This window comes from Rutidosis leptorrhynchoides, chromosome 5 (assembly GCF_046630445.1).
Source record: "Rutidosis leptorrhynchoides isolate AG116_Rl617_1_P2 chromosome 5, CSIRO_AGI_Rlap_v1, whole genome shotgun sequence".
Classification (NCBI taxonomy): Eukaryota; Viridiplantae; Streptophyta; class Magnoliopsida; order Asterales; family Asteraceae; genus Rutidosis; species Rutidosis leptorrhynchoides.
In genome coordinates, this window is record NC_092337.1 from 386,894,486 (window position 1) to 386,957,199 (window position 62,714).

The 62,714-nt window shown below is 34.3% G+C and overlaps 1 protein-coding gene, 1 non-coding gene and 1 pseudogene across 2 annotated transcripts; 2 read left to right on the forward strand and 1 right to left on the reverse strand.

Annotated features, from left to right (window-relative positions):
- Window positions 1-29,246: 29,246 nt before the first annotated feature.
- On the forward strand, window positions 29,247-29,353 carry LOC139851102 (small nucleolar RNA R71). Its single transcript, XR_011760463.1, has one exon. It is a non-coding gene; the product is annotated as a small nucleolar RNA R71 (small nucleolar RNA).
- Window positions 29,354-44,543: 15,190 nt separating this feature from the next.
- On the forward strand, window positions 44,544-44,855 carry LOC139849800 (uncharacterized mitochondrial protein AtMg00820-like). The gene has a single exon (XM_071839423.1). It carries the CDS (start codon window positions 44,544-44,546, stop codon window positions 44,853-44,855), a length of 312 nt encoding a protein of 103 aa, XP_071695524.1.
- A 2,997-nt stretch (window positions 44,856-47,852) lies between these two features.
- LOC139849801 (uncharacterized) lies at window positions 47,853-58,230 on the reverse strand (annotated as a pseudogene).
- Window positions 58,231-62,714: the final 4,484 nt, after the last annotated feature.

The window sequence follows — 62,714 nt, forward strand, 5'->3', positions numbered from 1 at the left end:
TTTTTAAAACGTATTTTTACAAAAGTAAATTATTTTTATTTTATTTTATATATATAGCGTTTTGCTCCCGGCATTTAAGCAGTCCCCGGCAGCGGTGCCAAAAATACTTGATGTGCGTAGAGGTGTATACGAAATAGTTATATTTTTATTACGAAATACTATTAAATACGATACAATTTTACACAAGTTATTTATTTATTTATAGAGTGGATATACATAAACCTTGCTACAACACTAATAGGCAGTGTACCTAATCGTACAGTAGTGTAGTTTTTAGTAAGTCCGGTTCGTTCCACAGGGATCTAGCCAAGTTTAACGCTATATTTTTTAAAACTATATTTGTATATATATATATATATATATATATATATATATATATATATATATATATATATATATATATATATATAAGTAGTATTATTATTATTATTATAAAAGGGGGTTTTACCGTTTAATGACCGGTTTGTCGATTTTAAAACTTTAGTCGCAGTTAAAACCTAATGTAAAATATTAAAAATAAATATAACTTAATTTAAAGTGTAAAGTAAATGACAATAATTAAAGTGCGATAATTAAAATGACAGTAAATAAAAGTGCGATAATTAAAAAGTACGATAATTAAAAGTGCAATTAAATAAAATGACAGTAAATAAAAGTGCGATAAAATATGAAATAAAGGAATTATGCTTATTTAAACTTTCCATAATCATGATGTTCGACGTATTGATTTCAGTTTATTACTATGGGTTAATTGTCCTTTGTCCTGAATTATTCGATTTGTCCATCTGGTTTTTGTCCATAACAGTCCATTAGTCATAAATATAAAGTACGAGTGTCCTCGTCAAATTATTCTTATATCCGAAGTCAAATATTCCAACTAATTGGGGACTTAAACTATAATTACACCAATTTTCCTTGTATGTAATTCACCCATGTTTTAATAAGTCCATTAACTATTAATCCATTCCCGTGTCCGGTTAAATGAACGATTATTAGTACTTATAAATATCCCGCCCATCGTGTCCGATCGAGTGTATATGGTTATTTATAGGTACGTCCAATTGTAAATTTTTATATTAAATTAACGAACTATCATTCAATTAAACAAATATAAATCCTATTAATAGCCCATAGTCTAATTTCCACAAGTGTTATTCTTTTGTCAAAACCCCAATTATGGTACAAAGCCCAATTACCCAATCTTAATATTTAGCCCAACATCATGATTATTTCGATTTAAATAAGCATAATAATAACTTAACTACGAAATATTAATTTAAAAAGGTTGAACATAACTTACAATGATTAATAATAGCGTAGCGTTACACGGACAGAATTTCGACTTACACACTTACAACATTCGCTAACATACCCTTATTATTATTAATCTTAAATTAAAATTAAAATTAAAATTATAATATATATATATATATTACGTGAGAGATAGAGAGTAGAGAAAGATATGTAAATTTCGGCCAAAACACGCGAACTTTATAGGACCTGCTGTTCACCATGCGATCGCATGACATTTGTGCCTTCTGGCCATGCGATTGCATGGCCTGGGAATCCAGCTCACATACTTTGTTTTCTTGTTTGCTGACGGTTTTATTAAATAATAATATATATATATATATATATATATATATATATATATATATATATATATATATATATATATATATATATATATATATATATATATAATTTTTAAGAATTAATTATATACTATATTATATTCATGTGCATAGTTGACTTGTAATTTTTAGTCCATTGCGTCGAGCGCTGAGAGTTGACTCTGGTCCCGGTTCCGGATTTTCGAACGTCCTTTTGTACTATTTAATATCATGTACTTTGCGTTTTGCGTCTTGCACTCTTGTAATTTTGAGACGTTTCTCATCAATAATTTGAACCACTTTGATTGTACTTTGTACTTTTTAGCTTTTTGGTCGTTTGCATCTTCAAATCGTCGAATCTGTCTTTTGTCTTCACCTTTTATTATTTAAACGAATATCACTTGTAAATAGAACAATTGCAACTAAAAGCTTTTCTTTCTTGAGGGATAATGCTATGAAATATATGTTCGTTTTTAGCATTATCAAATATTCCCACACTTGAGCGTTGCTTGTCCTCAAGCAATATAGTCATGAAATAAAAATACTAGAATTACTTCTTTATTCTTCACACTTTGAACATCAGTGATTTCTATACGGTGGTATGAACAATGATAGTAACGTTGTGGTTTACAGTCCCACATGACTATAAAAATTTAGATCCTTTAGGAAATTGGTTCTTTATGAAAATATTTGATCTTTTGAAAATTTAATCTAGCTTTTACCCTAGATAAGTTTTCTGGAATAACCCTTCACCGGTGTTTGCAAAATGTTTTTGTGGGTTTCAGATTTGAAAATTTTAGCTCAAAACTTATGGTTTTGTGTCACCCACTTGCTAACCTTGTATTGGAAAAGCAACATGTCCAGTTTACTTGCTCCGTATATTACCTTTCGGTAAACTACCGTCCGGTTGTAAAGGAAAGCGTTGAACAAGAAACTGTTAAGGCAATGTCCCGTGACATGCTTTTAATCATGGTCTATATCATGTTGGATGCAATTACTATCCTTTGTAGGAGCAATAGTAAAGATCACCCTATTATTTTTCGGTCTGGCACAAGATCTTGTCTTTGACCATGCTATGCAATCACCGTTCTTACAGTTGACACCTGATTTGGTTCAGGTGACCTAATGAATTCCAGGTGAATTCCTAGGATTTTACGTTCAATGGTAATGAACGCATTGAAAATGGGTTTTCAGAAAATAAATCGGTTTGTAATTTTGATTAAAATATTTTCTCGTTTAAGCTCGAGTTTAGATATCATCGAATTTCATGAGTTTGTAATTCTCAATCTTTAAAGTCAATCTCAAGGATTGAGTAATATCAGTCTTAAAAGCTGATTTTTGATCTTTAATGAGATTATCCTTTCTGGGGATCTGATTCATTAGTCTTATAAGCTAATTTGCACAGTGCCCCCCATTGTACGAGACAGATCCTCTTATGGTTAGGATAAGTCTGACCACTTGGCGACCCTGTTTGATGCTGAGGTCCGTGGATTTCCAGCTGATTTTCGAGAAAACTTTTCAAGGTTTTTCGTAGACTCTACAACTGGTCTGGACGACAACTTCCTGACCTAAATCAAGAAGCGCGTTTCTTTTTCTCTCGGAAGACTTTACTTCCTTTTATATTACAGTAAACTGGGTAAAACTGATAAATATTGTCCAAAACAAAAGTATTTTCAATTATTTGTACAAAAATATGTGACATATGTTCTAAATAACTTGGTAAATTTTTCCCACACTTGGCTTTTATTTTCCTTTCTTTGCCTTTTTATTGTCCTTGATAATGCTAAAAACGAACATATATTTCATAGCATTATTCCTCAAGAAAGACAAGCTTTTAGTTGCAATTGTTCTATTTACAAGTGATATTCGTTTAAATAATAAAAGGTGAAGACAAAAGACAGATTCGACGATTTGAAGACGCAAACGACCAAAAAGCTCAAAAGAACAAAAGACAATCAAAAAGGTTCCAATTATTGATAAGAAACGTCTCAAAATCACAAGAGTACAAGATTCAAAACGCAAAGTACAAGATATTAAATTGTACGCGAGGACGTTCGAAAATCCGGAACCGGGACCAGAGTCAATTCTTAACGCTCGACGCAACGGACTAAAAATTACAAGTTAACTATATATATAAATATAATATAATATATAATTAATTATATTAATTATATATATATTATATATATATATTTAAAACCGTCGGCAGCAGGAAACTCCAAGGGTGTAAACTGTAAATACCTCTCCGCGACTCGCGGAGTTTTAAGGGTATTTGGCCGCGAGTCGCGGAGCCCCAAATTTCACTTCTGGCTATAAAGCCAACCGAATTCTGATCGAATTTATCATCATTTTTTCTTCTCATTCATACGAAGTAATATATATTTATATTTATAATTTATATTTTAATTTTAATTATAATTCTAATAATAAGGGTATGTTAGCGAATGTTGTAAGGGTGTAAGTCGAAATTCTGTCCGTGTAACGCTACGCTATTTTTAATCATTGTAAGTTATGTTCAACCTTTTTATATTAATGTCTCGTAGCTAAGTTATTATTATGTTTATTTAAAACGAAGTAATCGTGATGTTGGGCTAATTACTAAAATTGGGTAATTGGGCTTTGTACCATAATTGGGGTTTGGACAAAAGAACGACACTTGTGGAAACTAGACTATGGGCTATTAATGGGCTTTATATTTGTTTAACTAAATGAAAGTTTGTTAATGTTAATATAAAGATTTACAATTGGGCGTCCCTATAAATTACCATATACACTCGATCGGACACGATGGGCGGGGTATTTATATGTACGAATAATCGTTCATTTAACCGGACACGGGAATGGATTAATAGCCACTAGAATAATTAAAACAGGGGTGAAATTACATTCAAGGGTAATTGGTGTAATTATTAACAAAGTAGTAAAACCTTGGTTTACACGCAGTCGATAACCTGGTGTATTCATTAAACAAAGTATTAAAACCTTGTTACAATTCGAATCCCCAATTAGTTGGAATATTTATCTTCGGGTATAATAATAATTTGACAAGGACACTTGCAATTTATATTTATGACTGATGGACTGTTATGGACAAAAACCAGACGGACATATTGAATAATCCAGGACAAAGGACAATTAACCCATGGGCATAAAACTAAAATCAACACGTCAAACATCATGATTACGGAAGTTTAAATAAGCATAATTCTTTTATTTCATATTTAATTTCCTTTATTTTATATTTAATTGCACTTCTAATTATCGCACTTTTATTTATTGTTATTTTATTTTATCGCACTTTTAATTATCGTACTTTTTAATTATCGCAATTTAATTTTATCGCATTTTTATTATTCGCAATTTCATTATCGTTATTTACTTTACGCTTTAATTTAAAGTCTTGTATTTATTTAATATTTTACATTAGGTTTTAACTGCGACTAAAGTTTTAAAATCGACAAACCGGTCATTAAACGGTAAAAACCCCCCTTTATAATAATAATATTACTTATATATATATTTGTATTTTTATAAAAGTAAACTAATATAGCGTTGAGCTTTGTTTAAAGATTTCCCTGTGGAACGAACCGGACTTACTAAAAATTACACTACTGTACGATTAGGTACACTGCCTATAAGTGTTGTAGCAAGGTTTAAGTATATCCATTCTATAAATAAATAAATATCTTGTGTAAAATTGTATCGTATTTAATAGTATTTCCTAGTAAAATATAAGCTATTTTATATACACCTCGTTCGACATCAAGTATTTTTGGCGCCGCTGCCGGGGATTAACTCTTAAAAGCCGGAAGCGCAACGCTAATATAAAAAAAAAAAAAGATTTTTAGTTACTTTTATTAAAAGTCATTTTTTTTTGTAAAATTACGTTTTAAAAATTCGAAAAATATAAAAAGAAAAACAAAAATATTAGTATTTTTAGGATTTTGTTAAATATTTAAGTTTTATAAGTTTCTTTATTTTTATTTTAGTTTATAAAAATATAAGTTTTAATTTTAATATCTTTTATTTAAAAAAAAAAACAGAAAACAAAATAAAAAGAAAAAAAAATAAAAAGAAAAACGTGTAAAAAGTGAAACCTGTCAGCTCAAATTCTGAACCCCGCGACTCGCGGGGTTTTCTTCTCTCTTTGCCGCGACTCGCGGAGGGTTTCTGACACACGGACAAAACCCTAATCAAGCATTGATTACGGGTTTTAATTATTATTATTATTATTTAACTTAATTATTATTATTATTATTATTAATTTTAGTTTTATTTTTACTTTTTACTTTATATTTATGTATTTAGTATTAATTAAGTTTTTATTAAATTGTAAAATTAATAGTTTAGTAAAATAAATAATATAAAATAATATTTTTATAAAAATTGTACTTTTTACAATTTTTTTTTATATTTTTATATTTTGTACCTTTTTAATCGTTGTAGCGTAATATTTGTATTTTTAGCTCATATTTAATTTTAAACTTAGTTTTAGCTATAGTTATTTTTACTCCTAGATTTTTAGGCTTTGCCGTAGAATTCCTTAAGTGCTTTTTCTTTAGACTAAGAATTAGGTGCTTTAGAATTTTGCGACGCCTTTTTAAGTTTTAGTTTCTTTTTAAGTTATTTCCATTTGGGACTTAGTTTTTCCTGTAAGCTTTAATATTTTTAGACCTTTTACTATGTATCAATTATCATTCCAATTAGTAATTTCAATTTGCGATTATAATTTTAAGTTAGTTGTAGTAATAAGGTTAAATTAGTTAAGTATTTTTAAGTTTTGATAAGTTTCTTTTATTTTTCCGTCACCTTTTTATTTTTTTACCATTTTTTCTTTTTCGACATTTTTCGACGCGCAATCTTTGTCTTTCTTATTTCTCGCTATTCTAGTTTTAGGACTTAGAATTTTTTTCTACTTCTTATCTAAATTTCTTAAAATTACGAAAATTTATTTTAAGTGGTTAAATTGATAGACATCAAAATTTTCTGGTTCGTAGTAATAGTTGGATTTGTACGTGGACCGGGTTATTGGAGCCAAACAGTCCTCAATTATATTGAAACCAAACGAATCCTGCCCCTCTGCTGCATCTTTTGGCTATTCGAAACGTGGGCAAAATCAGAAAAGTCTATTGATTGGATAACTTATTATAATTTTTCTTTCCTTTTTAAAACTAATAGGATATTCAGTGAATGCACCGAGCAAGACGTTCATCACCTTTTGTACGTTCACCACCTGTAACTCGATCAAGACATCGTTTAACAAATATAACCGCCGTTGATTTTTCTTTAGAATCGTCATCCAGTCGACCAAGTACTTCAGTTCAAAATACCGATAATCCATTTTTTAAAACAAACCTCACAATTGAGAATCCAGAAAATATTCAGGAACGGTTCAAAGATCCTGAACCATTAAACTTTCCTCCGGAACCACCAATCATTCAAACAGAGATTGTTGAGGAACGAACTATTAAATCAGAATCATCTAGTGATACCGATTCAACAAATTCAATTATGGAGAATCTGGAACCTTTAAGTATGGAAGACCGAATGAGAGCTAAACGCACTGGCCAAGGTCACGCAATTACTCATCCAGACATTAATGCGCCAGATTATGAAATCAAAGGACAAATTCTACACATGGTGACTAATCAATGCCAATTTAGTGGTGCGCCGAAGGAAGATCCAAATGAACATCTACGTACCTTTAATAGGATCTGCACACTATTTAAAATCCGAGAAGTGGAGGATGAACAGATATATCTCATGTTATTTCCCTGGACTTTAAAGGGAGAAGCCAAAGATTGGTTGGAATCGTTACCTGAAGGGGCGATCGATACATGGGACGTTTTAATTGATAAATTTCTTAAACAATTCTTTCCTGCATCTAAAGCCGTAAGACTTCAAGCAGAAATTGTTACGTTCACACAAAAGCCAAATGAAACTCTATATGAGGCGTGGACAAGATATGGGAAGTTATTAAGAGGATGTCCGCAACATGGTTTAGACACCTGTCAAATAGTACAAATATTCTACCAAGGATGCGACATCACTACAAGGAAAGATATAGATATAGCAGCTGGTGGTTCTATTATGAAGAAGACCGAAACTGATGCGTACAAAATTATTGATAACACTGCTTCCCACTCACATGAGTGGCACCAAGAAAAAGATATCATTAGATCATCTAAAGCAGCTAGAGCCGATTCTAGCCATGACTTAGATTCCATTTCGGCAAAGATAGATGCTTTCGAGAGACGAATGGAAAAGATGACTAAAGATATTCATGCTATACGAATTAGTTGTGAGCAGTGTGGAGGACCACATTTGACAAAAGATTGTCTCAGCATTGAATTAACAATGGAACAAAGAGAGAATATTTCATACATAAACCAAAGGCCTGGAAATAATTATCAGAATAATTATCAACCGCCAAGACCGATTTACAATCAAAACCAGAATTATAACCGAAATATTCCATACAACAACCAACAAGGTCCTAGCAATCAACAAGTATCCAACAATACTTACAATCAGCAAAGACCGAATTTTCAGAACAAACCACCACAACAAACCGATGATAAAAAGCCGAATTTAGAAGATATGATGACGAAGCTAGTTGAAACTCAAACGCAGTTTTTCACATCTCAAAAACAAACCAATGAACAAAATGCTCAAGCATTTAGAAATCAACAAGCTTCTATTCAAAATCTGGAACAAGAAGTAAGTAACCTAGCAAGGTTAATAGGTGAAAGAAAACCGGGAAGTTTACCTAGTGATACAAATGCTAACCCCCGGAATGAAACAGCTAAAGCTATTACCACAAGAAGTGGTACGACACTTAAATCACCTGAAATACCTGTAACTTCTGATGAAACTATTCCTACTCCACAAGAACCACAACCTGATCAAGATAAGGAAAAAGAACCGGTAGTTGAGAAGGTTAATGAAGATAACACAGTTAAGGATAAACCTTATGTTAAACCATACCAACCACCACTTCCTTACCCAAGTAAAATGAAGAAAGAAAAACTTGAAGCCGAGCAATCCAAATTCTTGGATATGTTTAAACAGATAAATGTAAATCTTCCTTTCATTGACGTAATTTCAGGAATGCCAAGGTATGCTAAATTCTTGAAAGATCTAATCACGAATAGAAAGAAAATGGAAGAACTCTCGGCTGTTACTATGAATGCTAATTGTTCAGCAGTGCTGTTGAATAAGATACCAGAAAAACTATCTGATCCAGGAAGTTTTACAATTCCATGTTTTCTGGGTAGTCTTAGTTCAATAGAAGCATTGGCAGACTTAGGTGCTAGTATAAATCTAATGCCGTATTCACTATACGCTAAACTAGACCTTGGAGAATTAAAACCAACAAGAATAAGCATACAACTAGCCGATAGATCAATAAAATATCCTAGAGGGATAATGGAGAACATGCTAGTTAAAGTTGGTACTTTAGTATTTCCAGTAGATTTTGTTGTTTTAGACATGGAAGAAGATTCTCAAGTTCCTCTCATATTAGGAAGACCATTCTTAAACACGGCTAAAGCAATGATAGACGTGTTCGGTAAGAAACTGACCCTAAGTATAGAGGATGAGAGTGTTACCTTTTCAGTTGATAGAGCAATGCAACAACCACAATCTGCAGATGATACATGTTATTATATTCAAACTATAGATGCACATGCAGAATTATTAGAAGAATTTCCAGAATTACAAGGAACAGGAGAATGTTCTTTAGGAGAAGGTAATGAACCAATTGATGAAGCTGAAATGTTAGCTACACTTATAGCTAATGGATATGAACCAACAACAGAAGAAATTCAAATGCTAAAAGAAGAAGACAGATATCGATATAAATCATCGATAGAAGAACCTCCGAAATTAGAGTTAAAGCCACTTCCAAACCATTTGGAATACGCTTATTTACATGGTGAATCTGAATTACCTGTAATAATATCGTCTTCTCTTACTGAAAATGAGAAATCACAGCTCATTTCTGTGTTGAAAGCTCATAAACCAGCCATTGCATGGAAGATTCATGATATTAAAGGAATAAGTCCTTCGTATTGCACACATAAAATCCTTATGGAAGAAGGTCATAAAACGTATGTGCAACGCCAACGAAGACTAAATCCTAATATGCAAGATGTAGTTAAGAAAGAGATTATTAAACTGCTAGATGCAGGTTTGATATATCCAATTTCTGATAGTCCATGGGTAAGCCCAGTTCAATGCGTACCTAAGAAGGGTGGCATGACTGTCATCACAAATGAGAAAAATGAGCTTATTCCTACTAGGACTGTAACAGGATGGCGTGTATGTATTGATTATAGAAAATTAAATGACGCCACCAGAAAAGATCACTTTCCCTTACCTTTCATAGATCAAATGTTGGAAAGATTAGCCGGAAATAGTTACTATTGTTTTCTAGATGGATTTTTCGGATATTTTCAAATTCCAATAGCACCCGAAGATCAAGAGAAAACCACATTCACGTGCCCTTATGGTACTTTTGCTTACAAACGCATGCCATTTGGACTTTGCAACGCCCCTGCAACCTTTCAAAGGTGTATGATGGCGATTTTTCATGACATGATAGAAGAATGCATGGAAGTATTCATGGATGACTTTTCAGTCTTCGGTGATACATTTAAATCATGTCTAGTTAATCTGGAACGAATGCTAATTAGATGCGAAAAATCAAATCTAGTACTTAATTGGGAGAAATGCCATTTCATGGTTAAAGAAGGCATCGTCCTTGGACATAAAATTTCAAAAGAAGGAATTGAAGTGGATAGAGCTAAAGTAGATGTAATTGCTAAACTTCCACATCCCACCAATGTTAGAGGAGTTAGGAGTTTTCTAGGGCATGCCGGTTTTTACCGACGTTTTATAAAAGATTTTTCTAAAATTGCCACTCCTATGAATAAACTCCTAGAAAAGGATGCGCCATTCATCTTTTCAGATGAATGTATCAAATCTTTTAATATTCTTAAAGAAAAACTCACTAATGCACCAATCATGATAACACCAAATTGGAATCTACCATTTGAACTAATGTGCGATGCAAGTGATTTTGCAATGGGAGCCGTTTTAGGACAAAGGATTGAAAAACGATTTCAACCTATATATTATGCTAGTAAGACATTACAAGGAGCACAAACGAACTATACAACTACTGAAAAAGAACTCCTTGCTATTGTCTTTGCTTTTGACAAATTTCGATCATATCTAGTTCTATCAAAAACGGTGGTCTATACCGACCATTCTGCTCTTAGATACCTATTTTCAAAACAAGATGCTAAACCAAGATTAATCCGTTGGATCTTACTCTTACAAGAGTTTGATATTGAAATCCGAGATAAAAGAGGAGCAGAAAATCTCGCCGCTGATCATCTTTCTCGTCTTGAAAATCCCGAATTAGAAGTTCTGAATGAATCGGCCATACAAGACAACTTTCCTGATGAATATCTATTGAAGATAGATTATAAAGAAATCCCATGGTTTGCAGACTATGCAAACTACTTAGTTTGTGGATTCCTTGAAAAAGGATTATCGTACCAAAGACGAAAGAAATTCTTCAGTGATATAAAACACTATTTCTGGGAAGATCCACATCTGTTTAAAAGTTGTCCCGATGGAATAATACGCCGATGTGTATTTGGAGATGAAGCTAGTAAAATTTTAAACCATTGTCACACAGGACCAACAGGAGGGCATTATGGGCCTCAACTAACAGCAAGAAAAGTTTATGAAGCTGGATTCTATTGGCCTACAATTTACAAAGACTCACACCTTCTTTGCAAATCCTGTGATGCATGTCAAAGGGCCGGAAAAATAAGTCAACGTGATGAAATGCCACAAAATGTCATCCAAGTATGTGAAGTATTTGACATTTGGGGTATTGACTTTATGGGTCCATTTCCAAAATCTCATAACAATCTATATATACTCGTAGCCATTGATTATGTATCTAAATGGGCGGAAGCACAAGCTCTCCCAACTAACGATGCACGAGTTGTAGTCAACTTTTTAAAACGTCTTTTTGCAAGGTTTGGAACACCGAAAGCTTTAATAAGTGATCGGGGTACTCATTTCTGTAATAATCAACTTGAGAAAGTTCTTAAAAGATATGGAGTAACTCATAAAATCTCCACCGCATATCATCCACAAACAAGTGGACAAGTTGAAAATACCAACCGAGCTTTAAAACGTATTCTAGAGAAAACCGTAGGATCAAATCCGAAGGAATGGTCCATTAAATTGGAGGATGCACTCTGGGCTTTTAGAACAGCCTACAAAACTCCAATTGGAACCACACCTTTTAGACTTGTTTATGGAAAAGCATGTCATCTTCCAGTAGAAATTGAACACAAAGCATTTTGGGCTTTGAAGACATGTAATCTTGATTTACATGAAGCCGGACGTCTACGATTAAGTCAACTAAACGAATTAGAAGAATTAAGACATGAAGCATACGATAATTCGTTAATCTATAAAGAAAGAACGAAGAAATGGCATGATAAAAGAATCAGAAATTCAAAAGAATTTAAAGAAGGAGACAGAGTTCTTCTTTTCAATTCACGATTCAAGCTATTTCCTGGAAAATTGAAATCAAGATGGTCTGGACCATTCATAGTCAAAAGAGTTTTCCCATACGGAACGATAGAATTAATAAATTCAAATGGGATTGAATTTAAAGTTAATGGTCACAGAGTTAAACATTACATACATGGTCCGATGGAAGTCGACAACGAAGTTAATCACAATTTCAATACCACAGCTAACTAAGTGTGGGGAGAATCAAGTCTGTAAAGGATAATATGTATTTCTGTTAGAGTTAGATTGTCTGTTTTCGTGTAGTTCTCGAAAATGGAACACGTATGGTCTTTCCCTAGCAGACCCTAAAGAACTAGTCTTCTCCCCCCATTCTGAATTTTTATTTTTTTAGGTTTTTACGTAATGAAGACTGCCTGTGAACTAAATCATGGTCTAATGCTACACGCTTTGATCACTAAAAGAAATAATGACATACTACCGAGTGAATTAGTATCAGTAATCAGAGAAAGAATGGACGGAGTTAGAAAAGGATCCAGATGCGAAGATAATAAGTTACAATTTGGTAAAGGAAAATCAAAATCCGCAGCGAAAAGAAGAGCACGACACCTAGAAAAATGTCACAAATGCGGAAAATGGTCACATGGAGGTAAATGTTCAAATAATCAAACCTATTCAAATACCGAATTTGTTACTTTATGCAGAGACGGACCGTTCATATGTTTAGAAGAAAAGACAATGAATGCTAGAGGTTACGCCTATGCAGCCATGGAAGACCAATTAAACCGACTATCTTATGAATATAATAGATCATATAACTAAGAAATCTATTTCACAGGTATGTCTGTACAGTTTTTATTTTTATTTTTATTTTTAACCTTTTGATAATAAACGCTAATTTGTTCGCTAAAAAGTATTAAATTGGTATTGAATAAAATTAGGTTTGGCGACCGAAATTATTGATATCATTCAAAAATTTATTACATCACTGCGAAATTTAACGTTTATTCTTAAGGTATAAATATCTTTAAACAATCAAACCAAAATATTTCAAAAATTCGTCATGAGTTAAATTAGGTCTTGGAACCGAAATTACTTTACCGAAAAGAGGGGCGCATATTTTTGATAATATTTGATTGATTAAAGTGGGATAAAAAGACAAAAAGATTTTCAATTTTATTTTTACCATGTTTTTAAAAAAAAATTAATATTTAAATCTTAAATTAATATTGTAAACTTTGTAAAAACAATATTTTTAAAATTGTAAATATTTGAAAAATTAATATAAGTTTGATGTGAATTTATAATATGAATTTTTAAATTAAGTTTGGTGTGAATTTTTAATTTTTAAAATATGAATTTTAATTTTATGCATTTTAAATTTTGAGTTTGGTGTGAATTTTTAATTTTAATTTTGAATTTTATATTTATGTTGTGTGAATTTAAAAACAAAAATTTACTTTATCTCATTAAGTTAAGAATATGATTTTTAAAATTCGTCGTAAGTTGAAGACTAGGTCTTTGAACCGAAATTGCTTTACCCGAGGGAGGGACGAGAACTTTTATTATCATTATTTTTAATCTTATTGATTTAAAGTATGCCAAAAACATTAAAAAACCCAAAAATCTTAGCTTTTAAAACAATCGCTACAAAAAGACAAATTTTAAAATTTTGTCGAGGGACGGACTAGGACATCGATCCGAAACGACCTCGTCCTAAATAACAAGGGAAACAAAATTTTAAAATTAATTTCTTAATTGTTTTATAAGTTAAAGATTATAAAAAAAAAAAAAAAAAAAAAAAAAAAAAAAGGTAAACTCCGCGACTCGCGGAGTTTTCAGTACAAAACCTCCGCGACTCGCGGAGGGACAAAATTACAGAAAAAAAATATAACCAGCTGCACGATCAGTTCACTCACCCACACACATAAACACCCAAATACTGCGAGAAAACACCTCGAAAAAACCCGAAAATCACCCCCGGCAGCGGCGCCAAAAATACTTGATGTCGAACGAGGTGTATATAAAATAGTTATTATTTTACTAGGAAAAACTATTAAATACGATACAATTTTACACAAGATATTTATTTATTTATAGAATGGATATACTTAAACCTTGCTACAACACTTATAGGCAGTGTACCTAATCGTACAGTAGTGTAGTTTTTAGTAAGTCCGGTTCGTTCCACAGGGAAATCTTTAAACAAAGCTCAACGCTATATTAGTTTACTTTTATAAAAATACAAATATATATATAAGTAATATTATTATTATAAAGGGGGGTTTTTACCGTTTAATGACCGGTTTGTCGATTTTAAAACTTTAGTCGCAGTTAAAACCTAATGTAAAATATAAAATAAATACAAGACTTTAAATTAAAACGTAAAGTAAATAACAATAATGAAATTGCGAATAATAAAAATGCGATAAAATTAAATTGCGATAATTAAAAAGTACGATAATTAAAAGTGCGATAAAATAAAATAACAATAAATAAAAGTGCGATAATTAGAAGTGCAATTAAATATAAAATAAAGGAAATTAAATATGAAATAAAAGAATTATGCTTATTTAAACTTCCGTAATCATGATGTTTGACGTGTTGATTTTAGTTTTATGCCCTTGGGTTAATTGTCCTTTGTCCTGGATTATTCAATATGTCCGTCTGGTTTTTGTCCATAACAGTCCATCAGTCATAAATATAAATTGCAAGTGTCCTTGTCAAATTATTATTATACCCGAAGATAAATATTCCAACTAATTGGGGATTCGAATTGTAACAAGGTTTTAATACTTTGTTTAATGAATACACCAGGTTATCGACTGCGTGTAAACCAAGGTTTTACCACTTTGTTAACAATTACACCAATTACCCTTGAATGTAATTTCACCCCTGTTTTAATTATTCTAGTGGCTATTAATCCATTCCCGTGTCCGGTTAAATGAACGATTATTCGTACATATAAATACCCCGCCCATCGTGTCCGATCGAGTGTATATGGTAATTTATAGGGACGCCCAATTGTAAATCTTTATATTAACATTAACAAACTTTCATTTAGTTAAACAAATATAAAGCCCATTAATAGCCCATAGTCTAGTTTCCACAAGTGTCGTTCTTTTGTCCAAACCCCAATTATGGTACAAAGCCCAATTACCCAATTTTAGTAATTAGCCCAACATCACGATTACTTCGTTTTAAATAAACATAATAATAACTTAGCTACGAGACATTAATATAAAAAGGTTGAACATAACTTACAATGATTAAAAATAGCGTAGCGTTACACGGACAGAATTTCGACTTACACCCTTACAACATTCGCTAACATACCCTTATTATTAGAATTATAATTAAAATTAAAATATAAATTATAAATATAAATATATATTACTTCGTATGAATGAGAAGAAAAAATGATGATAAATTCGATCAGAATTCGGTTGGCTTTATAGCCAGAAGTGAAATTTGGGGCTCCGCGACTCGCGGCCAAATACCCTTAAAACTCCGCGAGTCGCGGAGAGGTATTTACAGTTTACACCCTTGGAGTTTCCTGCTGCCGACGGTTTTAAATATATATATACATATTTAATTTCCTTTATTTTATATTTAATTGCACTTCTAATTATCGCACTTTTATTTATTGTTATTTTATTTTATCGCACTTTTAATTATCGTACTTTTTAATTATCGCAATTTAATTTTATCGCATTTTTATTATTCGCAATTTCATTATCGTTATTTATTTTACGCTTTAATTTAAAGTCTTGTATTTATTTAATATTTTACATTAGGTTTTAACTGCGACTAAAGTTTAAAAAAAAAAAAAAAAAAAAAAAAAAAAAGGTAAACTCCGCGACTCGCGGAGTTTTCAGTACAAAACCTCCGCGACTCGCGGAGGGACAAAATTACAGAAAAAAAATATAACCAGCTGCACGATCAGTTCACTCACCCACACACATAAACACCCAAATACTGCGAGAAAACACCTCGAAAAAACCCGAAAATCACCCCCAAAAATCTCAATTTTTAACCGTTAATCACCAAATTTTTTGCTAAAATCATGTTGAGAAGGATGATATCTAAGAACTACTCAAGAAAAACGGTAAATTTCTACACCTAAACACCATTTAATTCGAATTTTAGTGTTCTTGAGCTATTTTTGCCCAATTTGATTTTGATGCTTTTTAGTGTAATTAGACTTAAATTGTTTATGTATTATGCTTGTATAACCTAGATTGATGCTGTTTAACATGATTAGAAGCCTTAAACTTCAAATTTTGAATAATCTAGGGTTTGTGTTCTTGAGCAATTTGGGGCTTTTTGATATAAACAGGTTATGGCCGATTTTTGTCATGAATTGTTGCTAAATTGAGTAGTGTAACATGTCTAGGTAGTTAAATGATCCAAACTTTGAGCCTAAACATGATTTTGAGAATTAAAGTGGACTTTTTCAAGTCCAAAATTCATGAACTTGATTTTTGAAAGATAATGCCATTTGAGACTTGTTTATTTGCTAGTAATGATTATTTTGACATGTTATTTGAGTTGAATGTTTATGAACTTGGCGAAAATTTTCATATATGCTTATTTGAAAAAGTGTAGATTTGATAAAAATGTGAAAATAAGCTTAAGTTTGATGTAAATTGATAATGTCATTGTAATTATTTTGATTGATGATTTTGCTGACACTAATGCATATTTGGATGCACAAAATTTGTGTTTGATGTGTTTTGCAGAATGAAAGGGGTGAATCTTCATCCCAAGCCCGTCATGCTCCTGCTGAGAACTTGGAACAACAGGAGGTAGATAACTACTACAAGCAGGATGTACCTCATCCAGTCATGACCTTTTCAGATATGCACTTGGAACAGTTGCACCCGAACCTGAGATTTGACAGACTTTGGATAGATTATCCAAAATATCAACGGGGTTTGCATACTCTTCATTCCAAGGTTGTTGAGGTACCAAGGGTCATAGAATGGGGACCCTTGGAAGCTGTAGAATTGGCCGGGCCAATTAGGGAATTACTGGTACAGAGGTATGGTAATTCTTATTTTAATGACTGGATATGTTTATTCACCATACGCAGACCTGTATATAAAGTATGGTGTGAAGAGTTGTTATGTAGTATAGAGTTGAATGATCGGGTAGCTAGTTTAACCGATCGTTCTTTTATTAGATTTTTGTTAGGCGGTTCGATGCGCCACATGTCTTTACTGGACATGGCTCAGGCTTTACGTATATATACGCCTGAGGAATTAGCGTCTGCCGATTGTAGAGGATTGATACTAAACGGTAGGAAAATAGATGAGAATTTTGATACACACGGTGTGTGGAGTCAAATGACAAGCCACCACCGTTTCAAAGGGGGAAACTACTCTTATTTGGATATAGATAGAGCCGAATTAAGAGTAATACATAGGTTTTTAGCTAATTCGATTACACAAAGGGGTAAAAACAAAGAAAAGGTAAATGAACAAGATTTGTTTTACCATATGTGTATTCGAGACCCACACAGCGCTGTAAGTATACCATATTGTGTAGGTTATTATTTATCAGCTATGGTTCGAGGGATGCGTCCACATAGCATAATAGGAGGTGGTATTTTTATTACTTTGATTGGTGAATATCTCGGTGTGGATATAAGTCGGGGGGGATTATTAGTAGAAGAGCCGGAACCCCGCGACACTATAGGTTTAAATGTATACCATGGTGCGAAAGTGTTGAAGCGGCGAAATAACGCCGCAGTACGATACAATGGTAGACATCCACAGGTAGAGAGAAACCAGGAACAAGGTAATGTAGGAGGGGGGAATGAGATGCAAGAAATGCATAGGTTTATAGCTTCTCAGGAATACGAAAATGCTAGACAGAGAGCATTTGAAGATTGGCAAGTTCATCAGAACCAGATCATAGCGCATTGCCAACATATAGGTAGAAACTATATTCCTACTCCGAAACCCGTCTTCCCTCCTTGGTCGATAGAGATGCAGCCACCATATCCTACGTATGACCCTGCCGAAGCATTCTATAGCACTTATGGTTATGCGTGGAACCCCTATTGGTACCAATATCATCCTTAGTTTACTTATTTTGTTTTATTATTTTGTAATTTGTAATTATTGATATATTTAATATTTTTGTTAATATTGTAATCATTTTTATAATTATCTAACTTTTATTCTTAGATTTTAATAATTTTTGAATGTGGGGTAATAAACCAAACTTCAAAAATATGTATATATGTTTGCAGTTTATCTTATGTACACAACAGGGTAAAACAACGCATTTTCAAAGACTGGCATTAAGTTCAGCAAAAGCAACTAATTTTGACGACAATGATGCAAAATATATGTGAAATAACAACAAGACGGAATGAACAAATGACGTGCACCATTTATCATTCAGCAAACAAACGCCAATATATTTGGAAACTTTGGTAAAAATTTAATCATTTTCACACAAATCACCCTCAATAATTTAAATTGTTACTGATTTCTTGCAAATGAGGGCATTGCAAGATCTTAAGTGTGGGAAGGGGTTAAATTCTTTCGGATTTTAAAAATTTTTATTAAACACTTGGTTACCATTAAAATACTAGTAAAGCAGTAGTTGTATTAGAATCTAGTGCTCTCTGATAAAAAAGAACAGCACTAGTCTTATATACTGACTACCCAATTCTAGTAAAATTTTTCAATTAAATGAATTCAAATCATGTTTATACATATTTATGAACGATAAAACTAGGTTTTAACACCGAAATTATTGTTACCTCGGAAAGGACATAAATTGAGAAACAAACTAAAATGTTAAAATTCATTTAAAATGGAATAGAGGACGATAAAAAGAAAAATAAAAAGCCAAGTGTGGGAAAATTTACCAAGTTATTTTAAACATATGTCACATATATTTGTAACAAATAACTGAAAATACTTTTGCTTTGGACTAAACTAAACTGTTTTACCCGATGAAAGAAAAGAAGAGATGGATCTACACGATGAATCAATTCCATCATTAAAAGGAAGTAAAGTCTTCCGAAAAAGACACGCGCTTCTTGATTTAGGTCATGAAGTTGTCGTCCAGACCAGCTGTAGGTTGACGAAAAATCTAGAAAAGTCATCACTAAAATCAGCAGGAAATCCACGGACCTCAGCATCAAACAGGGTCGCCAAGTGGTCAGATTTATCCTAACCATGAGAAGGATTTATCTCGTACAATGGGGAGGCACCGTGCAAATTAGCTGGATAAGACTAATGAATCAGATCCCCAGAAAGGATAATCTCCTTAAAGATTAAAAATCAGCTTTTAAGACTGATATTACTCAATCCTAGAGATTGACCTTAAAGATTGAGAATTACAAACTCATGGAATTCAATGATATCTAAACTCGAGCTTGAACGAGAAAATATTTTGATAAAAATTATAAACCGATTTGTTTTCTGAAAACCCTATTTTCAATGCGTTCATTACCATTGAACGTAAAATCCTAGGAATTCACCTGGAATTCATTAGGTCACCTGAACTAAATCGGGTGTCAACCGTAAGAACGGTGCTTGCATAACATGGTCAAAGACAGAACCTTGTGCCAGACCGACAAATTATAAGGGTGAGCTTTACTATTGCTCCTACCAAGGATAGTAATTGCGTCCGACACGTTATAGACCATAATCAAAAGCATGTCACGGGACATTGCCTTAACAGTTGCTTGTTCAACGCTTTCCTTTACAACCGGACGGTAGTTTGCCGAAAGGTAATATACGGAACAAGTAAACTGGACGTGTTGCTTTCCAAATACAAGGTTAGCAAGTGGGTGACACAAAACCGCAAGTTTTGAGCTAAAATTTTCAAATCTGAAACCCACCAAACCCACAAAAATATTTTGCAAACACCGGTAAAGGGTTATTCCGGAAAACTTATCTAGGGTAAAAAAAAAAAAACTAGATTTAATTTTCAAAAGATCAAATGTTTTCATAAAGATCCAATTTCCTTAATGGATCTAAATTTTTATAGTCATGTGGGACTGTAAACCATATCGTTACTACCATTGTTTATACCGCCGTATAGAAATCACTGATGTACAAAGTGTGAAGAATAAAGAAGTGATTCTAGTATTTCAAGACAATATTGCTTGAGGACAAGCAACGCTCAAGTGTGGGAATATTTGATAATGCTAAAAACGAACATATATTTCATAGCATTATTCCTCAAGAAAGACAAGCTTTTAGTTGCAATTGTTCTATTTACAAGTGATATTCGTTTAAATAATAAAAGGTGAAGACAAAAGACAGATTCGACGATTTGAAGACGCAAACGACCAAAAAGCTCAAAAGAACAAAAGACAATCAAAAAGGTTCCAATTATTGATAAGAAACGTCTCAAAATCACAAGAGTACAAGATTCAAAACGCAAAGTACAAGATATTAAATTGTACGCGAGGACGTTCGAAAATCCGGAACCGGGACCAGAGTCAATTCTTAACGCTCGACGCAACGGACTAAAAATTACAAGTTAACTATATATATAAATATAATATAATATATAATTAATTATATTAATTATATATATATTATATATATATATTTAAAACCGTCGGCAGCAGGAAACTCCAAGGGTGTAAACTGTAAATACCTCTCCGCGACTCGCGGAGTTTTAAGGGTATTTGGCCGCGAGTCGCGGAGCCCCAAATTTCACTTCTGGCTATAAAGCCAACCGAATTCTGATCGAATTTATCATCATTTTTTCTTCTCATTCATACGAAGTAATATATATTTATATTTATAATTTATATTTTAATTTTAATTATAATTCTAATAATAAGGGTATGTTAGCGAATGTTGTAAGGGTGTAAGTCGAAATTCTGTCCGTGTAACGCTACGCTATTTTTAATCATTGTAAGTTATGTTCAACCTTTTTATATTAATGTCTCGTAGCTAAGTTATTATTATGTTTATTTAAAACGAAGTAATCGTGATGTTGGGCTAATTACTAAAATTGGGTAATTGGGCTTTGTACCATAATTGGGGTTTGGACAAAAGAACGACACTTGTGGAAACTAGACTATGGGCTATTAATGGGCTTTATATTTGTTTAACTAAATGAAAGTTTGTTAATGTTAATATAAAGATTTACAATTGGGCGTCCCTATAAATTACCATATACACTCGATCGGACACGATGGGCGGGGTATTTATATGTACGAATAATCGTTCATTTAACCGGACACGGGAATGGATTAATAGCCACTAGAATAATTAAAACAGGGGTGAAATTACATTCAAGGGTAATTGGTGTAATTATTAACAAAGTAGTAAAACCTTGGTTTACACGCAGTCGATAACCTGGTGTATTCATTAAACAAAGTATTAAAACCTTGTTACAATTCGAATCCCCAATTAGTTGGAATATTTATCTTCGGGTATAATAATAATTTGACAAGGACACTTGCAATTTATATTTATGACTGATGGACTGTTATGGACAAAAACCAGACGGACATATTGAATAATCCAGGACAAAGGACAATTAACCCATGGGCATAAAACTAAAATCAACACGTCAAACATCATGATTACGGAAGTTTAAATAAGCATAATTCTTTTATTTCATATTTAATTTCCTTTATTTTATATTTAATTGCACTTCTAATTATCGCACTTTTATTTATTGTTATTTTATTTTATCGCACTTTTAATTATCGTACTTTTTAATTATCGCAATTTAATTTTATCGCATTTTTATTATTCGCAATTTCATTATCGTTATTTACTTTACGCTTTAATTTAAAGTCTTGTATTTATTTAATATTTTACATTAGGTTTTAACTGCGACTAAAGTTTTAAAATCGACAAACCGGTCATTAAACGGTAAAAACCCCCCTTTATAATAATAATATTACTTATATATATATTTGTATTTTTATAAAAGTAAACTAATATAGCGTTGAGCTTTGTTTAAAGATTTCCCTGTGGAACGAACCGGACTTACTAAAAACTACACTACTGTACGATTAGGTACACTGCCTATAAGTGTTGTAGCAAGGTTTAAGTATATCCATTCTATAAATAAATAAATATCTTGTGTAAAATTGTATCGTATTTAATAGTATTTCCTAGTAAAATATAAGCTATTTTATATACACCTCGTTCGACATCAGTCCTCTATTCCATTTTAAATGAATTCTAACATTTTGGGTTGTTTCTCAATTTATGTCCTTTCCGAGGTAACAATAATTTCGGTGTTAACACCTAGTTTTATCTCTCATAAATATGTATAAACATGATTTTGAGTTCATTTAATTGAAAATTTTGAAAATTTTTACTAGAATTGGGTAGTCAGTATATAAGACTAGGGCTGTTCTTTATTATCAGAGATCACTAGATTCTAATACAACTACTGCGTTACTAGTATTTTTAATGGTAACCAAGTGTATAAGTTAAAATTTTTTTAAAAATCCGAAAGAATTTAACCCCTTCCCACACTTAAGATCTTGCAATGCCCTCATTTGCAAGAAATCAGTAACAATTTAAATTATTGAGGGTGATTAGCGTAGAAAAATGATTAAATTTTATCAAAGTTTCCAAACATATTGGCGTTTGTTTGTTGAATGATAAATGGTGCACATCATTTGTTCATTCCGTCTTGTTGTTACATCACATTTGTTTTTCGTTTTGTCGTCAAAATTAGTAGCTTTTGCTGAACTTAATGCCAGTCTTTGAAAGTGTGATGTTTTACCTTGTTGTGTACATAAGATAAACTACAAACATACATAATATTTTTATTATTATTATTATTATTTTATAAAATCTTTATTTATTAAAACAATTTAAATGAATAATTTTTTAAAATTTTGTTTCCTTTTACTTTAGGTAGTTTCGGTATGTTTACCTAGTCCGTCCCTCGACAAAATTTAAATTTTGTCGTTTTTAAAGCGATTGTTTTAAAAGCAAAGATTTTTGAGTTTTTTTAATGTTTTTGGCATACTTTAATTCAATTAGATTAAAAATAATGATAATAAAATTTCTCGTCCCACCCTCGGGTAAAGCAATTTCGGTTCAACGACCTAGTTTTCAACTCACGACGAATTTTAAATATCACATTTTTAACTTAATGAAATAAAGTAAATTTTTGTTTTTAAATTCACACCAAACTTAAATTTAAAATGCATAAAATTAAAAATTCATTTTATTAATATTTTTATACATACAAACTTATATTAAAAATATTAATTTTTTAAAATACTTAAAAACTTAAATATATTGGTTTTAAAAAGTTTACAATATTAATTTAATATTTATATATTAATTTTAAAAATAAGGTAAAAATTAAAATTAAAAAATCTTTTTGGTCTTTTATCCCACTTTAATCAATCAAATATTATCAAAAATATACGCCCCTCTTTTCGGTAAAGTAATTTCGATTCCATAACCTAGTTTTACTCCTGATGAATTTCTGAAATATTTTGGGTTGATTGATTAAAGATATTTATACCTTAAGAATAAACGGTAAATTTCGCAGTGATGTAATAAATTTTTGTACGATATCAATAATTTCGATTACGCATACCTAATTTTATTGAATACCAATTTAATACTTTATAGCGAACAATTCAGCGTTTATTATCAAAAGGTTAAAAGCAATAAAAATAAAAATAAAATTTGTACATACTTACCTGTGAGATAGAATTCTTAGAGACCTGCTTTAGCCGACTCATAGGAGAGTCGTGTGATTTAGTTCTCCATAGCTACGTAAGCGTAACCTCGATTCTTCAATATCTTTTCTTCTAAACTTATGAACGGTCCTTCTCTGCATAGAGTAACAAATTCGGTATTTGAATATGTTTTATTATTTGAACATTTACCTTCGTGTGACCATTTTCCGCATTTATAACATCTTTCAAGGTGTCGTGCTCTTCTTTTTGTTGCGGACTTTGATTTTCCTTTACCAAAATGTATCTTATGATGATCTTTCCTGAGTTCTTTCCTTACTCTGTCCATTTTGCCTCTTATGAATGATACCAGTTCACTCGAAAGTGTGTCATTATTACGCTTAGTAATCATAGCATGTAGCATTAGACCATGGTTCAGATCAAAGGAATTCTTCATCTCGTAAAACCTATAAAAAATAAAAATTCAGAATGGGGGGAGAAGACTAGTTCTTTAGGGTCTGCTAGGGAATGACCATTCGGATTCCATTCTCGAGAACTACACGAAAACAGAATATCTAACTCTAACAGAAACATATATTATCCTAAAAAGATTTGAATATTCCCACACTTTGTTAGCTGTGGTGTCGAAATTGTGATTAACTTCATCTTCAACTTCCATTGGATTATCTATGTAATGTTTAACTCTGTGACCATTAACTTTAAATTCGATCCCATTTGAATTTATTAATTCTATTGTTCGGTATGGGAAAACTCTTTTGACTATGAATGGTCCAGACCATCTTGATTTCAATTTTCCAGGAAATAGCTTGAATCGTGAATTGAAAAGAAGAACTCTGTCTCCTTCTTTAAATTCTTTTGAACTTCTGATTCTTTTATCATGCCATTTCTTCGTTCTTTCCTTATAGATTAACGAATTTTCGTATGCTTCATGTCTTAATTCTTCTAATTCGTTTAGTTGACTTAACCGTAGACGTCCGACTTCATGTAAATCAAGATTACATGTCTTCAAAGCCCAAAATGCTTTGTGTTCAATTTCTACTGGAAGGTGACATGCTTTTCCGTAAACGAGTCTGAAAGGTGTAGTGCCAATTGGAGTTTTGTAGGCTGTTCTAAAAGCCCAGAGTGCATCCTCCAATTTCATGGACCATTCCTTTGGATTTGATCCTACAATTTTCTCTAGAATACGTTTTAAAGCTCGGTTGGTATTTTCAGCTTGTCCACTTGTTTGTGGATGATAAGCAGTGGAGATTTTATGAATTAGTCCATATCTTTTGAGAACTTTCTCAAGTTGATTATTACAAAAATGAGTACCCCGATCACTTATTAAAGCTTTCGGTGTTCCAAACCTTGCAAAAAGACATTTTAAGAAGTTGACTAAAACTCGTGCATCGTTAGTTCGGAGAGCTTGTGCTTCCACCCATTTAGATACATAATCAATGGCAACGAGAATATAGAGATTATTATGAGATTTTGAAAATGGACCCATAAAGTCAATACCCCAAATGTCAAATACTTCACATACTTGAATGACATTTTGTGGCATTTCATCACGTTGACTTATTTTTCTGACCCTTTGACATGCATCACAGGATTTGCAAAGAAGATGTGCGTCTTTGAAAATTGTAGGCCAATAGAACCCAGCATCACAAACTTTTCTTGCTGTAAGTTGAGGCCCATAATGCCCTCCTGTTGGTCCTGTGTGACAATGGTTTAAGATTTGACTAGCTTCATCTCCGAATACGCATCGGCGTATTATTCCATCGGGATAACGTTTAAACAAATGTGGATCTTCCCAGAAATAGTGTTTTATATCATTAAAGAATTTCTTTTGTTTTTGGTACGACAACCCTTTTTCAAGGAATCCACATACTAAGTAGTTTGCATAGTCTGCAAACCATGAAATTTCATTATAATCTATCTTCAATAGATATTCATCAGAAAAGTTATCTTGTATGGCCGATTCATTTGGAACTTCTAATTCAGGATTTTAAAGCCGAGAAAGATGATCAGCGGCGAGATTTTCTGCTCCCTTTTTATCTCGAATTTCAATATCGAACTCTTGTAAGAGTAAGATCCAACAGATTAATCATGGTTTAGCATCTTGTTTCGAAAATAGGTATCTAAGAGCAGAATGGTCGGTATAGACCACCGTTTTAGCTAGAACGAGATATGAACGAAATTTGTCAAAAGCAAAGACAATAGCAAGGAGTTCTTTTTCAGTAGTTGTGTAATTCGTTTGTACTCCTTGTAACGTCTTACTAGCATAATAAATAGGTTGAAATCATTTTTCAATCCTTTGTCCTAAAACGGCTCCCATTGCAAAATCACTTGCATCGCACATAAGTTCAAACGGTAGATTCCAATTTAGAGTTATCATGATCGGCGCATTAGTGAGTTTTTCTTTAAGAATATTAAAAGATTTGATACATTCATCTAAAAAGATGAATGGAGCATCCTTTTCTAGGAGTTTATTCATAGGAGTGGCAATTTTAGAAAAATCTTTTATGAAATGTCGGTAAAAACCAGCATGCCCTAGAAAACTTCTAACTCCTCTAACATTGGTGGGATGTGGAAGTTTAGCAATTACATCTACTTTAGCTCTATCCACTTCAATTCCTTCCTTTGAAATTTTATAACCAAGAACGATGCCTTCTTTAACCATGAAATGGCATTTCTCCCAAATAAGTACTAGATTTGATTGCTCGCATCTAATAAGCATTCGTTCAAGATTAACTAGACATGTTTCAAAAGTATCACCGAAGACTGAAAATTCATCCATGAAAACTTCCATGCATTCTTCTATCATGTCGTAAAAAATCGCCATCATGCACCTTTGAAAGGTTGCAGGGGCGTTGCAAAGTCCAAATGGCATGCGTTTGTAAGCAAAAGTACCATAAGGGCACGTGAATGTGGTTTTCTCTTGATCTTCGGGTGCTATTGGAATTTGAAAATATCTGAAAAAACCGTCAAGAAAATAATAGTAACTATTTCCAGCTAATCTTTCCAACATTTGATCAATAAAAGGTAAGGGAAAGTGATCTTTTCTGGTGGCGTCATTTAATTTTCTATAATCTATACAAACACGCCATCCTGTTACAGTCCTAGTAGGAATAAGCTCATTTTTCTCATTTGTGATGACAGTCATGCCACCCTTCTTAGATACGCATTGAACTGGGCTTATCCATGGACTATCAGAGATTGGATAAATTAAACCTGCATCTAGCAGTTTAATAATTTCTTTCTTAACAACATCTTGCATATTATGCTTTAGTCTTCATTGGCGTTGCACATACGTTTTATGACCTTCTTCCATAAGGATTTTATGTGTGCAATACGAAGGACTTATTCCTTTAATATCATGAATTTTCCATGCAATAGCTGGTTTATGAGCTTTTAGCACAGAAATGAGTCGAGATTTTTCATTTTTCGTAAGAGAAGACGATATTATTACAGGTAATTCAGATTCGCCATGTAAATAAGTGTATTCCAAATGGTTTGGAAGTGGCTTTAACTCTAATGTCGGTGGTTCTTCTATCGATGATTTGTATCGATATCTGTCTTCTTCTTTTAGCATTTGAATTTCTTCTGTTGTTGGTTCATATCCATTAGCCATAAGTGTAGCTAACATTTCAGTTTCATCAATTGGTTCAGTTCCTTCTCCTAAAGAACATTCTCCTGTTCCTTGTAATTCTGGAAATTCTTTTAATAATTCTGCATGTGAATCTATAGTTTGAATATAATAACATGTATCATCTACAGATTGCAGTTGTTGCATGGCTCTGTCAACAGAAAAGGTAACACTCTCGTCCTCTATACTTAGGGTCAGTTTCTTACCGAACACGTCTATTATTGCTTTAGCCGTGTTTAAGAATGGTCTTCCTAATATGAGAGGAACTCGAGAATCTTCTTCCATGTCCAGAATAACAAAATCTACTGGAAATACTAAAGTACCAACTTTAACTAGAATGTTCTCCATTATCCCTCTAGGATATTTTACTGATCGATTGGCTAGTTGTATGCTTATTCGTGTTGGTTTCAATTCTCCAAGGTCTAGTTTAGCGTATAGTGAATACGGCATTAAATTTATACTAGCACCTAAATCTGCCAATGCTTCTATTGAACTAAGACTACCCAGAAAACATGGAATTGTGAAACTTCCTGGATCAGATAATTTTTCTGGTATCTTATTCAACAGCACTGCAGAACAATTAGCATTCATAGTAACAGCCGAGAGTTCTTCCATTTTCTTTCAATTTGTGATTAGATCTTTCAAAAATTTAGCATATCTAGGCATTCCTGAAATCACATCAATGAAAGGAAGATTGACATTTATTTGTTTAAACATATCCAAGAATTTAGATTGCTCGGCTTCAAGTCTTTATTTTCTCATTTTACTCGGGTAAGGAAGTGGTGGTTGGTATGGTTTAACATACGGTTTAACCTTAATTGTGTTATCTTCATTAACTTTTTGAACTACCGGTTCTGTTTCCTTATCTTGCTCAGATTGTGATTCTTGTGGAGTAGGAATAGCATTATCAGAAATTACAGGTATTTCAGGTGGTTTAAGTGTAATACCACTTCTTGTGGTAATGGCTTTAGCTGTTTCGTTTTGGGGGTTAGCATTTGTATCGCTAGGTAGACTTCCCGGTTTTCTTTCACCTATTCACCTTGCTAGGTTGCTTACTTCTTGTTCCAGATTTTGGATAGAAGTTTGTTGATTTCTAAATGCTTGAGCATTTTGTTCATTGGTTTGTTTCTGAGATGTGAAAAACTGTGTTTGAGATTCAACTAGCTTCGACATCATATCTTCTAAATTTGGCTTTTTATCATCGGTTTGTGGTGGTTTGTTTTGAAAAATAGGTCTTTGCTGATTGTAAGTATTATTGGATACTTGTTGATTGCTAGGACCTTGTTGGTTGTTGTATGGAACATTTCGGTTATAATTCTGGTTTTGATTGTAGATTGGTCTTGGTGGTTGATAATTATTCTGATAATTATTTCTAGGTCTTTGGTTCATGTATGAAACATTCTCTCTTTGTTCCATTGTTTGTTCAATACTGAGACAATCTTTTGTCAAATGTGGTCCTCCACACTACTCACAACTAATTCGTATTGAGTGAATATCTTTAGTCATCTTTTCCATTCGTCTCTCGACAACATTTATCTTTGTGGAAATGGAATCAAAGTCATGGCTAGAATCGGCTCTAGCTGCTTTAGATGATCTAACGATATCTTTTTCTTGGTGCCTCTCATGTGAGTGGGAAGCAGTGTTATCAATAATTTTGTAAGCTTCAGTTGCGGTTTTCTTCATAATGGAACCACCAGCTGCTATATCGATGTCTTTTATTGTAGTGATGTCGCATCCTTGGTAGAATATTTGTACTATTTGATAAGTGTCTAAACCATGTTGCGGACATCCTCTCAATAACTTTTCAAATCTTGTCCATGCTTCATATAGAGTTTCATTTGGCTTTTGTGTGAACGTAACAATTTCTCCTTGAAGTCTCACGGCTTTAGATGCCGGAAAGAATTATTTAAGAAATTTTTCAACTAAAACATCTCATGTATCAATCGCCCCTTCAGGTAACAATTCTAACCAATCTTTGGCTTCTTCCTTTAAAGTCCAGGGAAATAACATGAGATATATCTGTTCATCCTCCACTTCTTGGATTTTAAATAGTGTACAGATCCTATTAAAGGTACGAAGATGTTCATTTGGATCTTCCTTCAGCGCACCACTAAATTGGCATTGATTAGTCACCATGTGTAGAATTTGTCCTTTGATTTCATAATCTGGCGCATTAATGTCTGGTTGAGTAATTGCGTGACCTTGGCCAGTGCGTTTAGCTCTCATTCGGTCTTCCATACTTAGAGGTTCCAAATTTTCCATGATTGAATTTGTTGAATCTGAATCACTAAGGGATTCTGATTTAATGGTTTGTTCCTCGAAAATCTCTGTTTGAATGATTGGTGTTTCTGGAGGAAAAATTAATGGTTCAGGATCTCTGAATTGTCCCTGAATATCCTCCGGATTCTCAATTGTGAGGTCGGGTTCAAAAAATGGATTATCGGAAATTTGAATTGGAGTACTTGGTCGACTTGATGACGATTCTAAAGAAAAATCAACGGCGACAATATTGGCTAGATGTCTTGATCGAGTTACAGGTGGTGAACGTATAAAAGGTGGTGAACGTTTTGCTCGGTGCATTCACTGAATATCCTATTAGTTATAAAATATAAAAATTATATAAGTTATCAAATTAATAGACTTTTCTGATTTTGCCCACGTTTCGAATAGCCAATAGATGCAAGGACCCTTTAAATCGGAAGCCCACAACTCGCCACTAACAAATCCAACTATTACTACGAACCAGAAAATTTAGGATGTCTATTAATTTAACTGCTTAAAATAATTTTTCGTCGAAATTTTAAAGAAATTTTAGAGAAGAAATAGAAAATTCTATGTCCTAAAAACTAGAGCGTCGAGAAATAAGAAAGAAAAAGAGTGCGTCAAAAAACGTCGAAAAATAAATGGTGGAAAAATAATAAAAAGATGATAGCGCGTCGAAACTTAAAAGTCTAAAAACTAATAATCAAAAGTTGCGTCTAAAAGTTTTAAAGCTTAAAAGGAATACTATATCCAAAACGGCAATAACTTAAAAAGGCACTAAAATTTTAAATCAGCGTCGCAAAATTCTAAAGGATCTAAATCTTAGTCTAAAGAAAAAGCACTTAAGGGATTTTACGGCAAAGCCTAAAAATCTAGAAATAAAAATAACTACGGCAAAAACTATATATTAAAACTAGTTACTAGCGAAAAATATAAATATAAATTAAACTAATAAAAAGATAGGGAAATATAAAAATAAAACTAAAGTTATAAAAATACAATTTTTTTTATAAAAATATTATTTTTATATTATTTATTTTATAAAAGTATTAATTTATTAATTATTAAAACTAATTATAACTTAAATTACAAATTAAAACTAAAAACTAAACTAATTAATATTATAATTAACCCTAATTAGGGTTTATAATAATAATAATTATAATTAACTTAACCCTAAATTCGACTGTCCTAGGTTTCAGACGTGTCATCTCAGCTCATGCGATCGCATGAGTTGAGGGTTAATTCTCCATGCGGTCGCATGGATCCAGAAATCAGGCCAGATAGTTAGGCTGCTACAGTGTTCGGGCCCGAATACAATTATTATATATATTTTTTATTTTAATATTTATATAAAATATTTATATAAATTAAATAAAAACTTATATTTTTACAAACTAAAAATAGAAATAGAAATATTTTATAATTTATATATTTTGAACAATTCTTAAAAATATATATATTTTGTTTTTCTTTTTATATTTTTGTATTTTTAAAACGTATTTTTACAAAAGTAAATTAAATTTTTTTTTATATATATAGCGTTTCGCTTCCGGCGTTTAAGCAGTCCCCGGCAGCGGCGCCAAAAATACTTGATGTGCGTAGAGGTGTATATGAAATAGTTATATTTTTATTACGAAATACTTGATGTGCGATCGCATGGCCTGGGAATCCAGTTCACATACATTGTTTTCTTGTTTGCCGACGGTTTTATTAAATAATATAATATATGTATAATTTTTAAGAATTAATTATATATTATATTATATTATATTCATGTGCATAGTTGACTTGTAATTTTTAGTCCGTTGCGTCGAGCGTTGAGAGTTGACTCTGGTCCCGGTTCCGGATTTTCGAACGTCCTTTCGTACTATTTAATATCTTGTACTTTGCGTTTTGTGTCTTGCACTCTTGTAATTTTGATACGTTTCTCATCAATAATTTGAACCACTTTGATTGTACTTTGTACTTTTTAGCTTTTTGGTCGTTTGCGTCTTCAAATCGCCGAATCTGTCTTTTGTCTTCACCTTTTATTATTTAAACGAATATCACTTGTAAATAGAACAATTGCAACTAAAAGCTTGTCTTTCTTGAGGGATAATGCTATGAAATATATGTTCGTTTTTTAGCATTATCAGGTATGGAACTTGAAATGGGTCAAAAGGGTGTTTTGTGACTTGTGTTGGAAAAATGAGTACTTCAGTACTTGATTTTGGGTTAATTGGTGAACTTGAGGCATAATCACTAGCTATTAGTGATTAAGGGTAGATTTGTCATGGGCTAGGGTTGCTAGGTGCAAAATGGGTCAATTTTGCACCTTGGGGTTTAATGAGTTGATTAGAAGTCCAACTAGTGTGCTTAGTTGATTTATATTTAATTTAATAGGTGTTTTACATCTTTGAGCGTGGACTTCAAGTGTTACTCTCATCAAGCGTTTAAGGTGAGTGGAATGATTATATATGTGTATATAAGTTGCGGGGGATGTGGTTAGTGTTATCCGTGCATTGGATACACTTAATTTCGGGCTTTGTGGAAACAACATAGTGGATTATGTTAATCCGTGCGATGGATTCACTTAACTCCGGGCATTGTGGAGGTCACATGGTGTAGTGATGGTTGTGACCAATCGTCGGATCACTTCACATCGTGCTTTGACGACCACTTGGGGGATGCGTGTATATCATGCAGTGTATCCACTTATGGGTGTGCGAGTACCATTTCCTTGTGTTTATGGTTAACCATATTTTGTGTGTGTTATTATATAAGATTTTATATTTTGATTACTGAAATAACCCGTCCTAATCCATAAGGACAAATACAATAACATATGGTTACATCGCGAGGTACTTGACCTCTATATGTTACATTTTACAAACATTGCATTCGTTTTTAAAAGACAAATTTCCATTTCATTGAAAGTTGACAGGAATGCATACCCTTTCATAATATATCCAATCGATAAATGACTTAATCTGTTATCTTCTTAATAATAATCTTTATTGAACTCAATGACTTGAATGCAACGTCTTTTGAAATATGCCATGAATGACTCCAAGTAATATCTCTAAATGAGCAAATGCACAGCGGAAGATTTCTTTCAAACCTGAGAATAAACATGCTTTCAAGTGTCAATCAAAAGGTTGGTGAGTTCATTAGTTTATCATAAACATTCATTTCCATCATTTTAATATACCACAAGATTTCGGATATTTTACTGTACACGTAACCCGAGTACAAAATAGTACGCATAACCTGCGAATTAAAAATCATTCATATGGTGAACACATGGTAACCGACATTAACAAATGCATCTAGAATATCCCCAAATATACAGGTACACTCAACTGTATATAAAATCGAAGTACTAAAGCATCTATAACCTGGATGGGGTTTGTTAGGCCCATAGATCTATCTTTAGGATTCGCGTCAATTTGGGGGTCTGTTCCCAAATTCTTAGGCTACCAAGCTAAAAGGGTGATATCCGGTATAATAATTCAACCATAGAATGTAGTTTGAAGTACTTGTGTCTATTTCGTAAAACAGTTATAAAAGCAGCGCATGTATTCTCAGTCCCAAAATATATATAAAAAGGCAGTAATGAAACTCACGATACTGTATTTCGTAGCAATAATGCAAATGATGGTACTGAACAATGCAAGGTTGGCCTTGGATTCACAAACCTATATTAAATATATATATTTATATATTGGTCAATATCTGTCTAACAATTTAGGTTAAGTCGTAGTGTATCACAATCCTAATGCTCGAGTCCGATATGCAAAAGTCAACAAAAGTCAATTTGACCCAAGATGATTTCCAAAATCTATACATGTTTATTATATAACTTAAATATAGTCGTTTATATATTTAAATATATTTATCAGATTTTATTACAAGTCATTTATTAATAAAAATTTATATTAAAATTTATAAAAATATACTTTTATATATCTTAAGTAATAATATTTATAAAGTTCACCTAATATCATAAAATATAGTGGTATGTGTTAATAATTATATTACATGTGGTAAAAGTAACTTTGTATTACATATTTATTTGATAAAATAATATTGATAATAATAATGAGTAAAAGTTGTATTATTTTGTAATAATAATAATAATTATTATTATTCTATTAATAATAACAATGACAATAATTATTTTTACTAATGATGATATTAATTACAATAAAATGATTATTCTAAACATGATAATAATAATAATAATGATACTTTTTATTATTAATTGTAATAATAATAATATTTTATAAAAATAATAATTCTATTCAAAATGATAATTTTTAATAATAATAATACTAAAATGATAATAATAATGATATTTAATAATAACAATGATATTTCAAAAAAAATGATAGTTTTAATATTAATGATACTTTTAATAATAATAATAACGATAAAAATAATAAAATGATCGTTTTGGTAAAAATATTAATTATTTATAATAATAATAATAATAATAATAATAATAATAATAATAATAATAATAATAATAATAATAATAATATTGATAATATTAATAATAACCTTAATGATAATAACGATAGTATTAATAATAACAATAATAATTTTTAATGATAATACTTATATTAATAACGATAATGATAATAACAATAATATTAATGACGATAACGATAACGATAACGACGATCGTAATAATAATAATCATTTTAATAATAATACTAAACTTAATGATAATTCAGTTGACTATATCTTTTAATCAGTTCATCGAAACCATACGCTTTCTAAATGAAAAGTTATTAATTTTTGACAGCTTTCCAACGACATGAATATATCATATACCTTATCTCAGTAGCATATGTATTAAATTCATGATTTATCATAAACTATATAATGACGAAAATAAACATTCAAGCATGCATAATCATATATACTCGAGCACTAGTCAGGGATACATAATTAATATATAAAAGATAAGATATGAATGCTCACATATCAATATTGAGATTCAATATTGCAGGAAAGTACGTAGACGCAACGGAGATGATAAACACTAGATTTTACTCACGAGCATACCCCCCGAACAATACCCATAACCTCCATAGCTATAACCCGTAATTTTCTTAGTTCTATCCCTCTCGAAAAAACCCATTTTGAAAACATGCGAGCAGAACCTCGTCGTAATTTTTTATGTATAAGTAGTAATAATAATAATAATAATAATACTCCTAAATAATATTAATTTTAATAATATTAATAATAATAATAATAATATTAATAATAATATATATAGAATGCAGAGAGAGATAAGAGAAATTGAATTGTGAGTGAAGAAAATGAATTCGATCGAGATTTATAGGACTTGGCCTCACCCACCTTCCCATGCGATCGCATGGCTGGGAAGGCATAAGCCCATGCGATCGCATGGCTCTTGTTTCCAACTCATTTTTGTTTAACTTATCATGCCGACGGTTTTTATTATTATTTTATATATAATATATTTAATTTATATAATTATATATATATTATATTATATTCTCGTGTATAGTTAATTCGTAAGTTTAGTTCCGATGACTTGTACATTGACGATCGACTTAAGTCCCGGTTCCAGTTTCTCGAACGCATTTTCGTACGCTTAGAAAACTAGTACTTTTCGTTACGCGACGTGTACGTTTATCAAAAATTAGACTTAATCATTAATAGACTATATTACCTAAAGTATAACTTATATATTTGAGTGTTGTGGTCATTTGCTTCTATAAATCAATGTCTCGTTGGTTATCCAAAATATATTATTTTAATCCAAACGTTTTATGACTAAGTTAAAATTATATTTTATGACTTTGTAAAATATATACCTATATTTTTATTTAGAAATAAATTTATACATATTGAAATATTTATTTAATAATATTTAGTTTTTCAAAATCAATTATATTTCAAAGTTTATTTAAAATCGTTTATTATAACACGTCACATTTACCCTTTAAAGCTAAAATTGATAAAATTCCTTTATGCGCAAATGTTTATTTTAATCTCTCAAACGTCCTAATTAATATATATAATTATCAGTCGAATCAGTAAACAAGTGTTACTATCGTTTACTTAACTAATTTGAAATCATATATATATTCAATATTCATAAACATGTTTTGAATACACGTTGCAAGTCAATTAAATCACGGACCGTTATTATTTATAACTTGTCAAAAGGTTTTATCTATATCGTAAGACGTTTTCAATACTATGAAAAATAATTAACTTATCCAGAGATACAAGACAATCATTGTAAAGTATGCATTGAAAATTAAACAGGAACCTCCACTAACCTTTGTCTAGTTCTAGTTACTTTGACACTTTTCCAATAATTCCGAATATTGTTAAAAATGAACGATTTCTCAAATCAACGTGGACCTCACAACAAAGACTCATAATCGTACAATGTATCTGATAAATCAATCATTTGATATTATCATTTAATTCCACCGATAAACATATTGAAACAAATACGTTCATGTAAAGTATTATACGTTTAATACTTTATTAATATTCTCAAGTTATAATATATATATATATATATATATATATATATATATATAATCATATCCATTTATATAATGGTTCGTGAATCGTCAGAATTTGGTCGAGGTTAAAATGAACATATGAACACAGTTTAAAATTTTTGAGATCCAACTTAACAAACATTGCTTATCATGTCGGAATAATATAAAGATAAAGTTTAAATTTGGTCGAAAATTTTCGGGTTGTCACAATTACATGGTAATTGTGATGCTAGCCTTGTATGCGTTATATGCGAAGTGTTTGCATGTAAGGTGACTTATATATGTATGTATACAATTATTGCATTCACTAAGTGTTATGCTTACCCTCGTTGTTGTTTATCTTTTTATAGATTCGGGTGTGGACTTATTTGGGTAGTGGATCCACAAATACCATGCTCGAACCTTAATTTGTATTAAACTTATTTGGGTCGCAATTGTCACTTTAAATTTGTAATGTGTCGATAATGTCCCAAGTGGGTAAATGGATTTCTTGTGATGTCTAACGTTGATATTTCAAGTGTCGGTGACGTACAAATAATTTCGAAGTGTTAACCAATGTGTTTGGATTATTTTGGTAAAAGGTTGAAGTGTAGCTCAAGTTTAAGTTCTGACTTGAAATCCATTTATGTGGCGCGTCGCACAGGTCAACTGCGCGTTGCGCAAATGGGTGTGGGATGGTATGCAGGTCTGAGTTTAAATTCTGTTCAGAAAAGACGTTTTATGGCGCGCCGAGTAGGGCTTCTGTGCGCTGCGCATACCTTCTGTAAATAAATAAATAAAAAGCGTGTCATTTTTCGTAGTCGGGTTTGGGTCGTTTCATTAAGCGGGTTAAAGGGATATCCGTCGGATGTAATTTTTTTAATAATATATTTATATTTATGAAATGAAATCATTGAAGTATTCTTCACATATATAAATATAATGTAATTTAATAATGAGTGTAAACAAAAAACTGTAACCGATGTCATCAATTGAGCAAAAAATATATTACAACTATAAGTAAATATATAAACACCCTACTTATGGACTAGATTTAATCGCAGCAACGAACGATCGACACCAAAAAACACCGCTGAGCGATAATCCAATCTCATAGTTACTAGCTTGGGTCATCTCGGTTTCTATTGCCACCATCTTCTAACACAAAGATCATCTTCTTACACCAGAAGGCCAATTGAAGTATGTGACTCTTCAATTATAGGATTCTTCATGAGACTACACCGCCTCACCAATCACTCTAGACATGTCTAATCCCGAACACACATGTCAATGATCACCCTCGTACAGGATTTCATCGTCTATCTATCATTTTCCTTTCCAGCAATCAGAAAATCCAAAAGACGCCCTCGTAGACTCTTCATCAAGGCTCCAATGAGAACGCAGTCACAACCTCGAAATCTACTAACTTTTCAACTTTCCGCTTTCTCGCTGGTTCACTGACCTCCTCATAGCTATGAATATCACAAACCCATCGTCTCATCCCAAGCACGCTCCCACTGAACAAGTAATAAATAAAACCGCGACTACTCGAGAAGAAACTTGGTTCGTACCACAAGTCAGTCACAAATTTATTTGCCATCGGAGAGTAAAACAAGTATTCAAGACCCTAGTGTTACCCAGAATCATCCACTAATATTAAGAATATTGGAGAACAACGTCACATAATTATCTCCACCACTTTACTAGTTGACTAATTCCCACTAGCTCGATAACTTCCGTCGGTTACCAAACTCACAACCAGTTCCCGACACCCTCAACGATCCTAAAAAGCTCATGTTCCGGGACTTACAAGATTATCTGCCCCTCTTCCATCACCTAAAGACTCTTAATTGATCACCCTCGAAGAAAACTGCTTCTTTTGTTGAAACATCAACCAAACTCGAGCAACCGTCGAACGCATTCTATCCGACATCCTTCGACAATCAATTTCCTTAGTGACTAGGAACTCTAATCCGCCCACATATTCCATAAACCCTGGAATATTGACCAAACACCGCTGGTCATCCCATTTCCAAACCCCACAAGCACCAAACTTCCCCGATAACTCCCACTATCGATTTTCAACCCGATGCATCTTGTTCGTTACAACAACCGCTCTAAAACGAGATAAAAAAATCAACCTCCTGAGCTTCCATAACAAACCCACATCTCTGAAAACATATCTTGTATCGCATGAAGTTTCACGAGACAAAACCGTCTCGCACTCGCATCTTCAAACCTGAAAAATTCATCCTGAAAACTGCACAGATTCGAAAAATAGTATCTCAAAATCCAACCGTCCGATCGTCCTCAAAAACTTATAGCAACTAGATCTATACATCTTTTACAAATAGTAAAATTTTCGAGGCGATCCAACGGTTAACGAACCCGCTATGAATTTCCTTCTGCAGCTGCGCATGAATATCCGAATTTTGCTCAATCGTTCTTTCGTACGGAATAACGAGGAACAAGAACCCGATCCGTCACCCGGATCTTTCAGAAAATCTCTTCGTGTATCTTCTGCAAAAAAACCCTATCAAACCGACCGCTTAGACTTCGTAACCCTTCCCGAGTAAATCACCATCATAATGCAACCGCGCTAACCGTTACATCATAACCCGCCAGGACCAGACTAAACCTGGTGTGATCAACTTTCATGAATACATAGACATACCCTAAGTTCACTGCGATCAACTAAGTCTCTAGATCTCGACACAAGTTGCAAAACACACAACCCTGCTTTTCAAATCGTCATCGTGCCCATACTCGAACCTTGAGCTCTAGATACCACTTGTTATGATTTAGGACCCAATAAGACAGGTGATTTATACTAATCACCCTACCAATGAACGACAAACGAATAATAAAAGAAAAACGATAAATAAACGACACATGATTTAACGTGGTTATATCCCAACTCCAAAACACGGAGAAGAGTTTAGTCCACGGGCGCAAACCAGAGATTTTTCGCTATTAATTTCGTGCACATATATTAGGGTTACAAATAGGGTGTTTATATAGGCAAATCTAAACAAGGAAACAACTTAAAGAGCAAGAAAACGCGTTTTTCCTCGTCAGGCTCCCTGATAGGCTTCAGCCGCGCCGCGGTTAATAGAGCCGCGCCGTGGCTTAAGGCATGATTTCGACCCCGACAGCTTTGCATTTCGAACCTCAATCCAAGTGTTAAACCGCGCCGCGGCTTGAGGAGCCGCGCCATGGCTTAAAGCTGCTGCGAAATTCTTCTTTGTTTTTGATATCCTTCACACATCCAACAGGTTGCCCATTTACGCTTGAATTTCACCCAAGGGTGCCTTCCGCACATCGCGTTGCGAGGGGCAGTGGGGGAGGGGGTTTACCACTCATTCCCTCGGATTGAGCCGGATTTCCTTCTCGACAGCAGTTAGGGGCGGTATGCAACCGCGAGAGATGAAAATGTGGGTACTTAAATTCTCTATGGGTGATCTCGTACTGTTGTTAAAAAAAAGTGATCATCTACTCAAAGTTGTTAGGTATTATAGTTCTAGTAGATGTTGTACAATACAACGGATTCATGCTTTCAGGTTTCATAATGGTTCAAGAAGACAAAAAAAATTAGAAGTTCTTTAAATTTTGGCAATAAGAAAGTGATGATTTACAATGACAATAGGCCACTTACTCGTAAATTTTATGCACATAAGTTAAATAAAAATTTAAAATTGTTGGTTTTATATAAAAGGAAAACAAGTGGGATAAAAAAGGAAGGTAGGGATGTGGCACATGTGTGCATAGTTTGGTTAAGCAACAAAAGTGGTGCTCCGTAAATAATATCACGCTCACTCGAAAAGTACAGCGTGTCAGCGACTCATGTCCCCTTCATTAAACATGAAATTCACATAAACCACTCAATTCTTTCATCACTATTATTAAACCCTCCGTCTCAATTAGATAGTCCTGTTTTTTCATTTTGGGATATCCCAAATTAATAGTTCACTTCCATAAATAGAAAGGAAAGAAGATATTTGATTGGTAGATCTGGAGATAGAAGATATTTCATTGTTGGATAAATGAAGTTAGTGGGATTTTCTAAAACAGTGTGCCCTTTTGTCTGTGGACTATTAAATTGGGACGGAGGGAGTATACAGAAGTGACTAATAACCGAATTAGATTGTATATGTTTTTTTTTTTTTTTTTTTTTAAACGGCAATAACTTTTATTACAATTACGAATAGTTACATCATATGTACAAATGGCACTTAGCCAAATTCAAATTAATATATAGCTGTTAAGCTGTTATATTCAAATTTAATAACTAAATTCAATTACATAGTATTGCATTTTTATTAATTATTATTGTGTAATAAAAATATCCATATCATGAACACTCTATTTTTTCCGTTTTATACTCCATTTTGAAATGTTAGTAAGGGAAATATTATGAAACAACAATAAAATAATGCGGTTAGAACGCATATATGATAGTTTTTTTTTCTTTTCGATTTAACTGTTTAGACCAATTTCAACCGTGTACGTTCTCACCCGCAATCCGAGGTCGTCGATGGCATTGTGCCGCCCTCAACCGCCACCTCCCACTTCGCCCTCGCACATATCATTCTCACACACATATCTGAGCACGAAATTTTTGTTCATTTAATGATTTTCCAACGGCAATACAACCGTTTAAATATACCACTCCTTATTTTTATTTTAGTTTTTTTGTTATTTCCCAATCCACTACGGATGGCAATGGATCTAAAAAAATCCGAGATCCGCGGGTACCCGCGCCCGTGATGGGTGGATAAAATCAAAAAAATTTACCCGCGGGTGGGCGATGGATCTAATCTTGTACCCGCTGACGGGTCGCGGGTGGGTGATGGATGTGATAGATCCGTTGCGGGTAAAATTCGATCCGAAAATCCGTAATACCCGTTTGAATAATCCAGTGATATTCCGGCTCTAAATGGGTGAAAATCGTCACCTTGAATAAATGGCCAATAGAAAATAATTTACTCTGTATAAGTTTCTACATTCTTCAAATCATTTTGGTATCAAATTTTTTTAGTAACTAGAGCATCCCACAACCACACAATGTATTATATAATTAAAGCATATTGGTGTTTGTTACGTTTATTAGACTATCTTAATAAATATAATTTTTACCTTTCACTATAGTAATTCGTCAACCTACTGTATAATTAGTTTTAGCAACTAAATTTTGATTGTTAATTTTAAACATTGTAGCTTTACATATATTAGCAAAAAAGTATAATTAATATATGTTTTATCATTTTATTATATCATAAACATGTGTATATGATTGCATAATATTTTTCATGTCACTTTGAATTATGTAATGATATTTATATTTGATTTTTTGCAATAATTTAATTTACATATACTTCATGAATAAGATCCGCGGGTAAACCCGCGACCCGCAAAAATAAGTGGATATGGGCATGGATCTAAAAATAAATCCGTTAACCAAGATCCGTGGGTTAATGGATTATCAAAAAATCTGCGGGTGCGGGTGATGGATGTCGTGGATCCGCGCCCACAACCCGTGGGTGCCATCCCTACAATCCACTTAATACTCATATTTAAACAGTCTAAACCAACATAAATTAAAACACCACTCATTAACACTCCCAACACTCATACAATTAACAATGCCAAAAAAATCATCATCCAAACAAATCAAAACAAACCAACCGATCACTTCGATACACAACGGAGTAACGATTTTTTTCGGTCATTACTTGAAACGCAGCTCACCTTCCGGGTCGTCTTCGAACCCGAATCAAAGCATGGGGTTGCGTCGTATCCATCACAAACACCCGCTTTTACTCCTCAACAACAATACACCAACTACCCTCCTCAACATATAATCAAATATATTTACATTCAATTTGAAATTTCAAAACAAAAACAATAACACAGTTATGAAATGAGAGAAATAAAAAAACGACACGAAATACTAGAAACATTAAACCAAAATGTCATAAAAAGCGTAAGAATTTATGGCTAGTTGGGAGATATTTTTTTTTGAACGTCGATTTTTTTGGTATCAGTAGATCATTTCTTTTAACGACCCTCATCATTTGCACGTAACACACACGTTTGGGCGAAAAACCGAACCCGATCGACGGTACCCGGGAACACATCCATTCGGGCAGTGGTTCCGGGTAGGGGTCCGTGAACGAATCCGGTAAAACCTCCCTATAGGGTCAATATATATCACCATTATTGGTGTTCAATTGGTTTTAAGAAAATCATGTCACCCCTAAGGATCGAACCCATGACCTCTCCTTATCCCATGACATAAAGTACATGGGGAGAACCGTTTCATTGACCAAAATATAATGTTAAATAAAAACAAGTACCAAAATGGTATTTAATATGCATAATATTTCACATGTAAAATTAATAATCATCGTAAAATCTGAAAGTTTAAAATTCACCTTTAAATTTAGTAAAATGCCCTTTATGGAATCGAAACTAATTCGAATGTCAGAAATTCTTCAGGAAGTCATGCTCGTTGTGCCGTTATATAGTCATCATGCGAAAATGAGTGCGATACTCAACGAGAAATTTTTCATCTCATCCGCCACAATATTTACCACGATTATGTGATGAATGTAATGTGTTCAAAAATGTGGCCATGAATTATTATCGAAACGAAACTACAATCAAATATATTAACATTCAATACGAATTATAAAACAAAAACAATAATACGATTATGAATTGAGAGAAATAAAAAAACGACACAAAGTACTTGAACCATTAAAGCAAGATGTCATAAAAGACGTAAGGATTTGAGGCTACTACGGAGATATAATCCCCAATAAGATCCTTAATTTACCTAAATACAATTTTACAAAAAACAAGTATCAAATTGGTATTTAAATATGCATAGCATTTCACATGTAAAGTTAATAATTATCCTAAAATCTGAAAGTTCAAAATTCACCGTTAAATTTAGTAAAATGCCTTTTTCGGTATTGAAACTACTTTGAATGGCAGAAAGTCTTCAGAATGTCATGCTCGTTGCACTGTTATCGAGTCATCGTGCGAAAATGGGACCAATATTTAACCGAAATGTTTTTAGCACATCTGCCGCATAATTCAACACGATTATGTGGCGAATTTATTATGTATGAAAATGTGTTTTGCGGCCATTAATTATTATCGAAACGAAACTAGAATCAAATATATTTACATTCAATATGAAATTTCAAAACATTAATACAGTTATGAATTGAGAGAAATCAAAAATGACACAAAGTACTCGAACTATTAAACCGAGATATCTTAAAAGGCATAAGAATTTATGGCTAGTGGGGATATATTAGCCTCAAAACGATTCTTAGTTTACCTAAATAGAATGTTACATAAAAACAAGTATCAAAATGATATCTAATATGAATAGTATTTCACATGTAAAGTTAATAGTTATCGTAAAATCTGAAAGGTCAAAAATCACCTTTATAATTAGTAAAACGTCTTTTTCGGAATCGAAATTACTCGGAATGTCATAAAGTCTTCAGGAAGTATTGCTCTTTGCGCCGTTATCTAGTAATCGTGTGAAAATAGGTCCAATATTCAAGTGAATGTAAAGTGTTCAAAAATGTATATTGCGGACATGAATTATTATCGAAGCGAAACTACAATAAAATATATTTACATTCAATATGAAATTTCAAAATAAAAACAGTAATACAGTTATTAATTGAGAGAAATTAAAATGCTACACAAAGTACTCGAACCAGTAAACCAATATGTCATAAAAGGCGTAAGGATTTGCGGCTACTGTGGAGATATTTGCCCTAAAAAAAGATTCTTGATTTACCTAAATACAATGCAAAGTTAAAGTTATCGTAAAATCTGAAAATTCAAAATTCACCTTTAAAATTAGTAAAACGCCTTTTTCAGCATCGAAACTACTTTGAAAGGTTAAAAGTCTTCAGAAAGTCTTGCTCGTAGCGCCATTATCTAGTCATCGTGCATAAATGAGACCAATATTCAACCAGAATTTTTTTTAGCACATCCACGACATAATTTAACACAATTATGTGGCGAATGTAATGTGTCTGAAAATGTGTTTTGCGGCCATGAATTATTATCAAAACAAAACTACAATCAAATATATTTACATTCAATATGTAATTAAAAACCAAAATAATAATACAGTTATGAAATGAGAGAAATTAAAAAAATGACACAATCTGTGTTTGTATGTTGCATTTCTTAATAAGAATGAACCAACTTCGGATGATCAGGCCTTACTTGATCCTAATTGGGTGATAGCAATGCAAGAAGATATTGGTCAGTTCGATCGTCTGAAAGTATGGCGATTAGTTCCAAGACCAAGGGGTCAACAACCAATTGGGGTTAAGTGGATTTTCAAAAACAAGAAAGATTTTGATGGGATTGTGGTTCGAAACAAGGCACGACTCGTGGCCAAAGGATATAGACAACAAGAAGGTATTGATTATGATGAGACATTTTCTCTGGTAATAAGGATTGAGGCTATTCATATTTTTCTTGCCTATACTTCTTACAAGAAGTTTACGATATTTCAAATGGACGTCAAGACAACATTTCTCAATGTTAATATTTAAGAAGAATTTTATGTTGATCAACCCGAAAGTTTTGTCGATCCTATTCATCCAAACCACGTCTATTACTTGGAGAAAGCTTTGTATGGTCTAAATCAAGCACCGCGTGCATGGTACGAGACTTTGACAAAGTATCTACTGGAAATTGATTTCTCCCGTGGAACAATTGACATAACGCTCTTCATCAGTAAACATCATGGTCACATCCTTTTAGTTCAAATTTACACCGATGATATTATTTTTGGTTCCACGTTCCCGACACTATGCAAAGAATTTGGTGACCTAATGACCAACAAATTAGAAATGAGCATGTTAGATGAGCTCAATTTCTTCTTGGGGTTACAAGTAAAACAATTACCAAATGGCATTTTTATCAATCAAACAAAATACATTCACGATATGCTAAAACGTTATAAAATGACTGATTTAAAAATAATGTCAACCCCAATGAGAACTCTTCTAACTGCTGATGACGATGGAGAACCCTTTGATATTACTCTTTATCGAAGCATGGGTAGTCCTCTCATGTATCTGACTTGCAGTAGACTAGACATTACACTTTTTGTAACTTTTTGTGCTCGGTTTCAGTCTAACCCAAAGAAATCTCACTCCAAAGCGGTGGTTAGAATTTTTCAATACCTTAAAGGTACACCTAACCTTGGGATTTGGTATCCTCATGGATCCGATTTCAATCTTACCGCTTATATGGATGCGGTTCATGGCAGTTGTCATGAAGATATGAAAAGCACATCCGGATCACTTCAGATGTTGGGTAGTAGACTGGTTAGTTGGTCATTCGAGAAACAAAAATTGTGTTTCCTTATCAACAGCTGAATCTGAGTACATTGTTGCAGCTCACTGTTGTTCACAAGTTTTGTCGATGCAAACTCAACTATTAGACTATGGCTTTAAAGTTTCTAAGACCCTAATCTATTGTGATTCACAAAGTGTCATTGTCATTACTAGCAACCCGGTCCAACATTCTAAGACTAAACACATATACATTCTTTATCATTTTATCAAGGACCATGTGGAAAAGGAAGATGTAGAGTTATACTTTATGCCTACAAAAGTACAATTAGTCGACATGTTTACTAAACCCTTAGATGAGGTTAGGCTAAAGTTCTTGATACAACAAATAAGCATGGTGGAGTATAGTTCTTAATTTCCTTAGTACATTTGGTGATTGATCTTAGGATATTGTGTTTAGGGGGAGTATATGCTTTCTAGGGGGAGCTAATGATAATCCAATGCTTTAGATAATATTCTTCTAGGGGGAGCTTTTTACACATGTTTTCTCCGTTGCTTTGTTCTTCAATAGTTATGTTAAGGGATGTAACAGTTTAATATCTTGCCTTATATCAAGAGGGAGCATGTACAGTCTTCCAATTTTCTTTGAACATTTCAAAATGTTAATTTACTTAATTGTATATCACATTTTGAGGGGGAGAAAGGGGTGCTAAAGAAAGGAAAATTGATTTTTTAAAGTGAACATAAAAATTGTGTTTTAATTGTTAAAATTCACTTTGACTTGTATACATCTCAGTATGCAACCCGTTTTACAATAGTTATCACTGAAAATTTGTAAATTTTTCTTAAAATATAATAAGTACAAATTTCACCTCTGAAAAACCCTAAAAGGTTGAAAAAGATAAAAAAAAAAAACAAAATTAAAAAGATTTGATTAATCTTGAATAAATGTTAACTTTTAATATGTGTCCGAATCTGATGGCAAACTATTGCAATTCGGACAATCCCAAAACTTAGATCCACACAATCAGATTTTCAATTGAAGACGAAAACTTGTGATTTTCTCAATTCGGGTGGTCCAAAATTGTGTGAAAATTAAATAAATGGACTCAAGTTAGCTGAAATTCGCTCAGTTAAGCCCCATTAATGAGAGATTCGCACGTCCCAATTTCAAAATCAAATTCGGACCATAAATTGAGGTCAAAAAGTCAAACAAGGTTAGTTTTTCAAAATTCTCTCATCAGCTAAGCATCCGAGTCTGGCAAATCGTCCGAATCTTACTCCAAATTGAGACACAAATTTGGTAAATCCTATTTTACCTCTTGTTTTTCACTTAAAGAACAAATCTAAACCGTTATTGATCAAACTAAATAGAATATATCATTTTATCAATGATGAGATAAAAAACAAAGCTTAATTTTGGTCATGTACGAATCTGATGCAAGTGTACGAATTGAGTACACTTGAACAGATTCTCACACTTTGTATTGTTTATCTGTGATTAAATAATAATTGATAAGTGGATCTATCACATAGACGACTAGGATAGCATAAATAATATGAGGTTTAATTTGTTAATCATGCGAATCTGATATTAGCCTACTGTGCGAATCTGTTCTGACTTTCATTGTGTGCAAATATGATGTTACATGCTAGAATGATTATGTGGCGAATGTTCTAAAAACATTTCGGTTGAAGATTAGACTCATTTCGCTCGATGACTAGATAACGGCGCTACGAGTAGGACTTCCTGAAAACTTTCTGCCCTTCAAACTGATAATTAGCGTATATTGATAATGATTTTCTGTGTTCACATTAGGTCCTGAGATACAATATAAATAGCAAACAATACTAAAAACCTAATGGGCTAGAAACATGAGCGGGCCCTTATAGAACACGGGCCAATAAAACACTTAAGGACTAAATCCGTCTAACATCCCCCCGCAGTTGGAGCGGGAGCAGGGCGAACACTCAAACTGGATCGAAACTCATCAAAATGTGCAGTAGGTAGACCCTTGGTGAAGATGTCAGCAAACTGGTAGCACGAAGGAACATGGAGCACACGAACATGACCTTTGAGCACAAGGTCGTGAACAAAATGTATATCAATCTCAATATGCTTGGTTCGTTGATGTCGAACCGAGTTACCAGACATTTAAACTGCACTGACATTATCACAATAAACAAGTGTGGCAGATGATAGCGGGCAATGAAGCTCACGAAGAAGGTTACGAATCCAACATGTCTCTGCTACGGCGTTGGCAATGCCGCGATACTCAGCCTCAGCACTAGAGCGAGATGGTGTGTGTTGTCGCTTGGAAGATCATGACAGAAGATTATTACCCAGAAAAACACAATACCCAGAAGTGGATCGTGTAGTAGTTGGACACCCAGCCCAATCTGCATCGGAGTATGCGACCAATGAAGTAGTGGTGGAGGCAAAAAGTTGAAGACTGAGGTGAAGTGTACCCTGAACATAGCGTAGTATCCGTCGGAGGGCCGCCATGTGTGGCTCCCGAGGATCGTGCATAAAAAGACATATCTGCTGAACCGCGTATGAGATATCTGGACGCTTAAAAGTAAGGTACTGAAGTGCACCGGCAAGACTGCGATACAATGTAGGATCCTTGACCGGAGGACCACTTGCGGTTAACTTGGTGCTGGTATCAATCGGGGTTTTACTAGAGTTACAACCAACCATATCGGCACGCTCAATAATCTCATAGGCATACTTTTGCTGAGAGAGGAACATCCCTGAAGAGGAACGTGTGACAGAAATACCTAGAAAATAGTTCAGTGGCCCAAGATCAGTCATCGAAAACTCCTGATGTAAGGAGCTAATAACCGCTGAAGAAAGGTGGTGGAGGATGAGGTCAAAACAATGTCATCCACATATAACAATAAATAGGCCGTGTCGACACCGTGTTTGTAAATAAACAAGGATGTGTCACATCTGCCGTGCTGAAAACCAATACGCTGAGCGTAGCCAGCAAATCTCTGGAACCAGGCACGTGGGGCCTGCTTTAGGCCGTAAAGAGACTTCTGTAAGAGGCAGACATGATCCGGGTGAGCAGGGTCTCGAAAACCAGGGGGCTGATGCATATAAACCGTTTCAGATATATGACCATGGAGAAATGCATTCTTAACATCTAGCTGATGAACGGGCCAGTGTCGAGAAGCAGCAAGACTGAGAACAGTCTGAATAGTGGCCGGTTTAACAACCGAGCTAAATGTCTCATCACAGTCAATACCAACCTGCTGGCAACGTTCGTTAGCAACGAGACGAGCCTTATACCTGCTCAGAGTGCCATCTGCATTGAACTTGTGCTTAAACAACCACATGGAGCGAACTATGTTCGTGTTCGACGGGCGAGGCACAAGAGTCCAAGTACCATTTTTAATTAAAGCATTGTACTCTTCGGTCATAGCGTTATGCCACTTAGGGTCGTTCATAGCCTGAGAATATGATTTAGGAACGGGAGTTGGAGAGGAGACAAGAAGATTAAGACGCTGAATGGGTTTGGTGGTACTAAGACGGTGACGGGTGACCATGGGGTGAGTGGAGGTGGTGTTTTTATGTTGGGTGTTGGGAGGTATAGGAGTTGGTATAGGTTCCATGGGGATAGGTGATATGGGAGAATTATCAGTAGATGGTGTGGGTGAGGGAGCAACGACGGTTGGATTAGGTGTAGATGTGTCAGGAAAATTGCGGGAGTAGAGGTTAGGTGGAGGATCTAGGAACTCATAAGAGGGTGATGTAGAATTAGTGGTAGAGCCGTAGGGGAAGGATGTCTCGTCAAAGGTTACGTGGCGAGACAGGATAATCTTGTAACGACCCGACCAAAACCGTTATTGACGGCGCCGTTAACTTAGGTCCCGTTGCGTGGTCGTAGTCCCTATAGGAGACTCGTTTGACCAAAATTATGTCGCATTCATTTGAAAGGTACAAGACTTGCAAGTTTAGTTTACAAAACCGTTCGACAACAAGTCTAAGTTTACAAAAGTCATAAAGTATAAATGAAATAACTTGCGACATAATATAAGTTGAAAAACACAGTTGCTATAAATAGCGTAAGTATGTAAATAAAAGTTTGAATCCAAAAGTGCTATCCCTAGCGTATGTATGTATGTATGCTTGACCCCAAGCAAGAAATCAGAGTGTATGCATGTATGCTTGACCCCAAGCAAGTATGAGTGTACGCGGAAGCATGTATCAAATAGCCAAGTATGAACCTGAGAAACATATAGAAAACTGTCAACGAAAAACGTTGGTGAAATCATAGGTGTTTGTAATAAACGTTGTTTTTGAACCACAAGATTTAGTATTCCCATAGTTGATTATCAAAATCGTTTGCATTCCAAAAGTATTGTTCGCGAGCACCCAATTATCAAGACTTAACGTTTCCTTCCATAGAACCCCATCACAATAGTGTTAGAACATACACTGTTTCTCGAAAATATATTTCATCCGTAGACGGTAGCGAACCGTCCGTAATGAGGGTTTGTCAAACCCGTATGGCCACACAATATAAGTTCTCGCTTACACCCTGCAAGTGTAACTAATGATAATCGAATTGAGGATTTTTGTTCTAACTCGCTGTGGAATGTTTGTTTTCCTTGTACTTGTGTTCAAAGTATAAAAGTAAGTAGTACCAAATGTAACAAAGTATATGTTTCTCAGCCCACAATTTAAAAGTATAAAAAGTTGTTGAAAAGGTGGGACTATGATCTCACCTCGAGTGCACGAGTATAAAAGTACTTCACAAAGTAAACGTGTGCATGAAAGTTGCTTAGCCTTGACCTAAACAAATAAGTTGTATCAATTAACCGGTTACGACACAAGGTCGGGTGAAATGTGTTCAATTAGTCCTATGGCTCGTTACGACTCGATTAAGTATAGCATGTGAATCACGTTGCCAAGTTTCATGCGAGAATCAAGTATAAAAGCATGTTAGAACGATTGCATAAAAGTTTGGTTAAGTTTGACTAAAAGTCAAACTTGGTCAAAGTCAACGAAAAGTCAACGCGTTCGGGTCGGGTCCCGAACTATTTTTCTATGCTAAATATTCATATACAAGTATATTAAAACAAGTTTCATGTGAATCGGAGCTCGGTAGCTAGTCAAACATTTCGCGTGAAATGCGCCAAACAAGGCAGAATCTGGCCAGGCCAATCCGCGCGCCGCGCGGGTATGGGGCGCGCCGCGCCACCATCTGGGCAGAGATTTCTGGTCAGTTTTTCAAAGTATGCACGAACCAAAACATTTTCCAACCCAACTCTTGACCCGCAAACACTTATAATGCCTATCATATATCGTCGAAAAGGTATTTTGACGAGGAATACAACTAACCACATATCATCAATCAAAAACATCATTTACAATAACCGAAAACTCGTCAATTGATCAAGAAAGGTTTATTTTCAAAGTTTCAAGTTCGTAAAACGTATTTTATGATTCGGGAATCCAATTTACACATACGATATGCCGTTTTGAAGGTAATGAAGCATACATTACAACTAAACACTTACTAACAACATTAACAAGCATTCAACGCATCAAAAGTTCATTTCAAAGTCTATCAAACCCTAACCAAAATCCACAAAAATCAATATTCATGTTTTTGAAGTTTCCTTAATCAACCTATGCATCAAAACGAAGCTATTGATACTAGTAACACAATTAAAACATGCACTTTAACAATCTAACAACATTAACTCATCCAAAATCAAGGATTAAGCAAACCCATTTCAAATGTTCAAACTAGTTACTCAAAACAACAAATCGAGCAAGTAAATCATATATTCATGCTAGACACGAGCCATAGACACTAACTAACACAATTTCAAATCAAAAACACGAATTTAAAGAAAAATTAGTGATTTTAGAAAGTTACCCAAAATGGATGAAATTGGTACCAAATCGAAGAGGATGATGAGAGGATCACGAATATGTAATTTGTTTTGAAGTTTGCTTCCCGATCCGGATTTAGATGATGATTTATGTTTGTGTTCTTGAGAGAAAAAAAAAAGAAAGAAGAAAAAAAAAAATGGATGAATGGAGTGGATGGAGGTGGTGAGTGGTTGACTAGTCAACTACTAGCCACCTCTTTGGTCAAGTGGCGGAACTAGTCCCTCAAGTTTCAGAGCGGGTGCGGGAATTAACCAAACGAATATTTTTAAAACGCTCGAGTAAACGGGTGATGTCAAAATTGAATAGCGGAAATATTATGAACGTTAGTCAACGGAAACTGGGAATTTAAATAGCGAAAGATATTATTAAAAAAAAGACGGTGTTAAAAATAAATTTAACGGAAAAACGCGGGATGTTACATTATCCACACCTCAAAAGAAATTTCGTCCCGAAATTTAGTTGGAAGTAGTAGTTGTTGAATCTTACTCGAGATCTTGCGTTGTAAATTCTACGAATAAGTGAAGGTACGTCCTTGAGTATTTCCACGAATTTTGACGGTCGGGATCATATGTTGTTTTAAGGTTTGGTTCCATGATTTTATGGTTTCCGGTCCTCCTAGGAAGTGAGGTTTATCGTCGATAGTGAGTTCATCAAAGAAGATAACAAGTTCTCGTTTCGCAAAACACGTCTTTGAGTTGGTACATCAAATGTAGGATAACGGAGACCCAAAATGAGTCGGAAAAGTCTAAACGGCTAGCGACGGGTCCAAAACGCCCCAAGAATTTAAAGGATCGAAATATAGCGGATTTAGCTTCCTACGTTACCCGAAACGGATTGCACCTTTCCAAGGTGCTACTCTTAACGTGACGCGGTTTCCCACGTGGAATTTGAAAGGTTTACGTCTAACATCGGCATAGCTCTTGGTGATTACGAGTCGCGTTGGGTCTCGCTTGAATATGAATAAATTTTCTCGGTTGCTCATGAATAAACTCGGGACCGGTGAATTGATCATCGTTTACTTGGTTCGACAAAGGAGAATGACGTTTCCGGTCACATGTGGTTTCAAAAGGAGTGACGTTAAAACTCGAATGAAAATCATTGTAGTACGAGGATTCGGTTAAAGGAAAATACTTTTCTCAAGTAAATTTGAAGTTGGTAATACAAACTTGTATTATGGTTTCCAAGGTTTAAATCGCATGTTTGTTCGGTCCGTCGGGTTGTGGATGGTACGCGGTACTCATGTCTAAACGCGGTCCCGAGGCTTTTTGTAAGGTACTCCAAAATCTAGAAGTGAAACGAGGATCTCGATCCGAAACGGGGTACATTTCCCTAAGGCATATTGAACAAGTTTGCTAGGAATTGAAAACGTTAGTTAGGACAAGTTTCTCAAGAAAATTCGCGTCGCGGAAGATTTATCGGTTTCCAAAAACGTTCGTCGGGGCAAGTTCTTATCGGGTTTTGAAAACGATTGTTAGGACTATCCACCCTCGCGGCGAATACTTGTATGATGTGAAGAGTCGCTCTCCATTGAGAATTTAGAATAAGGACCTCCTGAACCGGAAGTACGAGGGTGATGCAAAAGAAGTTTCCGCCCCGATGTGAGCATAACGAGTAAATTGTAGTTAGTCAATAAGACTGCGCGAGGACGAGCTAGTATACCCGTGTGACATACGGTTGAAGTCGAATGGAATCGGTAATTCATTCAGAAGCATAAATATAATTTGACAATAATTGAAGGTGTGTCCCCGGTATGGTTGTTATAAATATTCTCGGAGTTTTCGGATGTCCAAACCTGAAAAGATGAAGTCATGTACATGGCACATGGTGGTGTTTAGGTTGATCGAGTCTAACCACCATCACGCGTCACTAGAACTTTGGTATGTCTTACCGTAATATAACCACGTTGATCGAGTGTCGTTATATTACGCTAACTCATACCTCCATTCCCACATCACTCTATGGATTCAAGTTCGTGTAATCGTGAAGTTTAAAATAAACAAAGTGTAACAACGTCTCTAACGTGACTCGTATTGAATCGAAAGAATTAGTGCAACTATAAAGAAGCGTTCCCCGAGGGAAGTGTATAAATGATTGTTCACGGCAATGTGGTTCGAGTCAGACAATAAGGTATTCAGGTATGAAAAGAGTAACGAGTCATGATAACGAGTAGCACGCAACCGTAGTGATAAATGTTGATGACGATACTCACCTAGAGTAGTGATGGTAGTAACACCAAAAAGTAGATAGTAAGAAACACCAGTGGGAAACCGAGAGTAAGTTGAAACGGTGGCAAATAACAATCCGGGAGACAGAGTTCCCGAACAAGTGTGACTAATGAAGTCGTCGTCATTCTCACGCGTATGAATCATGAATCCACGTGTGTTACCAAAAAGTGGCGGAATACGAGTTCGTAAGATGAAAACTTGGCACCATTAAGAAGTTTTCCTAAGAATGATTCAAGTATAATGCACAAGTAGTCAAGTAAGTGCTATCTATAGCAAATGTATGTCAGAATGCAAATGCTAACTATCCGGTTGTAGTCTAGACTCACTAATGCGTCCTAACGACTCTGTTAGACACACTAATGCACGTCCTAGTTCCCTACAACCAACGCTCTGATACCACTTGTAACGACCCGACCAAAACCGTTATTGACGGCGCCGTTAACTTAGGTCCCGTTGCGTGGTCGTAGTCCCTATAGGAGACTCGTTTGACCAAAATTATGTCGCATTCATTTGAAAGGTACAAGACTTGCAAGTTTAGTTTACAAAACCGTTTGACAACAAGTCTAAGTTTACAAAAGTCATAAAGTATAAATGAAATAACTTGCGACATAATATAAGTTGAAAAACACAGTTGCTATAAATAGCGTAAGTATGTAAATAAAAGTTTGAATCCAAAAGTGCTATCCCTAGCGTATGTATGTATGTATGCTTGACCCCAAGCAAGAAATCAGAGTGTATGCATGTATGCTTGACCCCAAGCAAGTATGAGTGTACGCGGAAGCATGTATCAAATAGCCAAGTATGAACCTGAGAAACATATAGAAAACTGTCAACGAAAAACGTTGGTGAAATCATAGGTGTTTGTAATAAACGTTGTTTTTGAACCACAAGATTTAGTATTCCCATAGTTGATTATCAAAATCGTTTGCATTCCAAAAGTATTGTTCGCGAGCACCCAATTATCAAGACTTAACGTTTCCTTCCATAGAACCCCATCACAATAGTGTTAGAACATACACTGTTTCTCGAAAATATATTTCATCCGTAGACGGTAGCGAACCGTCCGTAATGAGGGTTTGTCAAACCCGTATGGCCACACAATATAAGTTCTCGCTTACACCCTGCAAGTGTAACTAATGATAATCGAATTGAGGATTTTTGTTCTAACTCGCTGTGGAATGTTTGTTTTCCTTGTACTTGTGTTCAAAGTATAAAAGTAAGTAGTACCAAATGTAACAAAGTATATGTTTCTCAGCCCACAATTTAAAAGTATAAAAAGTTGTTGAAAAGGTGGGACTATGATCTCACCTCGAGTGCACGAGTATAAAAGTACTTCACAAAGTAAACGTGTGCATGAAAGTTGCTTAGCCTTGACCTAAACAAATAAGTTGTATCAATTAACCGGTTACGACACAAGGTCGGGTGAAATGTGTTCAATTAGTCCCATGGCTCGTTACGACTCGATTAAGTATAGCATGTGAATCACGTTGCCAAGTTTCATGCGAGAATCAAGTATAAAAGCATGTTAGAACGATTGCATAAAAGTTTGGTTAAGTTTGACTAAAAGTCAAACTTGGTCAAAGTCAACGAAAAGTCAACGCGTTCGGGTCGGGTCCCGAACTATTTTTCTATGCTAAATATTCATATACAAGTATATTAAAACAAGTTTCATGTGAATCGGAGGTCGGTAGCTAGTCAAACATTTCGCGTGAAATGCGCCAAACAAGGCAGAATCTGGCCAGGCCAATCCGCGCGCCGCGCGGGTATGGGGCGCGCCGCGCCACCATCTGGGCAGAGATTTCTGGTCAGTTTTTCAAAGTATGCACGAACCAAAACATTTTCCAACCCAACTCTTGACCCGCAAACACTTATAATGCCTATCATATATCGTCGAAAAGGTATTTTGACGAGGAATACAACTAACCACATATCATCAATCAAAAACATCATTTACAATAACCGAAAACTCGTCAATTGATCAAGAAAGGTTTATTTTCAAAGTTTCAAGTTCGTAAAACGTATTTTATGATTCGGGAATCCAATTTACACATACGATATGCCGTTTTGAAGGTAATGAAGCATACATTACAACTAAACACTTACTAACAACATTAACAAGCATTCAACGCATCAAAAGTTCATTTCAAAGTCTATCAAACCCTAACCAAAATCCGCAAAAATCAATATTCATGTTTTTGAAGTTTCCTTAATCAACCTATGCATCAAAACGAAGCTAGTGATACTAGTAACACAATTAAAACATGCACTTTAACAATCTAACAACATTAACTCATCCAAAATCAAGGATTAAGCAAATCCATTTCAAATGTTCAAACTAGTTACTCAAAACAACAAATCGAGCAAGTAAATCATATATTCATGCTAGACACGAGCCATAGACACTAACTAACACAATTTCAAATCAAAAACACGAATTTAAAGAAAAATTAGTGATTTTAGAAAGTTACCCAAAATGGATGAAATTGGTACCAAATCGAAGAGGATGATGAGAGGATCACGAATATGTAATTTGTTTTGAAGTTTGCTTCCCGATCCGGATTTAGATGATGATTTATGTTTGTGTTCTTGAGAGAAAAAAAAAAGAAAGAAGAAAAAAAAAATGGATGAATGGAGTGGATGGAGGTGGTGAGTGGTTGACTAGTCAACTACTAGCCACCTCTTTGGTCAAGTGGCGGAACTAGTCCCTCAAGTTTCAGAGCGGGTGCGGGAATTAACCAAACGAATATTTTTAAAACGCTCGAGTAAACGGGTGATGTCAAAATTGAATAGCGGAAATATTATGAACGTTAGTCAACGGAAACTGGGAATTTAAATAGCGAAAGATATTATTAAAAAAAAAGACGGTGTTAAAAATAAATTTAACGGAAAAACGTGGGATGTTACAAATCTTATGAGTGGCGAGGTCATAACAGCGGTAACCACGATGGTTTGATGGGTACCCAAGGAAAATGCAAGGCGTGGAGCGGGGTGCGAGTTTGTTAGTAGTGTTAAGGTGGGGGTAGTATAGGCATCCAAAGACGTGGAGAGTGAAATAGTTTGGGGAATATTTGTATAGGCGAGTATGTGGGATTTCATGATTGATGGCGGAAGATGGTAGTAGATTTAGAAGGTAGGTGGCCATGTGAAGAGCCTCCACCCAAAAGGAAGGGGGAAGATGCGCTTGAAAAAGAAGGGTACGAATGAGATTATTTATAGTGCGAATCATGCGTGCAGATTTGCCATTTTGTTGGGAGGTTTGAGGACATGAGAAACGCATTTGAATGCCATTGTTTCGGAAAAGTTGGTGAATTTGGTTGTTGTCGAATTCACCGCCATGGTCACATTGGAACGATTTTATTTCATGGTTGAATTGAGTTTTTACGTAGACGCGAAATTGTACAAATATATTAAAAACTTCAGATTTATTGCGTAATGGATAAACCCATAAATAATGTGAATAATGATCTAAAAAGATGACGTAGTATTTATAACCACTAAGACTCGGAACGGGAGAGGTCCATAAATCTGAGTGAACAATATCAAATAAAGATGTAACATTAGAAGCAGAACTAATAAACAGAAGTTTAACGTGTTTGCCAAGTTGACAAGCATTGCAAAGCGCGGGAGACTTCGTATTATTACAAACAATAGAATTAGAAGAAATAAAACGACGTAAAACATCGTTATTGGGGTGTCCAAGACGTTGATGCCAAGTGGTTGAAGTAGTGAGAAGAGCTTTCTGAATAGGTTGTGGAGCAGGAGTCGTGAAAGGGTAGAGATCTCCGGTGCTGTCACATCAGAGTAAAAGTCGACGAGTCAAATAATATTTCACTGAAAAACCAAACTCGTCGAAATCAACAGAGACTTTATTATCACGGGTAAATTTACGAACAGATATAAGATTTTTAACAATATTCGGGGTAACAAGTACATGATTTAGGTAAAGGGGACGGTGAATATTTGGCAACACGCTATGACCGGTGTTGGTGACAGGAATGGGATTTCCGTCGCCAACAGCTACAGAAGGATACATGCAATGATTAAAAACAGTACTAAGATTATCAATGCTAGAAGTAAGGTGAGAAGTCGCACCAGTATTCATAGTCCATCCAGATGAACCGTAATGCTGATGAGTCACGGTGTTAAATGCGTTAGGATAAGGCCCAAATTCATTGATCTGTGGGCTGACAGAAGCATGTAGCCCAGTTTGTGTGTACTGTTGGGCTAACTGATGATTTTGTGGTGATCCATTAAAGTTCATTGTATTGGGCCCACCACAATTTGAATTAAATCTTTCAAAGCTGGACTGTTGGATTAGTGGTTGGTTGTGGGCCAAAAATTGCTGAGACAAGCCGAACTGATTTATAATACGTTGATTGAAATGTATAATTTCTAATAGTTGGGCTTCAATCTGATCACATGTGCTTATATTTCTTTTACTGCCGCCATTATACCAAAGAAAAGGGTTTGGTGAAGGCTTGAACTGCTGCATGTTATGGACGAAATAATAATAATATCGATGTAGTATAAAGCGGTGCAAATCAACCGTGAAATAAAAGAAATAAAATTGTAAACAATTAAATAGATCCCTGGAGATGCTTGATGATGGTGCAACAGGTAGATGATACAAAATTGATAATAAAAGAAATTGTAGAGGGAGTTACCAAGCACATGGGATTTGTATGACGTAATTGTGTAGAGATTTAAATTGAGATATGCACTTTTGTATGAATTTGTGGAAGATAGTGGGACGGTGATGATGGTTTGTAAAAAGAAAGACGATTGAATGTCCGTAATATTTTTTTTCTTTATCGTAGGGTTAGGGTGTCATTGAGGCGTCTACCATGATAATTAGCGTATATTGATAATGATTTTCTGTGTTCACATTAGGTCCTGAGATACAATATAAATAGCAAACAATACTGAAAACCTAATGGGCTAGAAACATGAGCGGGCCCTTATAGAACACGGGCCAATAAAACACTTAAGGACTAAATCCGTCTAACACAAACTACTCAGTTGCGATGCTGAAAAAGGTGTTTTGCTAATTTTGAAGGCAAATTTTGAATTTTCAAATTTTTCGATAACTATTAAATTTGTATGTGAAATACTACGCATATTTTGATACCATTTTGATATTTGTTTATATGTAACATTGTAGTTAGATAAATTAAGAATCTTTTTGAGGTTAATATCTCCCTACTTGCTACAAATTCTTACGCATTTTATGATAACTTGGTTTAATGGTTCGAGTACTTTGGGTTCTTTTTTGATTTCTCTCAATTCAAAATTGTATTATTGTTTTTGTTTTTAAATTTCGTATTGAATGTAAATATATTTGATAGTAGTTTTATTTTGAAAACATTAGATTCACCACATAATCATGTTAAGTTATGTGACAGATGTGCTAAATAAACTTCGGTTAAATATTGGACTCATTTTTGCACCAGGACAAGACGACGACGACAACAACATGGAGGAAGGATGTCATAGTTGGTAGTGTTTTGTTATGAGAATGTGATGGGAGGAAAGGAGGAGGAAATGGAGAGAAGATGCAGATGTGGCGTTGAGGAAAGGTGTAATGGTTGGGAATGATCTTACTCCAAAATAGGGATTTTCAAAGTTTTGGGAGAATTTTCTTTTTAATGAGATAGAGTCAAATTGTAAGAAAAAGAAAGAAAGAAAACGTAGGTAACAATTTTGATGTAGAGAAGTAACTCACTGCCCCATTGTGTAAATTGAAAGTGGTATACCCCTTGTGGTAATGGAGGTTCACCATCTACAACTTCATCTACAACTTCTGACAACTCGGAAACGTCTCGATTTTAGTCATCTTGTATAGCGAGTTGGATCATTTGAGCTCTGACCGAAAGGGAACAAAAAAAAGTAGCAAATCATGTTTTTTATTCAATTATGTTTGTCAACTAGATTAAATTTGAACTTGCATTATTGTAAAGTTTTTCGCTAAAACATACAAACAAACCAAAGAATAGTGATGTTTTGTTGGAGATATGGAGAACTTTAAACAATTAGAGGGAAGATTCCAGGAAACTCACACGAAGCTTCTACGAAGTTGTGAGAAAATTCACATGTAGCTTCTACGAAGTTGTGAGGAAATTCACATGTAGCTTCCACGAAGCTGTCAGGAAACTCACATGAAGCTTCAAGGAATTGTTTTTAGCTTACTCTTTAAACCATTCTATAAATAGACCCTCTTGTAACTCATTGTAAACACACCACAAATATTCAGTAATACATTCTCTAGTTGGTCCGTGGACTAAAGCAATCACAACGATTGCATATAACCACGTTATCTCTTGTGTCGATTTACATTTCTTGCATTTATAATCTTTCATTCATTAAGTGGGTTAGTAATCTTTTAGAATTACTATCGGTGAGTGATCTTGTTGAATCACTTGCGTTGTTTTGGGTCCTAATATCCTTACAACTGGTATCAGAGCTCAAGGTTTCGACTTTGGGTACGATGGCGGAAGACGGAAAGTTTAGAATCGACCGATTCGATGGGAGAGACTTTGGCTTTTGGAAGATGCAAATTGAAGATTACTTGTATCAAAAGAAGCTACATCAACCTCTGTTAGAGACCAAGCCCGAAAGCATGAGCGACGCCGATTGGACGCTTTTGGATCGTCAAGCTTTGGGTGCGATTCGTCTTTCACTTGCTAAGAACGTTGCATACAACATTGTGAATGAGAAGACGACGTTTGCTTGCTTGAAAGCACTCTCTAACATGTATGAGAAACCTACCGCTTCTAATAAGGTTTTTCTCATGCGACAATTGTTCAATACGAAGATGAAGGAAGGTACGAGTGCAACGGATCATATCAACGAGTTCAACAACATCATATCGAGGTTAGCATCGGTAGATATTGTGTTTGATGATGAGTTAAAGGCACTAATCTTGCTTTCATCATTACCGGAAAGTTGGTCGGGTACGGTTACCGCAGTTAGTAGCTCTACAGGAACTACTAAGCTAGCGTTTGAAGGAATAAGGGATTTGATTCTTGGTGAAGATACTCGTAGGAGAAACTCGGGGGAATCGACATCCGGTTCCTTGTTAAGTACCGACAACCGTGGTAGGAAATTTGATCGCGGTGAGAAGAAGGGTAGAAAGAAGTCTAAGAAGAGGTATCCATCGAAAGATTGAAGTGAAGCTGTTTGTTGGGGTTGCAATCAAAAAGGGCACTTTCAAAGGAATTGTAAAAATGGTTCCGCGAAAGGTGTAAACTTGGCCGAAGGGGAAAGTGATGATGCACTTTTGTATAGTGTTGAAAATTCTATGGAGTCTTGAATTTTGGATTCGGGAGCTTCGTTTCATGCTACTCATGTCAAAAGCATGATGAAGAATTTTCGTTCATACCAAGGCAAGGTGAGATTGGCGGACAACAAGCAACTCAACATAGAGGGCATTGGAGATGTTGTTTTGAAGACTACTCTTGGTTCTAATTGGACTTTGAAGAACGTAAGGTACATTCCTAAATTGAAAAGGAAACTTATTTCAGTTGGTCAATTAGATGATGAAGGTAACGCGGTTACTTTTGAAAACCGCCAATGGAAGTGGTTAAGGGTAGTTGTGTAGTGGCACATGGACATAAAAGGGGAACTCTTTATATGGTTGAAGTGTTTGATGAAGACACGGTGGTTGCTACAGTTAATGTTGAGTCCGAATCAACTCTATGGCACCGAAGACTCGGGCATATGAGTGAGAAGGGTATGAAGATGCTTGTTTCGAGTGGGAGAATTCCGGATTTGAAAAAGGTAGAACTTGGGTTTTGCGAACCATGTGTATATGGGAAGCAAAAGAAGGTGACTTTTGGGAAATCAGGGAATGCACCTAAGTTGGAGAAATTGGAGCTCATTCATACGGATGTGTTTGGTCCAACCAATGTAGAATCACATGGAGGTTCTCGCTATTATGTCACCTTCATTGACGACTCCACTCGAAAGGTATGGGTTTATTTTCTTAAAGCTAAATCTGATGTATTTAATACATTTGTGAAGTGGAAAGCTATGGTAGAAAATGAGACTAAGTTGAAGGTCAAGTGCTTGAAGTCGGATAATGGAGGGGAATATGGTAGTCTTGAGTTTAAAGACCATTGTGCAAAGCTCGGTATTAGAATGTTGAAAACAGTACCGGAAACACCGCAACACAATGGGGTCGCCGAATGTATGAATCGTACGTTAAATGAAAGGGCAAAGAGTATGAGACTACATGCCGGTTTGCCTAAAATGTTTTGGGCAGATGCGGTTAATACGGCGGCTTATTTGATAAATAGGGGACCCTCAACACCGTTGGGTTTCCGAATTCCCGAGGAAGAATGGCATGGTAAGAAGGTGAGTTATGGACATCTTAGGATCTTTGGGTGTAATGCTTATGTGAAGACCAAAGATGCGGATAGAGACAAACTTGAAGCTAAGTCAAAGAAGTGTACTTTCATAGGTTACGGGTCGGATGCAATGGGTTATCGTTGTTGGGATAACGAGGCTAGAAAAGTGATTCGTTCTCGTGATGTTACCTTTGATGAAGATTCGGTTTATGGCAAACTGGAAACGGGGAGTCCGAAACCGGATCATGTTACTTTTGACGATGTTTCTATTGATGATCTTGCAGTTTCTAGTGGGAGTACGGAAAACAATGAATTACCAACAAACGGTGAGGCGTCGAAAAATGCTAATGATGGGGATGGTTCGGAAAGCGGTGATGATTTCGAATATAGTGCGAGTTCTAGTGATGAGGAGGCCACAAATGAAACCGGTCCAACCATTTCGGTTACTCCTACACTAAGACGCTCGACTAGAGTGCCCAAACCTAATCCTAGGTATTCTCCATCAGCAAACTACTTGCTCTATACCGAGAATGGTGAACCCGAAGCTTGCCATGAAAGAAGAGATGGAGTCACTTGAGAAGAATAAAACTTGGTCACTAGTGAAGTTGCCTCATGATAAAAGGGCGTTGCA

What these genes read in the sequence shown, in the direction of transcription:
- LOC139849800 (XM_071839423.1), top strand. Translation starts at nt 44,544, where the DNA reads ATGCAAGAAGATATTGGTCAGTTCGATCGTCTGAAAGTATGGCGATTA.